The sequence below is a fragment of the Ixodes scapularis genome, unplaced genomic scaffold (assembly GCF_016920785.2).
Source record: "Ixodes scapularis isolate PalLabHiFi unplaced genomic scaffold, ASM1692078v2 PGA_scaffold5__190_contigs__length_132052651, whole genome shotgun sequence".
Classification (NCBI taxonomy): Eukaryota; Metazoa; Arthropoda; class Arachnida; order Ixodida; family Ixodidae; genus Ixodes; species Ixodes scapularis.
In genome coordinates, this window is record NW_024609880.1 from 88,626,607 (window position 1) to 88,698,695 (window position 72,089).

Sequence of the window (72,089 nt, forward strand, 5' to 3'; positions counted from 1 at the left end):
TTTACAGTTTCAATAACATTTTCTTCATCCCTGAAACCCTTTCTACCGTATATGTTTCGGCGCCCAAATGGCCAATTAAAGCCAAACTAGAAGTCACAGCGGACGCTATCGAATGCGGTGTTCCTTGCAGTTCCCCGAGTGGCCGCTGCGGGAGCTATGACGGCGTTGTGATCGCCATTAGGTCGGTTCTCGAGTACGGATGGTTTAGAGGAGCTAGGCGAAGAGCAAGGAGTACGCACCGGCAGCGTGCGGCGCGAGAAAGGTTGCGAGTTTTCGCCCTAGGAACCGGAGCTCTTGGGTGAGCGTTGCGTGCCTTGGCATCCCTACCTCCTCCGCTAACTCGGAAGACGTCCTTTTTTGGATTTTCTCCCCCGTGGCCTATTTTTTGAGCCGAGAAGAGGACAAAGCGGAAGGCCTAACGGCTAGGCCTAACACGGCCATGCGGTCACCGAACGGCATGGAAGATTCGAGAGGCGACGAGCATGCTCGCATGCATGATGAGAATATCCGTAGATACTTGGAAGATCTTGCACGACCAGAGTCAGGGAATGGTGACAAAAAAGGGAATTCCCCGACTACGCGAAATAAATAACAAACCGCAAGCGGCAAGCGACGGAACCGAAAGCTAGCGAGGGAGTTCACCGCGGCGGTAATAAACGAGAAGAATACTCACACGGTTGTGATTAGGATGCGAAACCTTGACGCGAAGAGTGTCGCAGGCTCTCAGCTCTTGAATGGAATTATCAAAGCTGCCGGAGTGCATGTCACGACGGCGCACCTCGGATCAATAGCAGAAGCAACACGGTATCCGTACTTACGGACAACTCAGAAAGAGCACGCAAGTATGCAGAAATTAAAGACATCACCATCCACGGCAAGAAAGTAGAGGTGTACGGGCACAGAACTACTCCCGGCAGATTCCGCCGCATCGTCGTTCCGAGATTACTTTACCCTACAGAGGACGTTAACGAAGCCGAAATGCTGGAGCACCTCATCAGGTGTAAGCCACATACGACCATCATCGATGCGAAACTTATGGGAAGGTCCCCCTCTGTCTTGATCACGCTAGGAACACAAGAGTCTCCTGGATACACCAAGTTTCTCTGTGGGCTCTTCCCTTTCCATGATTATCTGGAAACCGAACCAGCATGCACAAGCTGCTGGAAACTAGGGCATAAAGCGGACGCCTGCCCGACCCCCAATACTGGTAGGTGCCCGAACTGCGGCGAGATATGCAGCCACCCCGCCAGGGTCGAAGGGGTACGTACGGAATACGACGGCACCCCGCGCTGCCTCATCTGTAATGGACAACATTACAAGGGGAGCAGAGACTGCAAGCAAAGGTATAAAGCTATTCATGAACCTAAAACCCCTGTGAAAAAGCCAACCCCCCAGGAAGAAGATTTTGTGGCATTAACCCCGCAAGCAAACAAAACTAAGGCTACCACCGACCAAACCAAGAACTCGCAAGCTCTCCGCAAGCAAGGGGGGGGGGGGGGGGGGGCAAAGAAGCCTACGGAGCAGAACTCTCTCCAGACAGAAACTGAGGCTTTCCGCAAAGCTATGAGAGAAGAGGAAACGGTTCTCGAGAAAAAGTGTCGTGAAGAAAAGGAAGCGCTACAGCGTAAAATCTTTGATCTTAGACGCCAACTTCAAAGAGCAACGGTAGCCCCTAGGAGACAAGACCCAAGAAAGGCGTCTCCAGCAAGACCTCAGTGCCTGCACCCCCGACACCCTAGGTAGAAGAGGAAAACATGCAGGTGGAAGAATGCACCGCGATGAAGAGAGGGCAACGCACAGAGTCTGAATGCACGGACGCCTCCGCGGTCACGGACAGCGAAGGGCCCAAGGCACGTCGGGTAGAGTCCAGCCCGGCCTCCAACGCCCTTCTAGAGAGCTTGGAGAAGGGAGTCCACGACGTGCGGGAAAGCACAACCAATGGCATTTCAGCTTTTCAGAGCACTATCACAGCATTTGACGAGCGACGCCACAAAATTGAAGAATACATTGGCCTATTACAGCAGTCAGTCAAAAACCGAATGAACCCGAAGCCCACCACCCAGTATGGAAAGTAACGACTTCCTTCTAGTGCGGCAGTGGAATGCCGGGGGCCTCGGCACAAAAGTTAACTCACTTAAGAGGATGATCTCGGATAGCACAGCCCCTCCTGATGTCCTTGCGATTCAAGAGGCGAACCCCAACTGCGCTCTATCTGGTCATGACCGCTTCGGCATGGACTGTGACAACTCACGCAAACCCATCTTTACATTCGTCCGGCGACATCTGGCTGTTCATCGACACGACATCGAGTTGCAGGGGACGGTTAAAGCAGCTACGCTTGAGTATCTCCCGAAGCGCAAAAGACAGAAAAGTGTATTCATCAGCAATATATACTCCGCCCCAAGGGACCACACAACATCCTGTGCGGAAGCATTTAGACTGCTTCACCCATTGCTAGAGGGCAATGCTGCCTTGGTCGTGGGAGACTTTAATGCTCATCATACGCTGTGGGGGTTTGATAAGGATAACGTCAAAGGCAAGGCCATCGTGGAGCTGGCGGATGCTCATGATGCGCTCCTCCTAAACGACATCTCGTGCCCCACCCGGATTGGCAACAGCGTGCCAATCCGGGTGGGGCAACAGAAACCAACCCTGACCTAACCTGTGGGATGAACCTGGACGATGTCTCTTGACATAACACACGGGACAACCTTGGCAGTGATCATTATATCATCGAGCTCAAGATATCGTTACCTGGCTTCAAGCGCATTAAACCCCGCGTGCAGGAATGTACAGACTGGGACCTATTCCGACAGAAACGCTCCGAAAGAGGAATGGAGTCGTTGGAAGCATGGTGTGCAGACGTTGTGGACGATACAGCCTAGGCCACAAAGGAAGTTGAAAATCCCACCCAGGCCAACGTCATTGATTCCAGCCTTCGTCACATGCTAGAAGCTTATCGCTCACTTTATAGCAGGTGGAAAAGTACGAATAAACGCTTCCCTGAACTTTGTAAGCGTGCGGCCAGACTTTATAAGGACATCAAAAGTTACGCCGGGCAACTGAGCCATCAGCGATGGCAGCTAAAGCGCCTAAATAATAAGAAAAAACGTGCGTTTAGAAAGGTTCGGTTGTCTGAATTAGCGCGATTATGGGACACATATTATCAAATAGAGAACGACTATATACATGTTATCAGGGAAGCCAAGCGAACCTTTTTTTTTGTATACAACTCCCGTCAATGCTCGAAGAAAACCCTAGAAAATTTTGGCAAGCGCTAAATCCCCAGAAGCCTGATGCAGCGGTAACCATAATGAATGAGTCAGGTGCTTGTGTCGATAACAGCCAGTGCGCCACCATTCTTAACGATGCATTCTGTTCTATATTTACTAATGAAAATCTTGACAGACTGCCCTCCACTATCAGCACTCAGTATCCAATGATGAATCCGATTACTTTTACTCTCCCTGGTATTGTTAACATAATCGCCTCCATAAAACTTTCCTCCTCGACGGGTATTGACGACATTAATTCCAAGGTCCTAAAACTGTTTTGGGTCCCCTCCTTTTCCCTATTTACATTAATTACCTTCCCTCTTCTGTTTCGTGCAACGTCCGACTATTCGGTGAGGATTGTGTAGTGTATCGTAATATTACTAATCTAAGTGACCAGATATCTCTTCAAAATAATCTTAATAGAGTTCAAACCTGGTGCGATTTGTGGCAAATGTTATTAAACATTAGTAAGTGTACTTTAGTTTCCTTTCATCGGCGCTTTAACCGACTAACCTACAACTATTCTATCAATGAGACCACAATTCCACCAGCACGAAGTTATAAATACCTAGGTGTGCACTTCTCTAGTAACCTATCTTGGGCACTATATATTAACCATGTCATCTCTGAGTCTAACAGATCACTCGAAACACTAAAAGGTCACCTCAAATTCGCACCAATAAACTTAAGACTTGCCGCCTATAAAACACTAATCCGCCCAAAGCTAGAGTACGCTGCCGTTATGTGGGACCCATTCAAAAATTACCTCAGTCATCAATTAGAAGCAATTCAAGATCGTGCAGTCAGGTTTATTTTTTCTAGCTATTTATATGAAATAAGTGTCACCGGCCTAAAGGAACGTGCTCAACTGGATAACCTATCACTTCGCCGAAAATATTTTACACTAACACTTTTTCACAAATTCTATTACGATTTCCAGCCAGATTTACCGTAGATCATGCCATTCGCACGTACACTTTATCATACTGGTCATCCACTCAACGTGATGCGCACCAAAACTAGAACAGTGACCTCGTCTGCTTCATTTCTTCCACACGCAGCGAAGGAATGGAATGACCTTCCCCACCAGCATCGTTTCCGTATCTTCTCCTCTTCATTTCAAAGAGAAATTGAGCGAAGTCATTCTCACGGCTGCCTCATATGTGAAAGTGTCTTTACAATGTTTTGTTTTTGAACGAATTCAGTTTAACCTTGTATACTTTCTTGTGTCATTTTACTCCTATTGTTCTTGTTTTCTTTATTAATTTTACAAACGCGAGTGTTAAAACATTCTGTAATACCCTCCCTGAGGGCGTCTTGAAGGTCAATTGAAATAAGTGAACTGTGCAATAGAATACAAGGCCAACTCTACACGAAGAGCCTTTGGCACCTCTTCCGGCGCATCCTGGCACCAGACGACACAGAGGGGGAGAAGCGCAGGCTCCTCGCCAAGATCTTGAGGGAGCACGAAGAAGACATGGCCAGCCTCCTTGAAGAGCTCAAGACGAAGCACTTAGACTCTCTTTCAAGTAGCAACACGGGTGACATAATCTACTCTGGGGAACCAAACGAACGCCTGGACGCTCCCATCACGGAGCACGAACTGAGAAGAGCTCTAGAAGACCTCAAGATCTCATCGGCCCCTGGGGCAGACAATGTCACCAATAAGATGCTGAGGAATCTGGACGACGAATCGATAGCAGCACTGACTTCCTTCTTCAACGAGGTAAGGTGCACCGGTCGGCTACCGAAGAGCTTTAAACATGCGATAGAGTGCTTCATTCCGAAGCTTGGCAAACCCCTCAAGATGGAAAATCTCAGACCCATCTCGATTACCTCATGTGTCGGCAAGTTGCTGGAGCGCATTATACAAGCTAGAGTCAAAGACTTCGCGGAGGAGAAGGAACTATTTACGAGCTACATGTTCGGGTTCCGAAAGCACCTCTCTACGCAGGATGTTTTCATCCAATTGAAGGAAGGCGAAAATACCGAAAGATGGACGGCTCTTGCGGCCCTGGATCTAAAGAAGGCATTTGATCGCGTCTCACACGAGGCCTTCTTGCACCAGGTATCCCAATTGAACCCTGGAGAAAGGACCTTCAATTACATCCAAGACTTTCTATCAGACAGAATGGCTTAAGTACAAATGGATGGCAGAGTGTCTGAAGACGTTGAAGTAAACATTGGACGGGGAACCCCGCAAAGGGCAGTCGTGTCCCGGCTTCTTTTTAACCTGGCCATGATCCCAATGTCGAAAAGACTGCAAGATATCGGAGGCCTCAGTCACGCAATTTATGCGGACGATGTAACGATATGGACCGCGCTCCCGTCGCCGTACATGGGCAACACCATCAAGGCAGGAGCCGACGGGGTTAAAGAGGAAGCCGCTGCCATTGGTCTCGAATGTGCGGCGGACAAGTCCGCCTTGCTCATCAGAACCCCAAGGCACGGTAGCTGCCCTTGGTATGGAAATATCGACTGGCAACAAGCAAAGCGACACAATCAGAAAGCTTCGGAAACAGGCGGACAATGCAGCACGGTTGGTCTGGAGAGTCTCCAGACGCAGTTATGGGATCAAAGATTATGTCACCTGCCGGCTTGTTCAAGCCTTCACGCTAAGGAGGATCATGTACGCCGCTCCGTACATGGACCTGAAGTCATCCGGGAAAACCGCAATAGACACCATCATCCGGAGGTCCTTCAAAACCGCCTTAGGCATCAAACCGACCACGTCGAATGAGGCGCTCGAGCAAATCGGCGTTCACAACGCATTTGAGAAGACGGTCCAGGCGCAACGGGAGACTTAAATTTTACGGTTTGCCAAGACTACCGTTGGGAGACAAGTCTTGCGCCGAATGGAAATAACCCCACACCAGGAGAGGAATATCGAGTTTACAATGCCGACAGAGTGCACAAGCAGCATGCGGTGCGTCCCACTGCCTAAAAATATGAACTCAGAGCACAACCTCGGACGAAGACTTGCCAGGGCAAAAGCACTCGACAAGCTGCACTCTGGGAAAAAGCACGTGTTCCATGCGGACGCAGGACCCTACCCCAGCGAACCTGGAAGATACCTAATAACGGTACATAACTCCCAACGTGACACAGTTGCTACAATCAAGGCAACGGACATAAATGAAGCGGAAGAAGCTGCTGTGGTCCTGGCGCGTATGCAAGCAGAGCTTCATGGTGTAAAGATCGCTACATCACAAGTGACTCCGGAACGGCTCTATTCAACATGAGTCGGGGAAGAATTGGACAAGCGGCGCACCTGCTGTACGAGAGAAGACCCGCAAGCTACGACGCAACACACACGTTAACTTGGGTGCCCGGACACTCTGGGCATACAGGCAACGAGATGGCCCACTCACCCGTGGTGCGCGCACTTCATCACCGCGCCACAAGGGAGTCAGGCCTCCTCACGATCAATGGTGACCACAGTTACGGGGCCTCACCATACATCCGAGGCCCCGCAACCTATGGCGAGGTTCTGAGGGGCCTCCGGCTCCCACGGAAGACCTTGGCCGGGCCCAACAAGGGGCTCTCCCGACAGCAGGAAACCATCTGGAGGAATAGGCAGCTCCGCAACACTCTTACCCTCCCCCCCCCCCCCCCCCCCCCCCATCCTAGAGAGGACCTGACCGGACCTCTTCAGCGGGAGGTGCGAGGAGTGTGGCAACGGCGACGGGTTCTGGCGGCACACCTATTGGGAGTGCCCGGGGGACCTGCTGCCTGCTGCCCTACGGGAGCTGCAACCCGAGCAAGACGACGGGCCGCCTGTCTGGGAGACCATCCTGGCGGCCAAGGGTCTGGACACCCGGCTAGCGGCCATCGCTCGGGCACAAGAAATTGAAGACCGGGGTCCGAAACTCGTAAAACATAAAGTTGGGGCCGAAGTTGACGGACCGCACCGATTGGCCTGTCTGTGACGATGACTTCGCGCTTTTTTCGCCGACGTCCAATCGGCGCGCTTTGCGAACTTTTGGCTCCCACTTCCTGTTTCACGAGTTTAGGGCCCCGGCTGAGAACCCGTCTACGACAAAGAAGAGTCAACCCTCCCATACTCCCCATCCCCTAATCCCGAACCCACGGTACTAGGCCTTGCGATTTGGTTCAATAAAGTCGTTCACTCACTCACTCTTGAGTACGGATCGGTGCCACTTTTTTCAGAGCAGGCTCTATGGCAATTTTCCAACTGAGTTGTTTTCATAACGTTGCCCTACGACGACTTGAAGGCGAAAGCCAAGCGCCGATGTAAACGTGATAGCGTACTTTAGAAGAAAGCGGGTTCTCTGATGACGCACTTTTGGTGCCGTTTCATTGGATCACTCGGATGGTGGCGTCGGTTGTGGTCGCGAACCTCCAAAGACAGCGCGCTCTCCGATGACGCAGTTTTGGCGCCGTTTCATCTCACTCGGATCGTGGCGTCGGCTGTGGTCCCGGTGATAGCGAACCTCTGAAGACAGCACTCTCTCTGACGACGCGCCTTTGGCGCCGTTTCATAGGATAACTTGAATCGTGGCGTCGGCTGTGATTCCGTTGATAGCGAACCTCTGAAAACAGCGCGCTCTCTGACGGCGCACTTATGACACCGTTTCGTTGGTACCTTTCGTTTCGGTACCTTTCGTGTCACCGACGTGTTTTCTGAAGGTCAACTGAACGACTAGACATATAAAGCTTTCGCCTTAATAACTTGGGAAATAAACGTTTAATGGGGCTACCTTATGCTCGAAAGAAACTGGAAGAAGGTTAGCGTTGCAGACGTGGATGTCGTCGGAACAGCAGGATCGAACGCTGGGGCGAGACTGCTTTCGGATCGCCACGCGGAGCCCCTCATCAGTTGTCACGAATGACAACTGATGAGGCGGCGAATGACCGAGTAAACTGGACGTTTAATGGGGCGAACTTGTGTCCAACAATAAAAAAAAAAAGGAAACAGAAGATAACAGCAGAGCGTCGCGGGGCGAGAGCCGAGAGTCGAACGCTGGGGCGAGAGCCGCGAGACTGACTGCAAATCGCCACGCGGAGCCCCTTATGTACGCGCGTCGGCTTCTGAAACAATCGGCCTAGAACGTTCGGCGACTAGAACATTCGGAACTCGAACAGTCGAGAGTGTTCTCGAACTCACGAGAACGCAATGTTGAAAGAATAAATAAAAGAACATTCCACCGTCTGGAATCGAACCTAGACTTTCCGCGGGACAGTCAAACGCAGTAACCACTCTGCCACGCACGCGGTTGCTCGCCGACGCGCGTGGCATTACTCCTCTCTTTAAAAAAGCATCGGCTCGATGCCACTTGAAAGGCAACAAAACAGAGCAAGACAAACAAAAGAATGAGAAAATACGGAAGCTGGAAGAACACAATCCTATCAAGCGTTGCACAAGATCACAGTTCACAGTCTTATCGCGCCGCACGACGTGGACGACTTCCAGTCGTGGAGGGCGGCGTGATGAAGCCCGTGTTCCGTCAGGCATCACCTCGTAGTTCAGATCCCCGAGTCGACGAAGCACTTTGTGGGGTCCGAAGTAGCGCTTCAGGAGTTTCTCGCTTAGACCGCGTCGTCGTATTGGGGTGCAAACCCACACACGGTCTCCGGGCTTGAAGCGAACGTCGATCCTGCGAAGGTTGGTCCGGGTAGCGTGGCCACGTTGTTGATCTTGAATTCGGAGTCGGGCGAGCTGGCGAACTTCTTCGGCTCGTTGAGCAACCACCTGGGCGTCGGGGATCCCATCGTCAGCTGGTTCGTGGGGTAGCATTGCGTCGAATATGGTAGTTACTTTTCTGCCTAGCACCAGTTAAAACGGGGTTACTCCTGTGGTCTCTTGCAACACCATGTTGTAAGCAAACGTGACGTAGGGTAACACCTCGTCCCAAGTCTTGTGCTCTACATCGACATACATGGAGACCATGTCGACAATAGTCTTGCTTAGCCGTTCTGTTAGACCATTTGTCGGCGGATGGTACGCAGTGTTTCGACGGTGGCCGGTGCCACTGAGACGAAGGATCTCTTGCGCCAGCTGGGCCATGAACGATGATCCCCGGTTTGTAATGAGGACTTCGAGGGCACCGTGCCAGAGGACAATGGATTCAATGAAAAACCTGGCGACTTCCGCAGCCGTACTTGATGGGAGGGCTTTAGTCTCGGCGTACCGTCGACGGGTTTCACAAAAGGATGACCAAAAGGCTAGAGTCGATGTAAAAGGCCAATACTAATAAGAAATTCTATTACTGGTTCAAAAGAGACTAGAGGATTCTCTCCCACAAAAAAAAAGCAGGATGAAATAGGATACGGGCACCATGACAGAACAGCACACGACATAACAGCACGCGACAAAAGAGCACGGTCAAAACAGCACGGTCAAAACAGCACAGCGTCAAAACAGCACGGCGACAAAACAGCACGCGTCAAAATATCACGCGACAAAACAGCACAGCGTCAAAACGGCACAGCGACAGAAGAGCACGTGCCAAAACAGCACGGCGTCAAAACAGCACGAAGTCAAAACAGCACAGCGACAAAATAGCACAGCGTCACAACATGACATTGAAAACATAGCTAGAGTTCGGCGTTTTCGGTTTGTATTATTTGAAATTCTGCGCACTTTTTTTTTTCCGGTTTTTATTCCAAACAAAAGTTTTCGGTTTATTGCGGTGAATATTTGTAGACTCATAAACTTCTCAGTTATTTTAGGTTTATTGACGAAAACCAGTATACTAGCGAAAATGCAATAATTAAAAGCGTTTATGTAAAATGTATATTGAGCACCAGGTACTGGTCTTCTTATTTGTTGACGTCTTTGGCAGCCGACGCGACCCGTTCTGTAAGACGCGCTGGGGCCTTATCGTGATCTGACATTATCGTCGTGTGCTCGTATTTGTACACAGGACGAGCATGAGCTTCAGTACCACTTCGGTCGGAGAGGCAAATATCAAAATGGAGAAATTAGCAAGCATTGTACTCGGTGCGCTTCCCCCATTTTCACGACTGCGAGAGGTGATAAATTCGAGCCGACGGCAGAAATGACAATAAAACACTCGTATTTATGCCCTCCTCTAGTAGACGGAAGCTAGGGCTGTTAAAAATGCGAGGCATTTACGGACGCTCTTGATTTCCGTTGTTTGATTTCACGAATAAAATCTTTTCTTTTAACAAAAAATTCGGTACAAATTCTTATCAGGTGAAAAACCCAGATTTCGTCCTGAAGACCCCTGCGCCCCCGGAGCTTTTGTTGAAAGTTGAACTAATCTCGCAGACAAGCTTAAAACTTCGAAAGGAAGTGGTCATAAGGTCAGTAATGAGTGGGGTTCCGTGTTTTCGGAGTTTAGTTTTCGTCAAGTTCGGAGGGTGTTTTTCTGAGTTTATTTTTTGCCGAAAATTCGGAGTAAATCGTAGTTCCTTTTTGTTTGATTCCGAATTCTCCGAAATTCGGAGCTCAATTTTGCAGTGTTTCTTATTAAAAATAAACAAATAATATCCAAATGTAAACGTATGCTGGACGAAAAAGAAAAAAAAAACGCGATTGTATCAATTAATATTTTCTTCAGTTGGATTTGGCGTTGGTGCCATTACTACTAGCAATACTAATTTGTCCTAGAACAAAAGTGGCACACAAGTGTTATTTCGATAAATGTCGATACCTTAAAATGAATATCCTACTGGAGGTAGTTGCTGGGAAGTCTGTGTTCATTCCATGCTATTCCATCAACCTACCGCGGGGCCGCAAGAGGTAGAGTGGAAAAGGATAAAATAGAGAAGTTTCAACTGTCCTCTTCCCCACTTTATGTATTTTTTATGGTCCATAGCTTTCACGGTTCCAAAAACACAACCTTTCCTTCCTCTCAGGCACAGATAGTATGACCCAAACCGGAAACATAAACAGTGACTTTTGTCTTCACCCGATAGTACAATGACCTGTTGTCCTGACCAAAATTTGAAAGATATGTGTGGTGGCATTTTCCCAGGACCATTTACTCTACGCGCTGATTAAACCATTAATTGTAAAATATATGTGTGTGGGGGGGGGGGGGGGGGGGAGGAATTGGCACATCGAAATTCAGAGTTTACCAGATAAATCCGGATAGACGAGACATTTACCGGCGGGTAACACGAAACCCTAGTTATGAGTCACATTCCCCCCTCCCCCCCCCCCCCTCCACCCGCACACGAACCACTCCAGACACCCTCGAAAATACTGAACTTTTTCAGTTAAGACCGAATTTGGAAAAATGAATTTGGCGTACTTTTACCGGTTATATCCGGTTTAACCCGAAAGCGCTGAGCCCTAAACATAGCGTTTGAAGTTAAAAAATGCACGTCTCAAATGAGGCACTGTAAAGGAATTGAGGTTCTAGGACAATTGGTCGAAGGCCAACTCGCCGACGACCAATTTTTCGAATCTGTTCTTTTGGAAGCAGGTTCGGAGTGGGGAGTATACTTGTTGCGCGCATGAGGGTTCCCTCGGCAGTACCGAAACCCCCGCTGGTGCTTATTCTGGCTAGTTTGTATCGTGAGGTATACACTGGCCGAGGTTGAACAGTTTCGCGTGGCTCGCATAATAAGCCGCGCTCCGTGCTGCGCATGCGCGAGGAGCAGTGACCTCACACGGCGCGCAGCTGGCGCGCCGGAACAGCCAGTGCCGCGCCCGCCTCGCCGGTCTGCGCATTCCAGTGGAGGGAAGTCATAGCCGCGGCAGACGCACTGGCGCCGCCGCGTGCCCAGCTGTGCGCCTCCGTTGCGCAGTAGCCAAGCCTGACGCTACACCGGAGCCGCTTCATAGCGCCTCTCATTTTGTGCGCATAAGCTCACACTACGTATATCCTGGCATAGCCGAGCTAAGCCACCGCAATTTTTTCGAGCAGTTTTGCTCATTTTGACGCGCAAGTTTGCTGGGGATATCGTCTACAATAATTAATTCAATCGCAGGGCAATGTACTGTCGTTAGTTGTTAAAAAAAAAAGAAAGTGTGTGCGGCAACGGTGTGCTCAACCCATGGTGCAGTGTAAGGCCACAACATTGAGGCTGCGGCATGTTACTGCTTCGCTGGTTTCCACTCGATCAAGGCCTTCGTCGGCAATAATCTGTGAATTTAACTCAAAACGTACAACTTCTCGCCTGCAAGCTCCAGCCGCGTGTGAATTGTTTATTGAATTACCCAATTCAATAATAGATGCAGAGGCATTCATGCCCTTTAATTTCATTCACCTCAAAGGCATTACATCAGGGGGATTCAAAAATAAACGACAAAAAAGTAATTAAACATAAAAAACAGACACCAACAAAAAAATGTCACACACACACACACAAAAAAAAACGCTGATTAGCAGGTTATTGTTATGATGCAGTTTTACAAATCAAGGTTCAGTTACACAAATTGATGCACTTCTTTTTAAATGAAAAGGGGATATCTCTCAGTTACAATATGGTCAGGTAGTTTGTTCCAGTCAGTGTTGCAATGTACCAAGGAAGAAAAGAGGGAAGTGTAAGTATGGCACTAAAATGGTTCAATCTTGCAGGAATTATCTAATATGGATGATATAAAATTGGCAGCCCAGCACTAAATGGATTGAAAATTGTAATTTGAGTAATGTAAATCTTGAAAAAAAAAACACAATCGGGCTATTTTTTGTCTTCTTTCTAGATTAGGAAGATTTATACTAGCTTTTAAAGCTGAGACACTAGTTTCGGATGAATAATCACTGCATATAAATCTGGCTGCTTTGTTATGAAGATTCGAGCCTCGAGATTAGGTAACTTAGGTATGGATTCCAAATCATGCTTGCATATTCTAATGTTGGGAGGATAAATGTTTTGTATGCGAGTTGTTTTGTCTTAATTTGAGCTAGATCCCTACTGAAAAATAACATTTGTATGAGGAATTTCTGTGTCCAATACACATATGAATCATCCAAGATATGATATATAAGAGCCCTATAAGAAACATAAGAACTATATAAGAATATATAAGAAACTTGTTAGAAGTTTCTTATGTATCTTATATAGTTCTCATATAGTTTTTATATGGTTATTATATATCTTGTATGATTCATGTCTTTATTGAACACAAACATTTTCTCATACAAATGGCTTTTTCCCAAACCAAGTGTTTTTAGTGCGCTATTTTTTATTTGCTCTATCCATGATAATGAGTCTGTAAAATACACGCCCAAATACTTGTACGACAAAGATTGTTCTAGTGGTTGGGAAAGTAACAAGTACTGGTTAGTGTTTTAGTGGAGGACTTAATTACGGACATTTGTTTGCATTTACATGTGTTAATGTTCATCTGCCATTGGGAACACCATGATGATATTGTACCAAAATCGTCTTGGACAATATTGTGATCACTATAGGTGTATTAATTCTCAGGTAAATAACTCAAGCATCGGCGAAAAGTCTAATTGTCGATTTAATTGATAATGGTAGGTCATTGATATATATTAGAAACAATAAAGGCCCGAGTACACTACCCTTAGGGACACCTGATGCAACAGCAACGGGATGCCAATTGCCAGACAAGTACAAAAAGTAATAACATTCTAAAATTGTAATGTGCTGGTTTGAAAAATGTATTTCGCATAGTTTGAAAAATGTATTGCACATGTTTTGGCAAAATTTTCTTAGACCTGTGATAAACGTGCATAGGTTCAGCAATTCAATGCACTCTGCCTGTTCAAATATAGTACTTGTTCTGCAGCAAGCAACCTATCTGGTTACTGCATCGAAAAAACACCTGTAACCTATTTCTTGGCACTGTCATAATGTAAAAACTTTATATTTTCAAAAAAAAAAAAAAACGTACCGTAATACCCGAGCGTTGCCCCATACGCTGATGTACTTCAACAGTATTGAGTCTGTGAAACGAAACAGTTAGTGCGGTTAAAAACAAGTTTTGTACACAAACAGAAATAAGCATGGGAGCTTCATATTCAGAGTTGCTTGAATTTACAATACAGAAGAGAGTTATAAATAAGAAATGTGCCCTTTCAACACTGCGGAACGAGCCTCCTGGTATCCATAAGCTCTGAAAATATCCGTCTTTAAAAAGCATTTATCCACATGCATCTTAGATGTTGTAGATTTCGTGACACCGAGACACACAGTATCTGTGCAGCATGTTGCCATTTACGCTGTAGCACCACAAGATACCCAAGAGACTGCGACAAGGACACCTACTATCTGCACATACACACACACCCATATTCAGTGACTTCAGAGAGCTGTTGCCTTTGCACGAGGATGAAGCACAAGCATGGGGCGGACAGGAACTAATTTGTTTAGCCTTGACCCCTCAGCTTTTTTTTTGTTTTGTTTAGGTGCTGCAGTGGCACTTGTAATATTGTTGTCATCTTGCAACAAAGGTTTCCCAGTTGAATGTTTTCACTGCAGTCCAACACATGCTTTAGCACGAACTCACGATGGGTTCATCATCACAGACGTCAGACATACTCTTCCTTGGTCTGAGTTCGCTTCTTGACATCCGTGACGGTTGGCAGCGAGTGTCTTTGATTGCAGAGTTTCAGCTTTTCATTTCTTTTGTTTGGCATTCTTGGCATTAATGCGAACATCCATTTTGCTGGAAACATGTCACAAGAAAATGCTTGTGCATTTTCTTGTGACAACAACACGTGTTCTAAAATAAGCTCACTCGTATGTTAATTGTCAGTCGGAAGTCTTTTTTTAAATTTTTTTTTGGCGAGTAGTTCCATTATAAGATATGTAACAAGTCGGCACTGGCTGGGCATCGCCAACTGGTGAACAACATAGTTGTGTTCTACAGAATTCACACCAGGAAAAACAAGCTCTTCCATAACGAGTTTCAATACGAGAGCTCAGTCTTCCTGTGCGAGCAAACTGTAGCCAACTTGTTTCGTGCTGCCGATGTGGCTTTGCATTTTTCGCCCCTTAGGTTTTTCAAAGTGGTGTAGACTGCACGGCTGGCCACATAGCCGAAGGCCGGGAGGCTGTGTCTTATTTATTACAGCCCAGGGCCACATTGCACTATACCATGTTGTAGGTAAGGCGTCAAGTATCTTGAGCATAGTTGTAACCCGAGACTGGGGATACGGACAAGGGACAAAACACAGAACGACAGGGACGAAGTCTCAAACGCAGCTACAAACTTTATTTCACAGGACAAACATATATGTCACTCGCCACCCTCGTCCCCCTCTTTTTCCCTTCCTTTTCCCAAAACTCCACCCCTTCCCTCTTCCTTTTCCCAAGCCCCCGTACATTCCAGTCAAAAACAATTTTGATGGCGCCAACTCCAAGTTGCCGACAGATCCCGTGTCAACAGCCCACACCGCGACATCCCGAGGTCACTCCGGCTCTCCCAAACACAGTCGCAAAGACGCCGACAGAACCCTTGTCCCCCCACACACACCGTGAAACCCCGAGGTCATCCCGGTTCTCTCAAACCAGTCAGCCGCAAAAATTTTTCGGCTTCCGAACTTAAGTGGACGGACGTGTGACTGATGCATTCGGGAGACGTCTTTATTCTAATGGTCTCTCTCACTAATCTTTTCATGTCGTTGTTTTCTTTTTCTACAATCTTTACGTCTCCCCAGGCTGGAGTGCAGTTGGCACATTCATTCAAATGTTTAGCTATTTCCGAATTCGTATCATTGTTTTTTACATTTCTTTTATGTTCCGATAATCTGTCATTCACACATCTTTTGGCGAGTGACATATATGTTTGTCCTGTGAAATAAAGTTTGTAGCTGCGTTTGAGACTTCGTCCCTGTCGTTCTGTGTTTTGTCCCTTGTCCGTATCCCCAGTCTCGAGTTACAACTATGCTCAATTTACACCAGCTAGCCTGCACCCTCACCATTGCGTCAAGTATCTGCTCGCTTGGGAAGATCTTTCTAGTTTCCATCCTTGCTAGCTGTAGTGATCGTTGACAGTGTGCTCCTCAGCAGTATTTTTTTTTCACTTTCGTAAATGTGCCTTGTAGAGACGTGATATTAGAAGCAAGCCAGTTGCCTATACATTTCGAAGCACTCTTCTGAGTTGTCAGTTTTCAGCTTGTCCCATGGAGGCCGTACAGTAGGCCGAGTTGATCAAAGCAGTATCCAGAATGTGTATTTGACCGCTTCTGCAGGAAATAGAACGAAAAAGGAGGAAATCATATTAATCCAAAGAAAAGTAATGTAATCGAAAATGGTTATAAAAATACAAAACATTAAAAAAAATGCTCTTCTTTAAAGTGCAGCTGAAGGGTTCTGTATTTGAGAGAAAACACTGGCAGTGTTTCGGCCTGGTATTTTGAATAACAAGCATCAACATTATTCTCGAATAGACCAATCTCACCAAGCGTTCGGCGCATGCGCGAGGCAGCCATACCTTTAGTTCACAGAAGGCATTCGGCAGTGTATGAGACTGTTCGTGCTCTGCACGTGCAGAGCTCCAGCAAGGTTGTCGCACGCGCAGAAAGACTAAGGTTCCCTCGATGCATTGCGGCAGCGGTGGCGTAGTCAAACTGGCTGGTGAGATCGGTCTGTTTGATGTGCCGAATGCGCTATAATAATAATAATAATAATAATATTAATGCTTATTGCATGATCACATAATACCAGATACAGAAAATGATAATAATAATAAATAATAATAATAATATGCTCCCTAGAGCTTCCTGGTGTGTGGTGGGATTCCTTGGTGAGCCTTTAGGAGCTCCAGCTAAATTGTTAGTATATGACTCTGGCGTATGGAAAACAAAATTGGTCAATGAACCATATTCGGGCTTGCGTGCACTCCAAACTACAGCTCACAGATCCGCTAAAATGTAGGTCTTACTAGTTAGTTGTAGCGGATCATTTCTGCGCTCCGACGAGGCTACGCAGAAACGACACAATGTACTTCTGTTGTTGTTTTTAAATTGATGTGCTGGTTGCAACCGCGATAACCTATCACTTGCATACCTTGCGAAAACATTCCAACCTGAACTCATAAATCAAGTCATTTTTATTTAGTTCTGCACCTGAAAGCAGCGCCAGCATTTGAATATGTTGCTTCCAGGCCACAACCAAATCACTCCCAAGCATGCATTCAGCGAAAAGTAAAATCAAGAAACGAAACCACGATCATAAAAATTAAAAAAGTTCTCACCCTGCCATGCCGTCAAGGAGCGAGATCTTCCCATCGATTCGCTGTATAATCCACGCTTTCGTAGTCATCCTTGCAGAAACTAAAATATGGACACTTTCAAATCCAGTTTTCCGTCAAAGGGCGGATAAACAACATCTGTACAGAATGACAGCACCAACATTCGTAAAGCAACGAAGCTACCAAAGCTACAAAGAAGCCGCGGTTGCGTTGTATTCCAAAATGTGCTCGATCTCACTCGAGAGTTGAACTTCCGACATTCGGCGTCCAAAAACCTACTCGCTTCTAGGGTTGCTCTAGTTGATTCCTCCAGCCTTATTGTCACGTCACCCAACCCGCAGCAGTAGCTAAAAAAGCCGTCGAAGAAAGGAACGCTACGGACGACCGTTGGGGAGAAAGAAAAACGCGACGCCGTGGCGCCTTTTTTTTTTTTTTTTGTTTGTTGGCGCCGCGTCAAGCGTAGAGGGAAAGGAAAAGTAAAAGAGAACGTGCCTTGCAAAGAAGCCAACTATCAAGGGGAGCCTTGTGGAGAAGCGCACTACCAGTTCAGCCTACTCATGCCGACGCTCCTTGAAGGGAGAGAGGGAAGCGCTGCGGCTTTAGATCTAGGTGGTGTTGGCTTGCCCCCCCTCCCAGTTCTCAGAGTGGGCGGGCAACACATGTGTTTTACCTCCCCCCCCCCCCCCCCCTTGAAACAGCCGCCACTGGGCAGGGCAAATATTGGCCGGCGGCATTCAAGGGATACCAAGGGCATGCCCCCCGGCCCCGGAGGGGAGGGGGGGGGGGGGGGGGGGGCTGGTTTGCTTTCCCACTCAAAAACAAGTTGGTACGCCACTGTCGTCATCATTTGATAAAAAAGCTTTTGAAAAAAAAAAACAATCTTAAGTAAACGGTTGCAGCTGGATTTGAAAACCCGTGAAACTTCTTACGAAAGCACGCAATCGAAAAAAAAAAAAAAAAAATAGGTACAACTCGTCGAACACAAGTCTCTCGGTCAGGTGGCCTGATCCAAATCATGTCTTGGCACGCCGAAGTGCTGCGTCCAATTGACCTTGCTGCGTCTCTGTGCCTTTACATGTCTGGATTCCGGTCAAGAATCGACGGCGTGTGGATGTGCTAGCCCTTCGGGAAGGTTACACGAGTTTCCCCGCTAAATTTAGCGTGGAAACTCGTGTGAAGGTGTATGTGCTTCTGGAGGAGCGTTTTTCTCTACTTCGACAACGGTATTCAAAACTTGCGGAACTGGCGAACCAGGAATGTGTTTGATTGAATGGCGTGCGAAAGCATTCCTCCCATACGTCACTGCTCCACTCACTGTGTTCTGTGTTTGCCATGTAAACTTGTGGAGTGAGTATATCGCATCCATTCAAGTAGATTTCGAAAATAGACATGGATGATATTGCGTGATAGCAACCCTTGATTCCTTTCTTCACTGATAGCAGCCATGGACAAGTGGTAGTAACTCGCCAGAACAGCTGAACGACCCATAACTCCGAATGAACTATATATTATGATTTGCTTTTACACACTCGCAGTTAATAAATGTGCAGTTCACTTCCTCAATATTTTACAGAGTTTCAAGGTTAAGTACCCTTAAAAGGGTGGATGACAACAGGATCACTGTTCCTCCTTATGGTAAGTGTCGCATGTTTAGAAATCCCGTACAAACAGAATAATAAAAGCTTAAATGTACACCGATCTCCCAAGAAGCAATTTGTTTCAAGGGCCAAGATAAGACACGTACAAGACAAAATGACTTTCGCCCCCCCCCCCCCCCCCCAAAAAAAAAATGCAGACTCATCATAGAAGTGCCACGTCGACTATATCTGCTCTAAAGCAAATAGAACATTAGGATTTTAAGACGACATCATTATCTCGCAGACCCCTATGTCAAACGTTTAGCATACATTACGTTACATCGGACGAAACTGGAATACGCGTCCATCATATGAAATCCTCATCAATTGTATCTCATTAACCAACTCGAAGCTGTCCAAAATCGCGCCACTCGTTTTATTACTCGCGATTATTCTCGAAAAAGCATTTCCTGTCTAAAACAGTCCATATCTCTCCATACACTCGACAATCGCAGAAAAAACTAGCGGCTCTCTTTTATGCACAGACTATACTACAACCGACGATAACAGAAACATTTATTTTCACGGCTCATCATATTTCCTCTCGCCTAGATCATCCATGTAAAGTCGAACCCATTTTCTCTAGAGCTAACGCCTACAAATACTCACCTCTCCCACTATGCATTTCTGAATGGAATAGCATGCCCTCAAGCCTGGTGACGATACGTGGCCATAACCATTTTACGCAGGAGCTTGTTAAGTTGTTTGAGGAATCCCTGTATAATAATGCTTTCTCATTGTTCTCATTCAATGTTTTCCCCAATTTTTGTGATTTTTTGCGAATTTGATGTACCCCCCCTTATGTAATGCCTCACATAAAGGCCCTTAAGGTGATAAAATGAAATGAAATAAAAATGAAAATTACTGGCCGTTTACTTCATATTTTCAAAACGACAAATTTTCTGCTGGTTAGAAAACTGGTCTTTCGTACTCTTCATTTTTCGTTTAAAATTACGGAGTTAAAAGCTACTCATCTTCTTCATTCACCAAATTGGTAAGCCGATCCTCCTGTCGAAGAATTTGTTCGAGTATTCCTCGGTAGGGAGCTTGTAGAAACAAATGGCGCCATTAGAAAGGGAAGCGTGAATAGAAATGGTTATAAGTAAGTTTAATACTTTCGAAAGTAATTCAATCACTCTAATGGTGACTTCCTAATAAATATGCTCAAATGATTACAAAATGGCTCGAAACGGTAATCGATTGTGAGTATTTCGATTACTTGTAATGAATATAGTACAAGTCTACGCACGTGTCCTATACGGTTATTAAGAAAGGGGTTTGGGGGGTTTATTGTCTACGTAAAGGGCAGACGTAAAAAAAGTAAGAACTTTCGTAGCAAAAGTAACATGTAATTCTCGGTTGTTTTTCTTAAATTTGCACGTGTCCATATAATGATGCTTATAATAAGATGTTAAAAATTCGTATCCTCGCACATAGTAACGGGATGTAGAAGTGGCTACCGGCACAGCTCTGCGACGTAGACCCGGGCCACTTCGAGAGGTCGGTGTCCCTCGGCGAGAATGACGATATATGCAACGCGCGCCCAGTTGAAAAAAAAAAAAAAAAAAAAATCAGCCCCCGACGGCCTCTGACGTCAAAGAATGAGTGCAAGCGATTGGCCGACGGGGTGAATCCAAGGTCGTCAACTGTGCTTTGGCTTTCTTCACCAAACCTTCGGTATTACGTTCTGACCTAGGTAATCTTTACCAGTGAGCGTACTTCCCATTTAGTGGCGTTGCCGTCGAAGGCCGATGCCGTCACGACATTTGATTGAAGCTTCATAACCAACAACCAGGTGGTTTTTGGTTATCGTTTACTTCAGTTTAAAATATCTGTTCTTGCGTTTTTCAACGAAATATTGATGCTTCTGTGGTTATACGGCTACCTACATCATGTTTAAGCAAAGAAATGAGCTCCAGAATTTCGGTTCCGTCCTTCCTCTAAGAAAGGGGGTTAATCGGTAGCCGAGTGGGCTAGCGCACATCAGCTCGGAGCACGTGCAGCGAAAGCTCGCCCTGCAGAGCCCAGAGATCCTGCGCTCAATCCCCATGCCTGCCAGTTTCGATCTGGATGGGCATCGTATTGGCGTGCAGTCATGTGTCACTACTGCGTGGTGCACGTTAAAGACCCCAGGCTTGCGGTTGTACTGCACTGGCGAAATTGCTCATGTGCAGCTGAGAGAGAAGTCACCCGTTGAGGCAGACTAACTTCAGGCTGTATAAGCATACACACAAACAAAATATCACTTGAGCGTTAAATAGTGTAGTGGCTACCGCGAGTATAGTAAGAAAACAACAAATGTTGCCGCGAGACAATACAGCAACAAACAAGGCACGACCACTTGCTTAAATCGATCAGCCTAGGGTCTGCAATTTATAAACTCCGTTTACGTTTAAGGCCTGTTCACACATACAGTGCAGCGATAACTCATCGTTTAGACGCAGCGCCAACGAATGGCGCTGATTCACCGCTGTAGCAGCGCTCCGCTGCATGTGACCCCGCCTTTTCTTGTTCACACCCAGAACGCAGCGCTATCTCATCACTGAGTCAGTGATGGATGACATTAGTGCTGATGCAACCCTGACTTCGCGCTTACTCAGTGCTACACTGCTTTCGTGAACGGGACGTTTAACTGACGGGGCGGAGAAGGCTAGAAGCGCAAGCTCGCCAGTGTTCATTGCTTCAAGACGGGCAATTTCAGCGCAAGTGCTTGTAATGCGAAATTTATTTTTGAAACCACCATCTCGTGCTGCAGCCTTCGCTGTCCTTTTTGAGGGAGAACGGAAAATAGTTGATTTCGCTGTTTACAAAATTCGTAGTCCCTTGGTGCTAGATCGCAGTCGAACTAGTTCTAGCTCGCAACAGTGACCAGCCAGAAAATGCCAGTGGAGAACTTTGAAACACAGCAGGAACACGCCCTTATGCGTTTAGGAGTAGATGCATGAATGCTTTAAACACGCGCCAGATTCCAGCCGTTATTACTTACCTTCTCTTGCTTCACCGAGGTACCGAGCCATTAAAACGGGCATTGCAGAGCCTCCACAAATCCCGAAGCTGGGGAGGAGGACACAATAGAATCTAAAATGGGAATAACCTTGTATATGATAATGATTAAAAAAAGTCAACAAAATAAGTGGAAACCAAAAACTGAAGGTCGGTAGTGGCGGCGCCCTTGCAAGCTGCTGCAAAGTGCCTATACGGATATCCAGATGTAGAGAGGCGACACCGAAGAATCTGCCTCTTTAAGCTTTTTCATTCTTTATTCACGAATGACTTGTCACATCTAAAGACGACGCAGGGCCCCTGGGGTATACGCCAGAGACACAAAAATAGCAAATTACATTTAACCGAATATAATCTTGGAAACCTGCAAGCCTGCACGCCCCACGGAGCGCCACTCCGAGCGTGGCGCTTCCATGAGCGACGCTTAGAGCCAGAATCACGATCTTATCCATCGATCACTTGCACAATATTTGGCTTTAAGTGCCATTTAAAGTTTTATCCGGAACTTATATTCAGTATTTGACCCAATATTGTACATTTAACATGATGTTAGAAGCATTTTGTAATACGTGGTATGCGCTTCCGAGCAGTCATAGACACCCATACGCACTATTACTAACATAAACATAGACACAAGCAAGAAACACACTCAGCACAAACGCATGCATATGTATTATAAAAATGGGGCTGCGTTTCGCGCTGTTCCGAAGCGGACTACGTTGAAATGCGATAATGTGCCTGTACTCTATATAAGGGCTGGCTTCTCTCTTCCGAAGCAAACACTGATCTCTCTCCCGCCAGGCATTTCTGGCATGTCGAGCACGGTCATACACAGCAGGTCACCACTTATATTCAGTTATCTGACATTCAGTTCACTGCTTCCTCTTGTGAGGCATTGTAAAGACCGTGGCACATCCTGCAAGAACCTTATCCCGCAACCCACACAAGCGCCCGACAAGGAAAGGAGATACGGTGGTCAGAAATCTAGCCCACGTTCTAGCCAATGGACCAACCTATAAAGCTCGGCGTATATACCCTACTCTCCCGCGCATTCGCCTCCGCTTAAATGTGACAACTGGAATTTTGTAAGGGAATGACGTATCACAAACAACACAAATTTACACTAGCTTGATGAAGCTAACAGAGACCGGGGGCGCCAGTAATGAGTTGAACTCTAAACACACATAACATGTATGGTGAGGCTCACATCAGCCCCATTCGTAAAACACACAGGAAGTGTGTGGTTTGCGATAAACACATTCTTTACCAGCATGGTGAAGTTAGCAATTGTTTATATTGTAAAGCAACTGTTGACTGTCTCCATGCTTTGCACTCGGCATAGATGAGTCTGTATACTGTCTGGCTGGAAATCACTGCGTCCCAAGTAAAATCTCCGTCTGGAATATTCTTATATTAGTGCTTTACTCACAGATTCCATTTGCCAATATTCTTTACATAAGTTTAACCTACGTGTAACAGCGAGAGTTGCAGTTTCATGGAAAGAAGCGCATAAACACATTCTGTTTTAAAACAAAATAAGTCATATCGAAGTCATGTTCATTGCCATTCCTCGCCTGCATAATGAACATGTCAAATTCTATAGGCAGTTAGCTACAGGCTCAACGCAACGTTTATGGAAATGTTATTGAATTGTGTTCCACTCTGTGTGCCATACTGACACAGAGAGTGGAAGGTTACCAGCGACTATGGCGGCCTTTAACTTTGCGCGGTACATATTACATTCTAGTTTATTAGTTGAATAAGCGCGAAATTCTTCATTTTTTATTTTCAGTGTTATCTCGTGTCACCTGTGTTGTTCTGAATATCGATATAGTAATTAAAGATAAAAGACTAAACACTTTGCGACATCAACTAACAAACCTTGCAAGAAATAGGTTCTATTATTTTAGTGAGCCATACGCGAGTATAAATATTTTAAAACTGAAACACCATAAAGACGACTTGAATATTAAATAGAAACATAAAAAAGAGCATAGAAAATACAATTAAAGTTTGGCGTAGCAATGTTATTTGCATAGTACAAATAAGTATTTTTACCTCCACCCCGTACCATAGAACTTCATGTTCCCTGTAACTTCTGTCAATGGGCTGTGTGCTGATGATGAGCTAGAAGTTCGAGAATATATACAAACTATGCAAAAGCAGCACAACTTATAGTTTTATTATTAGATTGATAGAAACGAAACACTGTTTAACTAAACATTTGCCATTCCACAGCTACAAGTTTGTTTGAATGTTTAAATGTTGCAAATGTTTAACTAAAAATTTGCCATTCCACAGGTGTATTAACCGTTATGTATGTGGACGTGAAGGAAAATTGCTTTATATTCGAAAAAGTTGAACGTTCCCCAAGTAAGTGCTTACAATATTTTAAAGTATTATTACTGGGTTGCAAAATAAATGTCGGGCGGACTGAAGTATTACAGCCTGCCATCAAGGTTGAGTGTTCATTTATCCTAAAAGATAAGATACCGGTCACATAGTAGTTCTGACTTTTGCGTAACATTGCCTCAAATCGTGTATTAAATTGATGCTTCAGAGAAACTTTGAAATGACGCCAATATATCAATAACTCCAGCACAATGTTTTTAAATATTAGGCATGCCTTGTTGCGCGGACAACACAGCGCTTCACAGTTTCCTGAATTTTGCAGCCGATTAAAACAAACACCTTATATTCTGCAATGCACAATTCCGAGCTATTTGTTGCAAATATTAAGGCCTGTTCCCTGGCGTAATGGCAAAAGTCGCCATTTAGATGAATTAATTGTAGCTAGAATTCTAGCTAGAAATAATCAAAAGTGACTTTTGATTATTGAATTTCAAAACTTATGTTGATTTGCAAAAAAAAAAAAAAAACGACAATTAATGTGTGCTTTAAAAAAACATATACTCTATATACCATCTTTTCAGCAGGTTGTCGACGCAAAAATATTTTTAAAGGTGCTCTCTAAATGTAAGATTACAACTGTGAATAAGAGCTTTGGCTTTTGAGTGTGCTAAAAGGAAGCTGTCAATTATCTTGTGATAAATCACATTATTCGAGAAACATTCGAGATCCGGTAGAAGACAGGGGAAACTTCAGTAGTTCCTCAATTTTTATAACAACATCGTGACATGTGCATTACAACGTGTGCGATGCGTAATCATGGTCTTACAAAAAGACATTTGAAGAACTCATAAAACGTTTAGGGAATACAAATTCAGATGAACCATCGCTGTGAACATAAGAAATATTTCAAAGTGATTGAAAACGACCATTTGTTACAAGATTGTAGCGGTTGGTGTGACCACACAACTTGAATCAGGCTCACTCAAGCTATTAGGAAGTTCGCCACATGACAAGGAAGTTTGCCTGTGACACTTGGGATATGATAAATTAAACTCTGCGTCTGCCATTTTACGAAGTCGAACCTAAAACGATATGAGGGCACTGATGCTCTTGTGTATCGGCAGCGACGCTTTATGTATGAGTAGTTTTGAAAGTGAGAAGATTTGGGCTCATTTAGCCACGCAATATCAACCATGAAGCATAGACGAACGAATCAATCCTTCATAGCCAGATGGTTCTGGCAGGCGCTTCTAGACCACTTATCTGCGCCCCCCCCCCCCCCCCCCCCCCCCCGCCTTTCTGGCGTATTCGCCTTTAACTTTTTTGCAGTGTGCACATTCTCGCAAAATTGGGCTGTGCGCCAAGTGGAAAAAAAAATTAGAAATTTTAAAGAAAAAAAAGCATGAAATAAGGAGTGTCTGGCGGTTGCAAGATACTGATCACTTTACATTCTCCCTTAGCATTTCACGGCGATAATGCGATGAAAAAAAAAAGAACATCGGAACTTCCAATTAATTTTTCTGAAATCATCGCACGCATTTTTAGCGTTTTTATTGTTGACTTGGAGTGCGATATACTTAGGTACCTGCAGATATAACTGTGTTTTATTGAGTGTAAGCATGAAACATATGCTATTATGAGCGGTTGGTTTTATACAAGACGTATCTAAGGATGGACTGTCAGCTTATGTGTTCCAGGAACATACTTTTTACGCGTTGATTTATATCCACTTTGCGCCTGGTGCAATGTTGTCACCAATAAAAGAAAAGTAAATGAATTCAGAACGCAAAATGAATGTTCAATGAGGTGAACTTGCACCAACAAACTTAAAGAGAAAGGTGTCCTGCATCTCGCGTCGGCGACGGCAGGTGACTGACGCAAGGCTGCGCGTAAACGGTACTTTCATACACTCGGCACGTTCAGGAATGTTCTCAACAAGAACACTCGATGACAGCCGTGAATGGGCAAGGATTTCTTAGAAGATGATTAAAAAATAGCCCGCAAAAAGAGGAGGAGAGGGACAGGAACCGAACACAGTAGACAACCAAGCGCTATTTTTTCTTCGTGTTGAATTAGCACCAACTCGCCCAGCCTATCACCTGAGTACAGTTTATATCTTAGAAGAGTGCATAATTAATACAATAAGAACCCGGGACGAGCAGGACTCGTACTCCATTCCGCTTCATGACAGCCATATACGTTGCCAAGTCTGCCACGCACGGGGCTTTTTTTGTTCGGATTTGGACGATAACAGAAGGCAGTGACACACAATCGCAATGAAACAGTAAAAAACACCAGCCCTCTTGGCTAATGTCGAACGTGGTACAAGTCCTTGAGGGTAAACAACACCTCAAAAAGACGCAGCTACTCGGGTGTAGGTTGCTGGTCCTTATAGCATTCTTTCAGAAAGCACATGTGCCCCGAAAAATACTTATGTACGGGGCGAACGTGGATATCCGCGTGAAACCCAGCCATGGGGCACGCCATATGCTGTGCAGGCCTAGCAGCAGGATCATGTCGCAGCGAACGTAACTTTTCCCTTCTACCGCTCGAAAACGTATGCCATGGGGCGTTAATGGGAAGTCTTTTCTGAGGGTCCCTTGCATTACGTCCCAAAAGAAGACCGCGTCCCAACAGTCTAGCAAAATGTGATCAACCATTTCCTGCCTTCTGCACATTATGCAGTTGTCAGACCATGCTACTGCACACTCTAAAAAAAAAAGGGTATCACCTTACACCCTTTTGTCCCATATAATACACCCCAAAACTTCATTTCGACATACAGCGCCCTATAGTCGAACAGACGGCACCAAATTTTATCAGGGGCTTGATAACGGTGCCATATAACTTATTAAATTTATGTAGTACCTATCAAAGACCAAAGAAAGAAAACACTGAGCTTTTGCAGTACGGCCAAGAAAACTCCGATAATGTTTTTTGTAGTCAATAATACGTACATCAGCTATCATAATAAGTTGTACCACACGGCTATCAAGCCCCTCGTAAACTTTGGGGCCGCCTGTTCGATTATGGGGCGCTGTACGTCGAATTGAAGTTTTGGGGTGTATTATATGGGACAAGGGGTGTAATAATACACCTCTTTTTCTGAGAGTGTGGGATACCATTTTCAAAAAACCGTGCTTTAACTGAAACCGTTTGACCATGCAAATTTAAAGAAAAGTATACGTGTTAATGGGTACCATCATTCGCTCGACCAGATTTTTTATCTGAAATGAAAAAAAAAAGTTTTCGCGGTGCTACAGGAAACGAGGTCAACCCCCTTGTATGTACAGTTTCTGTAGAATGTCCGTTTTTTTTTTTTTTGAGCTGGGACTGGGAGTGGGAAGCCCCAGTTCACCAGAAAGGCCATTCAGAGTGACGTTTGAGGAAGCAGAATGTAACTTTGTAAATCCTTCGTTAAAACTAGCTCCCTCACGCACACGCACTCAGAAATAAAAAAAATAATCCTGCTTACAGTACCTACCTGCAGCCCGTAAGAGAACCAGAACCGAAGAATGTCTAAAGCAGGTGCCAAGTATAACAAAGCCAGTTCAAATACATGTCAAGATCTCGTATTTCCTCTACGTGGTCTTTGTGACAAGCAAGGTTTCGAGTTGAGAAGTGGTCGGGACGATCTCTTCCGCTAATGCATACTACGCATGATCCGTTTCAAATCCTGGAGCTGCTGCTCTTTTGTATAGCATGCGAGTTCATCCACATGCGAAAAATATCTGGAGAAGCGCGTGTGTGTGCGAAAGAGAGTAAGACGGGCCTCTTGGTTGCCAGTACAAGAAAATATATAAAGCAGGAAAACGAAACACCTTTTATTTGGAACCAGAGATTTTAAGAAGCACTCTAAGTTTCTCTTTACCAGGGACCAGTGAAAATGTTTCGGGTGAAATAGCAATTGCGACACTGCTAGAAATTTTGCAGCTAGAAAAACCGATGGTCTCATGATGCAGCGTACAGATATGACTGATGATGTAGAGTGTGGGTTTCTTTTACGGAGATCCACTACTATCAATCGCCGCCCGATCGGTATGCGCTCCGCCCGTCACCCAGGGAGTTACACACTGCAACGAGAAGACAGCGAATGGGTTAACTGTACCGCTCGGTTGCCCGTCGTCGAGAGCCGGTAGTCCCGGCCCGCCGACCCTTGTTGTCGCCCGTCGATCAGAGCTCACAGTCGGGGTCCGTGTCCAGGCCTGCGGATCGCCTTTCCCACGCCAGCGCTGCGTAGGCTGGCTGTCCCGGGCTATCAATGCCCGAGTCTCGCTGCGGAACAACCCCGGGATCGTCATAGCCCAGGTCATATGGCCCGGGCTCGCCGTTTCCACCGGTCTTGCTCCAGACCTCGCTGGTGGACCGCTCCGGGGTTCGTTATGGGCCAGGCTAGGCACCCCGGCTCCGTCGTTCTTTGTCCAGCTTCCAGCCTCGCTCAGCACACTCTGTCTCGCCCAGCTCGTGCCTTCTCCGCCGGCCGCCTGTCACGTGCCCTCTGCCTCGTCTTTCACCCCCGGCTCCCACACTCTCCCCCCCTCAATGCCCGGACTTCGGGGGACTTCATGGGCCTCAGGGAGCCGCTGGGTTTCATGGGCGGCCGCTGTTGCTGTTGCCGGAGTGGCCACGTTGCAGCATCCGAAAGCGGCGTAGGTGGTGGTGGCTAGCGAAGCCGGCAGACAATGCCGACCTGTCGGTCGCTCGCTGTCCCACTCACCGCGATGCAGCAGGGGGCTTGCTCTAAGCTGGTCCGGCCGACGCAGACGGACTTGCCCCGTTCCGCTTAGAGGTCACAGCGGGCTTAGAACAGCCCGCCTGAACCGTTCGTCAGGCCGAACAACTGTCAGCCACCCTGAGCACTTGGGAAAACGAATGGTCCCATCTTCGTTCCCGGTGGGCTTCCTGGGTTACAGCGTCTATGGCCGTCTTTCCAAGAAGCTATTCTGCGCAGAACAAACTGTTAAAACAACACACAGCGAACAAATACTCTGCCGCAGATTGTGGCAGTGGCCATAGCCTTTACCGCCACATAGCTTGACGAAGGGTTCATGTACCATGCGGCTATGTCAGCAAGTCTGCATTCCAGAGCTCGCTCGTGGGTCGCCAAGAACAAGGGATTTCTTGTGCCCTACCGCAACCTCATGCTATACGTCTTCCCCATCGCGACAACGGTAGTATCCTTTCAAGTCAGCGATGTGAACTGGGCAAGCCTCCTCGCTTGTATCTCGCCGAGTAAGCCAAGAAGTAAGACACGACGCTCGCGTCTTTATACCTCGGGTGCCCTTCTCACCTCGGAGCAAGCGATGCGGCAAAACCACTAGCTGCGTTGCTCAAAGCGTGAGTTTCCTTCAGAACAGGTAACGATGGCGTAAACCTAGTCCATCTTTTGCGCAAGCGAAGGGATCCAAAGCCTGTGGCGGGATGACCAAATACCATACCCGCAATTCCGCAACGGCTACAAATACCATGTGCTACTCGATGTAAGCGTCAGCGTCCCATTCCGTCCACGTGCATACGAGCTCTAGGGACTGCTCGGTCCTCGGAGGGGGCGGTAGCTCAGCGAGCAAGCCCGCTTAAACCGTTCACGCCTCAAGGCAAGCTGGACAACTACAAGCCACCTAAATGCCTACCGCCTCGTCCCCGGCCAGGTCGTGACGCGACATAACTTATTAAAAGTCTTGCTGTCACTGCCACGACCGGCCAGAGTGAAGCCGAAAAAGTATCCTATAAAACATTTCGTAGCTCTCTCGGAACGACACCCTCAAGGGAGAGTCGTCCCTCTGCTTTCCGTCGGTTGTTGGAGTGACGCGAAGCAACTAGCCGTCTTGGCCCAGCGGTTACGAATCATACTCTCCTTAACTCGCCTGCCAGCGTTCCCGGTGTCAACTGCAATTTACGCCAGTTTACTTAACACCCGCTGACAATCTCGACCGCCAGTGTTCCCGGTGTCGACTGCAATTCCCGCAACCTTTCCGACACCCACTGACAAAACCCCATCTGCACCCCGGGCCTCGACAAGCGCTTGCTTGCCTACCGCATCACTCCAAGCCTAAATCCTAAATATGAAATAAGTCCTGGCTGTGTTCCCTCCTGCCAGTCGCTATCCTGCCTTCCAGCGAACATGCCGTGGCTCTCCTCTGCCTCCGAAGACGACTTTCTTACATCTTAACCGCGCTCCTCGTGTTCCCCCCGGTTACGGCACCTTCTGCCAACCACTAATCTGAGGTACCCGAGAAAGCGCGTCCGCAACCTCGTCCTTCGAGACCTTTAAGTACTCGATTCGAGGAGACACCTGCTGAGCTCTGCTTTGAGACAAGTCACCCTAATTCCAACATACTTTGTCTCAACGGGCATCGTTAGCGTTAGTGAACAACCCGCTCAACGAATCCATGGGACTCTCTGGGGACGACTAGAAGCAGAGGCGTACCGAACGGGCCCCACGTTGGGCGCCATTTTAATGTGGGGTTCTTTACGGGGGAGGTCCCTCTATACTATCAATCGCCGCCCGATCGGTATGCGCTCCGCCCATCACCCAGGGAGTGACATACAGCAACGAGAAGACAGCGAATGGGTTTACTGTACCTCTCGGTTTGCCCGTCGTCGAGAGCCGGTAGTCCGGGTCCGCCGACTCTTGTTGTCGCCCGTCGATCAGAGCTCACAGTCGGGGTCCGTGTCCAGGCCTGCGGATCGCCTTTCCCACGCCAGCGCTGCGTAGGCTGGCTGTCCCGGGCTATCAATGCCCGAGTCTCGCTGCGGAACCACCCCGGGATCGTCGTAGCCCAGGTCATATGGCCCGGGCTCGCCGTTTCAACCGGTCTTGTTCCAGACCTCGCTGGTGGACCGCTCCGGGGTTCGTTATGGGCCAGGCTAGGCAGCCTGGCTTCGACGTTCCTTGTGCAGCTACCAGCCTCGCTCAGCTCGCAATGTCCTCGCGCCAGCTCGTGTCTTCTCCGCCGGCCGCCTGTCACGTGCCCTCTGCCTCGTCTTTCACCCCCGGCTCCCACAAGAGGGAACCCGTTTATTCTTCTTCAATATCTGTGAAAATGTGAAATATAGATTGGAAGTATTTCATTGTTATGAGCACTAAAGATGTAAGTATTCACACAATAAAGTAATAAGAAAAATAACGGTTACATCTGAAAGTAATGTCCAGTTACTTTTGCTGTAGAGTAATCAAGTAATCTAATCGAATACTTTTTAGCCAGAGTAATAGCAATTGTAATCGATTACTTTCTTTAGGAAGGTGTACACGACTGGTTATAGGACAAGCCATTTGCACCTTCAAGGTTGTCATAATGTTTAGTTTGTGATATGAAGTATGAACCCCTAGTTTTATTTACCTTACATTTATTTAATGTGTCCACCTTCATAATTCATTACAATGATTAAAGATTTATCTTTTTGCAGACGGAAGCTACACGACAACCTGGACTATGTTCAGTACAACTCTTGACTCTCACAGTTCGAGTTGTGACAAACAATTTCCAGATTTGAATAACAGAACATATACAGTGTCCAGTACTTCTGGCTGTGAGAAGGTCCCCTTTCCTGATTGCTCCTAGACGGTATAGCTTACGTAAAATGAATACGAACCATGAGTGGCACAAGTAGAGTAGCATCTCTCGACTATAAGGCCAACGTGTGGGGAGTTTTGTTGTGTGCAGATTATGTAATTTGTAGGTGGCGGGTTATATGCTTTGTTCCTTTTTTTTCCTTTTCAAGTCATAAAGTTCAGTTGTGAATAAAGCTGCTTTCCTGTTCAAGTGCTCCTTTTGTTTTCATAATGTGTAGCTGTTATTCCTATCATATTGGACTACGAATCCGTTTCATTGCAACCTGATTGGGGAAAAGAGATGAAACGTCACGGCAATAAACTATATGTTTTAAATGTGCTGTGGCTTTCCTTGTGTTTGTCTTGCAACGTGTGTTGAAATTGTAAATATGACTTCCTCTGGTGTTGAAAACCAGTGCAAGTTAAGCCCAATAATTTTGCAATTTTACTAAAAGAAAATACTTACCGTTTAACGTTAATATACTTTCAATATGTGAAATACATTATTAATATATCTTTAGTGTATACTGTATTTTATCGGCGCGGTCCGAGCGTCGACCCCCTCTGGCAACTGAGCTGTATATGGCAAAATAATTGTTTAATACAGTTTCATAGTAATAAAAAAATATTTTGCTGACGTATTCTACTTCGCGTTGTGATTCATATAAGTGCAACGTTGGTATGCTTTCAGAGAATAATTTCTTAATAAGGGTTATACGAGTTATATTAGCACAATCCATGAGTGCTACATAAGTCTTACATACTAAACTCTCCGAAATTCCCACGTATTTTAACAAAATTAAATTGTATTTCGACGATCTGGGATGTCAAATATTTATGCTAAAGAAAATTCACACAGCGAAAAATTGCGTCACCTGTTCGAGCATCGAAAAATTTGTTTTCGCCCAGTAGATAGTAATTAAAGAACCACTTATAAATCTGGTTTTTACAAATTTACTTAATTGTGGCACTTATCCATGCTATCCAATATCCGTCAAGCAACCTTAAGTGTGATGAAAATCTACCAGTGGTTGAGATTACTGTATGCGTTCTTACACTGAATGAAAAAAAAAACACACACAAAAAAACAGAAACCTTTTTATGTGTATGTACGGTGGCCGCCGATATGGGATAAAATGCGTGAGTGGCGACAAGGCAGTACCGACCAGGCAGTCTGACGGGCGTCGAGGAAGGAGGTAATTTTTAAACGCACCTTCGGCACGCCGTACCTTCCCATCCTCCGCCGCGGGCATGTTAGCTTGCGCGTCAGTGTATCGGGGCTTATCATGTACAACGCCGCGCATGACAAGGCACTAGTCATGCGCAGTGCGCCCGGCGCTATCTGATAGACACCGCCGACGTTCATTAAACTATGTTCTTGTTGCTCTGCACACGATCCTGTCGACTGCCTCTTTATCGTCAATGATACTTGGTGTTAGAAGTGGCCGGTGCGGGCGCAAGCGTAGTCGGACGACGCAGTGATGATGATGGATTTGCTCAAAACGCCGGAGCCCTTACAACTGTCGGGCAACCTCTTCGAAAACTGGAAGCGCTTCAAGCAGAAGGTCGAGCTGTTCCTGAAGGCTACGGCATCAAAAGAACGTCCAAGAAGTGAAGCTGCCAAAGCTGCAGTCCTGCTGAGCGTTGCCGGCGACGAAGCACTCGACGTGTTCAACAACTTCAAGTTTGAGGACGGGGAAGACCAGGACGACTACGCAACCCTCGTCAGAAAGTTTGAAGCATACTTCGCCGAGGTCAGCAATGAAGTGCATGAACGCTACGTATTTCGCTCAAGAGCACAAGACGAGGGAGAACCCGTCGAAAAGATTATTCGAGACCTGAAAAAGCTAGCCGCCCAGTGCAATTTGGAGAACTATATGACTAAATGATCAGAGACGAGATCGTGTTCGGCAAGAATGATTCGAAGCTTCACGAGAAAATGCTTCGCGAGAAGGGTCTAACGTTGCTAAAGGCAGAAGAAATGTGCAAAGTAGCGGAAACTCTGGCGAAACGAAACCAAGTCTGGAACAAGGCGGCCAACCGTATTGATAGCGGCACCGCAGCGCAGCAAGGCGGACCAAAAAGACAAAAAGCAATTACGCTGCGGAAAATGCAATCGGCGACACAAAGTCAGACGGGGTCCCGCCTACAGGAAAAAATGCAACTCATGCCGGAAGCTTAACCACTCGCGATTTGCTGTCCTATTGAGGCCGTCGATGCTCACGTTGAGGCTGTTGGGCACCGTTGCAAAAGCGTCGCTTCGATGCACGTCATCGGTCGAGCGGGAGGGACTCTGGCGTTTTCGGAGGCTCTTTACGTCGTTGGTATACGGCAACTCCACCTCCAGGGGTTGCCGTGCTTAGTTTTCCCGGCGCGACCAAGGCGACAGGATCTCACGACTGGGTTGGTGCATCGGCGAAGCTGGACATCGTGGCGACGGCGACCGGGACCCGCAACGAGGCGCAGGCGGGGGAGACTGAGGTCGTCGGAGGTACTCTCCAATCTTCCGCGGTCGCTCACCGTAGCGTGGACGGGCGTTATTCGGGTGGAAGCCGCGCAGCCCTATTTGCCGGTAGGGGCAACGGCGGTAGACATGGTCGGCTTCCCCGCAGTGGTAGCACATCTGGCGTCGATCGGTCGTCCTCCACACGTCGGTCTTCCTCGGTGAGGGTTGTTCCGGGCGGGCGCACTGGACTTCTCATATCGGGCGTCGAGGTTCCTCCGGCATCGAAATATCTCCTCGGGGTGGCGTTGTGGCTTGGCCGTTAGCTTGCGGCGGTCGTCGGGCCATGGCGGCGTAGCTCAACGTCGGTTCCTCTGGAGTCGTCGCGTTGATGAAAACTTCAGGTTGGACCCCCCGTTGGACTTCCTCGCGCAGAATCTCGGCGATGGAGAGGGTCGCGGGACGACTAGTGGCTGGCAGCAACTTTCTGAGTTGCTGCCGGACGACTTCTCGGATAATTTCGCGGATGTCCGGAGTAAACGGGGCAGTTTCGCCGCAAATCAGGGTGGATGTAGCGACGCCTCGCATTCAGTGGTAGTGAGAAGCGCACGCTTGGAGGCGCACTCGATGTTTGTTGCCTCCGTGACGAAGGCTTCGATCCTGGTAGGTGGGCTCCGCAGAAGGACTCCGAAGATGTTTTCTTTCACGCCCTGCGTCAGGACCCGCAGATATTTCTCTTCGGGAGCGTTTGGGTCTGCGCGGTCATCAGGCAGGTAACGTTTTCGACGAAATTTGTGACGCTATCGTTTGACCCTTCGAGTCTTGCTTGCAGAAGTTCTTCGGCCCGTTGTCGTCGATGCTGGTTGGCAGTGCGTCGCAGCACGGCAGGGAAGTCTTCCCACAATGAAATAGACGCTTCGTTGTTCTCGTACCAGATGCGGGCCGTGCCTTCCAAAGCGAAGTATACGTTCCACGGGCTTTTCTCAGCCCCCCATTCGTTAAACCGGGCTACGCGCTCGCGGCTGAACCAGCCGTCCACATCTTCGTAAAGGGCGCCATTGAAATTCGCCGGCGTCCATGGTGGGGCCTGCACGTGGATGATGGACGTCGTTGGCGCTCCGCCTTGCTGCGACGTGTTCCCCGTCGGCGTCTTCCTCTTCCTCAGCTGCCCTGGTTGTTGACCGAACTCTGGAGGCTGACCTGGGTTGCGGCGGCTGGCTCGAGTCTCGGGTTCGTCGACTGGGATTAGTTTTCCGGGACTTTAAAAGGATCGGGCCCGACAGATATTCTGATGGGTACGTTTCACGGGCATGAAATGCGGTACGCAGCAACTCCACCACAATGTCACGAATGACAACTGATGAGGCGATGAAAAACCAAACGTTTAATGGGCGAATTTGTGCCCAAAACAAAGTAAAAAAAGGTTAGCGTCGCAAGCGTCGATGGCGGCGGAACAACAGTATCGACCGCTGGGGGGAGACTTAGTCCGGCTCGCCACGCGGAGCCCCTTGTGTACACGGGTAAGCTTCTGCAAGGTTCGGACCGTAGAATATTCTATCCTCGAATAAGCTACAGGGTTCTCGAATGCGCCAGAACGCGACATTTAGAAAAAACAACAAAAATGTGCATCCGCAGCCAGGAATTGAACTTTGTCTTTTTATGTGGGAGCCAAGCTCGATAACCGCTAGGCCACGGGCGGTCGGCCTATTTGACCACCTGCGCCCCCGGCAATATTAGTTTATTCTGCGTTAAATGTGTGGCAACAAATTCAAACCTATAAGTGCCCGTGCGATCGCGTTCACGCTCACGGCTACTGAAAGCTATAAACACCCCTTATTCTTCACTTTTCTTTAATGAACATTTGTTGATTTGTTGGTGGGTTTTTGATTGTCGGCAGACTACAGTTAGTGTCAAATTTTGGAGTTTGACAGTGAGGAGTACAAACAGAGCGTCGTCGGCTAATCAATGTTGTCACGAATAACGAGGTGAGGAATTGCAGAGAAAACTGAAAAGTTTAATGGGGCGAACTTGTGCACAGAACAAAAAGGAAGCGAAAGATAATAGCAGTGCGTCGCGGGCGTCGAAGTCGGCGGAACAGCAGGATCGAACACTGGGGTGAGACTGACTGAGGATCGCCATGCGGAGCCCCTTATGCACACGCGTTGGCTTCTGGAACAATCGGCCTAGAAGGTTCGGCGACGAGAACATTCGCACCCCGAACAAGCAAGAGGATTCTCGAATTTACTGCAACACTAAATTGCAAGGATAAACAAAAGACGCGTCGCTCCCAGGAATCGAACCCTGGCACCTCGCGTGGGAGGCAGGCTCAATAACCGTTAGGCCACGGCCGCGATGCCTACTTGGCTAGCTGCGCGCGCGGCAATATGAACTTGGCGATAGCCTCCGTTTCTCCGAGGCAAAGCGACGGCATATGGATCCATCTCCTGGCGGCGGGTTTGAATTCCGACCGCGTTCCCCGCAATCTAACGGAGGTATAATGCGCAGAACGCGACGTTAACCAGGTGTTCGGCTGTAAGTCAAATTATCCCAGGTTGTCAAAGGAATCCTCAGTCCTCGACTGGAGCGTGGTAGATGCTCATTATTGGTTTGGTACGTAAAACCCACAAAGTTATTACATTTGTTCTTTTATTGCTAAGATATGCATTAATTGGTGCGCTGTATTTTGAGAATTAAACGCACCGATAGTTTTTCACTTTGGCGCCTTATGGATACAGAGATATAACACCCAGATAACTAATATCTCAGTATATACTGAGCCTAGTTACCATGTTTACTTTACTTTGGAATAAAGTGTTGCAAATATATTTTTGTTTAGATTGTAGCACGTAATAATTGCATTGACGATTGAGCTACAATAACTGTCTTTTATCCACGGCTAGTTTGCTTGTCTGAACCATAGTCTTGCTTGGAACGACGAGCCGTGTTTCACCCGGGAGCTGGATGCGCTTGCTTCTCTCCGATCCTCTTTTTCTTTGCGCCAAGGTGCGCGGGTGCCGGTCGGTGTTGGGTGTTGAGTGCTGTCGTCTGTTGGACTCTTTGTACGCTACAGGAGCTCCCCCCTAGTCACGGGACGGTTTAGCCGTTGCGTGGAACGATGCTGCGGAGTCGGGTTAGCGTCAAGGTGGACCCTGTTGACTGGTGATTTCCGAGCCGGTGCTGTAGCTGCACTGGTTTTTGGACGTGTTATACTTGAGTTGTCTATCTCAGTTCTTGTGACAGTATGCGAACATGTCAAGTTATCTGATTCTGGTTCAGACCCATTGGCCATGTGAGCAGGTTTCAGTCGATCGAGGGATACGGTATCTTTTTTTCCATTGATGTCAAGTTTGTAATATTTGGGTGCTCGCGCAATTACCTTGAAGGGTCCTGTGTATGTAGGTTGTAGTGGTCGTCGCACTGCGTCGTTGCGCACAAATACGTGGGTTGCCGTTTCCAGATAGGGGCTCACGATCGCTTGCGATTGGTGTGGCTTGTGAAAGGGTACCGGTTGAAGGGACCGTACCACGGTTTTAAGCCGTGCAACGTAGTCAAGGGGATCAAGTAACTCGGTGTCTGGTGATGCCACAAAAAATCGCCGGGTAGTCGGAGTGAAGATCCGTAAACCAGCTCTGCGACGCTGCAGTTGGTGTCCTCCTTTAGTGTTTTGCGGAGTCCTAGAAGGATCACAGGAAGGGTTTCTGTTCACGACGTATTATCTGAAGCTTTTAGTGCCGTTTTCAGTTGCCGGTGGAATCTTTCGACGAGGCCATTGGCAGCAGGATGGTGTGCTGTCGTCGAGATATGGCTAACGCCGAGCAGTTGTGAAAGTTTCGCGAATAATCGGCACTGGAACTGTCTGCCTCTGTCCGTTGTGATTTTTGTCGGCACACCAAAGCGACTTATCCAGGTGGACAAGAACGCTTTCGCGACCGTCTCCGTAGTTACGTCTTCGATGGGGCAGACTTCAGGCCAACGTGTAAATCGATCAATGCAGGTTAATAAGTATCGATGTCCTTTTGACGGAGGAAGAGGACCGACGATGGTCAATGTGGACGTGTCCGAATCTTGCCTCTGAAGGATTAAAAGATGAAATCGGAGTTGTTATGTGCCGATGAATCTTGGCTCGTTGACACTTCAGGCATGTACGGGCCCAGTGGCGGACATCTGTGTTCATTCGGGGCCACGCATAGCGTGCTGTAATTAAACGTTGAGTGGCGCGAATGCCTGGATGGAATAAAGAATGATACATGTCAAATACGTTTGGTCTAAACTCGGGGGTTAGATAGGGACGATTTGTGCCTGTTGAAGTGTCACAGACCAGTGTTGTGGAAGATGAGTTCATCTCGATGTCCTTCAGAGTAAGTGTAGTCAACGATGTCTTGAGCAGTTGGAGTTCCGGGTCCACTGCTTGTAAAGTAGCCAGTGCTGAAAAATCCTTGGAAGGGTTTGCGGTGTACGATGTATTTACAGGCACTCTTCACAGAGCGTCGGCAACGACGTTATTTTGGCCAGAAATGTGTCTTATGACTGTGGAAAATTCAGAGATAAAGGCAAGATGTCTGATTTCTCGAAGTGAGTGTGTAGCACTGGATGTCATTGCACACATGAGTGGTTTGTGGTCAGTGTAGATAGAAAACTGACCACCTTTGAGCAAGTAACGGAAGTACCTGACTGAGAGATAGATGGCCACTAACTCTCGGCCGAATGTGCTATGCCGTTGTTCGGCAGGTGATAGGGTTTTAGAGAAAAATTCAATTGGACACCATTTGCCATGAAGATACTGATGGAACACTGCTCCCACTGCCACGTCGGAAGCGTCCACCATTAAAGAGTGTGGGTGGGTCAAAATAGAAGCATCAGCAAGTTGTTTCTTCACCGTGGGAAATGCGGAAGTTGCTGCGTCATTCCACGAGACAGGTGCCTTGTTGCTCGTGATTCCTGCCAAGAGAGTGTTGAGTGGTGTCAGCGTTGCTGCTGCGTGTGGCAAAAACGGCGGTAGAAGTTTAGAAGTCCTAGGAATTCTCGTAGTTGTTTCACCATTGTCGGTGTAGGAAAGTCACGAATTGCTTGTACTCATGACTGAAGTGGATAGATTCCTTTTTGATCGAGGTGATGGCCGAGGAAATCAAGTTCTGGTACGCCGAATTCGCATTTTTCGATTTGTATGGTAATGCCATAGTTGTCCAGTCTTGAAAAAATGGTGTAAAGATGTTTTGATGTTCTTCTGGAGTGCGGCTGAAGACAAGGACGTCGTCCAAGTAGGCGAAACAGAACGAGAGTCCAAGCAGTATGTGGTCCATAAAGCGTTGGAATGTCTGCGCAGCATTTCGTAGGCCGAAAGGCATGTGTAGAAATTCTAACAGGCCGAATGGTGTGAGGATCGCCGTTTTGTGAATATCGGCGGGCTCCACGGGGATCTGGTGATAGGCTTTTACAAGGTCAATCTTAGAAAAGATTGTTGATCCTGCTATGGCACCAGTGAAGTCATGGATGTGCGGGATGGGATAGCGATCCGGGATAGCGGCTTTGTTGAGAGCCCTGTAATCGCCGCACGGTCTCCAGTCGCCTGTATTTTTGAGAATCATATGGAGAGGAAAAGACCAGTTGCAGGAAGACGGTCGTACTAGGCCAAGTTCGAGCATATGATTGAACTCTTTCTTGGCAACTTGGTAGCGGTCTGGAGCAAGGCGGCGTGGGCGGGAGAACGCGGGAGGGCCGGTTGTCCCGATGCAATGGGTTACTGTGTGTTTGACAGGTCGTTCAGTTATAGATGGGCGTGTTATGGGCAGGAAATTCTGCGAGAATGTTTGCCACGGAGAATCAATCGTGATCTTTGAAATGGTGGGGCTAAGTAGTGGTTCCTCTGAGCACAATTTTTGGAGGCTGAGTTGCGTGTTTGCATCAATCAGTTTTTAGAGCGCAGCTCTTAGGGGCCCGTTTCCGGCTTGAGCGGCGTCGGCGTAGCCGTCGCCGTCGCCGTCGCCGTCGGCGTCGGCGTAACCGCGCGGTGCATCATGGGAAATATCCCATAATGCACCGCGCGAGCCCCCCACCGGGGTCACGTGACTTCGTGGGGAGGCACGTGACCCCCCCGAGGTCACGTGACCCCCCGAAGTCACGTGACTCCCCTGAGGTCACGTGACCCCCCTCCTCGAGGTCACGTGACTCCCCTGAGGTCACGTGACCCCCTCCTCGAGGTCACGTGACCCCCGCCGATGTCGCGTGACCCCCCGATGACGTCATCGACACTGATGACGTCACCGGCATCCACATCGTCATCGTCATCATCACTGATGTCATCATCAGTGATGACAATGACGATGCGGATGCCGGTGACGTCATCAGTGATGATGACGATGACGATGTGGATGCCGGTGACGTCATCAGTGATGATGACATCAATGATGATGACGTCATCAGTGACGATGACGATGTGGATGCCGGTGACGTCATCAGTGATGATGACGATGTGGATGCCGGTGACGTCATCAGTGATGATGACGATGACGATGCGGATGCCGGTGACATCATCAGTGATGATGACGATGACGATGTGGATGCCGGTGACGTCATCAGTGATGATGACGATGACGATGTGGATGCCGGTGACGTCATCAGTGATGATGACGATGACGATGTAGATGCCGGTGACGTTACCGACATCCGCATCGTCATCGTCATCATCACTGATGACGTCATCAGTGGCGTCACTGATGTCGTCACCGGCATCCGCATCGTCATCGTCATCATCACTGATGACGTCACCGACATTCGCATCGTCATCGTCATCATCACTATTGAAGTCATCAGTGACGTCAGTGGTGACATCGGCATTGGGGGTCACGTGACCCCCCCTGGTTAGTCTAACCCCCCCCCCCCCCCCCCCCAGCGCCCTTCCCTCCTCCTCAAGAGCTGCGCTCCAATTCGGCGTTACAGGGAGTTGTAAGCGGCTTTCACTTTTTTTACACCAAACATTCACAATGAGATTAAAGGGATACTGAACTGTGAAATCGGGTCGACGTTTTTGGTCTTAATCGCAAGAATGGCACGTCATTTAATTTTTACTGGCGCTGGTAAAGCGAAAATACCGCGTAAATTTTAATAAACCGGAAAATAAGCATTTTAAGGTGCCCCTGGTGAGCGTCTCCGGAACCTCGCTTCGTGACGTCAAAGACCTCAGAGACCTCGCGCAGCTGCCTCAGGAGACGCGAAAAATCACAACTTTGTTGGTTTGCTGTCACCTGTGACCTGCCGCGTTTACCTCGAGCTCGGTGGCGTGGTTATGGCGACACGTGCGTGCGCAAAGAGGGGCAGCAGCAGCAGCAGCAGTAGCTGCAGCGGGAGCGACGCAGTACCGTCGGATGAGGAGCGCGAGCACCTGCCAGCGAAGAGGCGTAAGGTGCTGCCTTACGCCTGCGACCCGTCCGCGACGTCGGACAGTAATGAAACTTCAACGGAGCCAGCAGCGGAGTCCTCGCCAGACGCTCTGCCGCGAAGTGACAGGCGGCGGCTACTCGACACACGCTGGTAAGAACACGCGCACATGGCGCAGCGTATGTCTTGCATAGGCCCGGGAGAGCGATTGTTTTGGGGTTGCGCGAAGTTGACTTGCAGCCTCGAAGAACCGATTGTTTTGGGGTTGCGCGAAGTTGACTTGTAGCCTCGAAGAACCGATGATAAATGGGGTTTTATATATTATGTTATCAGGTGTACTAGTGACTGACATGCTCTTGGTATCGCCGAGCGGCGGCGAGTAAGCTCCAACCTGAACTTATCGGCTCCATCGTTTGGGCTACAGAAAGATGCGCCTCCTTTTGCTAGAAACTGTCAGTGCTAAGGCAGGGGCTACCCGTGCACCTGTCCCGCGAAGGCGCGTTAGAAATTGAAGATGCATCAGCTGCGTGCGGGCTTGAACCTGCACGTAGTGCCGATACACCGTCGAAGTACTCACGTGCGCGCTGTACGTTTTTTTTTTTTTTTTTTTTTTTTATTATTATTATGCACGTGTTTGCGCAATGCTGGGCCCCAGGTTGGGCACTCAGGCCTTTGTGGCATGGGCAGCACTGCTTTTTTGCGGCCCTCTATGCCTGGGTCAAAGATTCCGGAATATGAATAAAGTATTACTATATTATTATACGCAAAAATGTAGCTGCTGTATAGTGACTGCATCGTGGTTGTGGATACTCCCAAAAGGCATCTGAGGCTTGAGCAGTGTTTGGGTGACACAATTGGATTGAGAAAAGAAAGAGGCAAAGTGTGTAGCCACACCAGTGCCCACACAGCATTACAGAAATGTTGACATATGCACTAATTCATGTTTCTACCTTTGGGAAACAGGTGCTGCTGCGAATCCCGGTGTGGCACCATGTCCACACCAGTGGAAAGTGTGTGCTGCAAGGAGCAGTGCAAGGTCAAAGAGAAGGCTGGGAGCCTTCCCTGCATCACGGCACACAGGCTCTTCGAGCTGTACTGCCTGGACAGGGATATCCTGGACCTAGAGTACAGGAAGCTGAGAGTCTGCCGGCCTCTCAGCAAACCATTCATTACATGCTTGCTCGCTCGAATATGCATGTTTTAATGAAACTACAGCTTGTGGCGTCTTGCTGCTGGCCATCGAACTAAAAACAATGAATGCCTTCTAGTTCCAAGTGGATACCTGGCAGTGTAACTAAATAACTTTATTATGTTATCATTGCAGTAAGTACAGGTACACAGCATACTGCCAATTTGTTTGGTGGATACACGGAAGGCTCGGAAAGGAGAACCGGGTCACCTTGCCCAGCTGCGTGGTGACCAGGGTCCGCAAAGAGTTCCCCGCCCCGAACCCTGCAGACTACACGGGCTTCAAGCAGTCAAAGTGCTGAGTAAGTTTGCATGCTATCTACCTTCAAACCTCCTAAATATGTATCTTTTCCTACCAAGCACTTGGGAGCAACAGCTTGCACGAGCAGTACATAATTAATGTTAGAATGAAAAGATCAATATTTGACATATAAGAAACTCACTGTTTATTGCAAACTAACCAATTTTTTACTTTACAAACAATGTGTAACAACGATCACAGACTGGAGACGAGGAAATGTGCCAGAGACGTTTTGAAAAGGAGCTCATGGCAAGGAGCTAGTGGCCTGGGAGCGCATGGCCCAGGGCTTGTGCTCGGAACACATGAGATTGACACGTCAGATCGAACTGCTTTGTTGCTTGTGCATAGTGTAAATAAATGTTTGCATCAACGTAACCAACAATGACCACCAGAAGTTCATGCATTTTGTGCGGAAACCCGCTACGTAACGATTCGACGAAGGGAATCTGGTAGACCGAAGCAATACCTATCGAACGACAGAAGCAACGTTCCATCGAGACAAGACTGAAAGATCATGGACATCCTCAAGAAGAAACGGAAGACTCTGCAAACACAAGTAACTAAACTCCTCAGCGAGGCAAAAGAATTATTTCAGCTGACTCCAGCAGTCATCGATGACCTAGAGATTTTGATTGAGTGCATAAGCCTCTCTCGGGATCAACTCGGCCACGTAGATGCCGCGATCGAGCCTTTGATTACCGAAAGAGACGTGAAAATGGAGTTCACGCAAATCATAGATTATACTGACAAGATTGTCACATGCCTCACGAAGCTCAGAAAGAAGGCGAAGGGCGTGGAGAACAGCCAACGAGCAAGTGGTCCCTCGAACGATTGGAGAGCAACAGCCGTAGAAAGTCAAGCTTCCAAAATTAGAATTTATCAAGTTCAACGGCAACCGGAAGAATTGGCAAGCATTCTGGGAGTGAAACCACAATCCACGAGAATCCGGAACTGACTCCATCGAAAAAGTTCAATTACCTGAGATCAGCGCTTACCGGAGATGGATCAGCTGCCATCCGAAACTACAGCCAACCGCTCAATGCTATGCGAACGCGATCGACCTTCAACAGCAGCGGTTCGGCAAGCAAGAGACTCTGGTACACAACCACATGGAAAGTCTGATGGACATCCAGAAGGTACCACTACAGGGCAATGCCCGAACCCTGCGTCGTTTGTACGACAGTCTTCAGGCGCACATCTGGGGACTTGGAGCACTGGGTGTGGGCGAGGAATCCTACTGCGCCATGCTCTACTCGCTCCTACTGCGAGCACTACCGAAGGACATGTCCCTGGATTACAACCGGAAGATGTCGTTGGAGGACACGAAGAACGCCACCGCAGTGACGGGCACCAGTCCCGAGTCTCCAACAGAGAATGTTCATCTAAGAGCTCTACAGACTCTACTCAAATTTATTCGAGTTGAAGTCGAGAGCTGGGAAAGGACGTCAGAGGAACAAGAGGACGACTTTGGCGGTAAGCCTGCAATTTGTTTCCCTAAACAAGAACTGCCGAAGAAACTTTCAAACTACACAAACCTTCGAAACTCTACCGCAGCGGCCTTGTATGGCAAGACTGAAGGCTTAGAGTGTTAGTTCTGCAAATCCGAAGAACACGCCACACCTGACTGCAACGCCAATATTGAGCTCACTGAGAAAAAAAAAACAAAGATTACAGGCTGGCAACAGATGCTTTCGTTGCACAAAAGCAAACCACACGGCGAGAATGTGCCGAAGCACGCCGTGTTGCACCAGGTGTCAAGGATGGCATGCGCCTACTATGTGTGACCCGGATTACGTACTGGAACGACTTTTCGCGGTGAATAAAACAGAAAGCGAAGATAAAACACCGGTCAGTCTTCAGATCAATGGAAAGAACTGCAAGCCAGCAGTGTTCTTGCAGACGGTTACCGCATGGGCCGAGAACAAAAACAAAAGAAGACTATCCCGAATTCTTTTTGACAGCAGCAGTCAACGTTCCTTCATTACGGAGGAGCTGTCCCAGAGACTCGGTTGCAAACAACTCGGGATGGAGATCCTCACGTTCGGCGTGTTCAGAGGCGAAAGCACCGAACGTATGTTTCGCAGGGTGCAGCTTACTTTGCGGGACCAACGGTACTACAAAAAATATGAAATCGACATGCTAGAAACACCTACCATCTGCGAACAAAATCTCCCGAGCCCAGATTAATCCATCGTCGCGACATTAAAGGAGCTCGGTTGCTTAGTAGGAGATGCCATGACCGGACTGGAACATCGGGGCATCGATATCCTGCTTGGCCCGGATCACTACTGGGAGTACATCATTGGAAAGATTCACCGACAGAGGAAGCTTGACTGCAGTGCAGCCCGTATTCGGATGGGCGGTTCAGGGACGAAAAGGGTCAAGCTCCCCGGTTATTAGTTGCTCCAGGGTGGTCATGCGGAGAACGGCGGTCCAAGAGCCCGAACCCATGCCAAGCCTCAAGCAATTCTGGGAACTTCAGAGGATGGGTGTCATCGACGCATCAGTGGACGATCCTTCGGACAACGATGTCATGCGAGACTCCGAAACTATGATCGCCAAGACCAATGGGAGGTGCGAAGTCGGCCTTCCATAGAGGGCAGACATCAGGTTGGCAAATGACAAGGTTGCTGGAATGCCACAGAAGAACTGCAATGTGTGACATGGCACCACCTGCCAGGAAAGGAGAACCCCGCCGACCTCATGTCACGAGGTCTGACCACCTTGGATTGGTCTCGACTCCACTCTGTTGTTCGGGGACCAGTTGGTTGCCGCTGCCAGCTAAAGAATGGCCCAAGGAGAAGCGCGAGGAGCCACCTCGATATAAGCCCGAGGAGAGGGGACCGAGAGCTGACATATTGGACATTTCAACACCATCTGCAACGTTGCTTGATGTCACCGCATTCAGCTCAGCTTCAAAACTCAACAGAACAAGAGTGTGGATGTTTCGATTCCTTCACAACGTTAGGTCAACGGGAAAACAATCGGGGCCTCTGACTGCAGAGGAAATCCAAGGAGCGCGGACATATTGGCTAAAAGCTAATATCGGCGTTTGCCGCCAAGCTTCGACGTGCGACCAGCAGAACCGAGACCCCATCCACTTCTCCTCTTCGAGACTTCAGTAGTTTCATCAACCAAGAGGTAGTGCTTCGCATAAGAGGGCGACTCCGATCGAACAACATGACATACGATGAACGAAACCCTATCGCACTACTGAAAGAGCATCGATATTCCACGGTACTTGTGATCGACGCTCACAGGATGGTGTTACACGCAGGAGTAAGACACACTCCAGTCCAGCTCCGCGAGAGGTATTGGATCCTTCGGGGTACGAGAGCTGGTGAAGAAGATGCTGCGCTGTGTGTAACGTGCCAGCGATTTAGTGCTATTCCGGCGAGTGCTCCAGTGCTCCAGCGGGACCTCTGCTGCGTACGAGAACGACGCAGGCTGAACCTTTCGAGGTAGTTGGTGTAGATTTTGCAGGACTGCTGTACATACAGGCAAAGGACGTCGTACATCACGCTGTTCACTTGTCCAGTGGCGCGGGTGGTCCACTTGGAGCTCGTACCAGACGTTTCAACGAGAAGTTTTCTTGTAGCTGCCCGTAAGTTTGTGTCATGGAGGGGACTTTGCCGCATCATCTACTCAAACAATGCGCTAACCTTCAAGCGAGTCTCCAGAGACCTGGCAGAACTTCGGAAGATCCTACGACACTCAGAAGTGGTGAATCACTTCGCCAATGCAACCATCGAGGGGAGTTTTATTGTTGAGCGTGCTCCTTGGTGGGGAGGATTCTACGAGCGACTGGTTTGATACGTGAAAGTGGGACTAAGAAAAGTGATCGGGAGAAAAACTATGAACGCAGCAGAAGAGTTGTCCACAGTCCTATGCGAAATTGAGGCGATGCTAAATTCTTGTCCCCCAACATTCGTTTACAATGAGCTTGACGAAGGCCAGCCGCTCACACCGACTAGCTTTTTCAGGGGAGGACGAGTGACAGCACTTCCAGTGGCTGAAAGAGAAGACTTTGCGTCGTCTCCAGAGATGCTCCGAGAAATATGGAAGCAAAGGAAAGCATTCTTTAACAGACTCTGGGTAACGGGAGGTCAGACTACCCGAGAGAACTTCGATCTGCCCTTGAAACAAAAGGCCAGCAATCGCCACGTCTGGAGGTGGGCGGGCTCGTCCTTCTGAAGGAACAGCTCCCACGTTTACTCCGGAAGATAGGAAGAGTTGAAAAGGTTTTCTGTGGGCGAGACGGCAGGATTTGTGCATGTATAGTGCGCCCGGACAGGGGCAGTCTTCTGAAAAGACCAACTTCTCTATCCGCTAGAGATAACAACTTTAAAATGGGGTAACACCCATTCGGTGGGGAGTCTGTACCAACAATCGGAGACCTAAGACGAGAAAATGGGCCACAGACGTTTTGAAAAGGAGCTCGTGGCAAGGGGCTGGCGGCCGGGGGCTCGTGCTCGGAACAGATGCGATTGACACGTCAGATCGAACTGCTTTGCTGCTTGTGCATAGTGTAAATAAATGTTTCAAGTTCCTGCACAATGTACTGTCAGGGAAAAATGATATGCAAACAGAGGAGCGCGTGGCTTGCGGTACAGGTTGCGCTGCCTGGAAGTGAGCCTAGGGGCGAAGGTGCGTGGCCTACTCCGATATGTTTATGCTCTCCGCTTGGCGCTCCCTAAGCTTCATCAGTGCGTCTCTTAGTGCACTGAAAGCTACCACCTCTATCTTTGCTCGCTCCGAGAGAGTGCGCGCTTTAGCTGCTACAAGCAGCAAGCTTCCTTGTGCCGCATGCGCCGAGTGAGCAAAGATAGTGGTGATAGCTTTCAGTGCACTAAGAGGCGCACTGCTGAAGCTTGGGGAGTGCCGAGCGAAGGGCGTAAACTCATCGGGTAGGCCATGCACCCTCGCCCCTAGGCTCGCTTCCAGGCGGCGCAGCTTGTACCGCAAGCCACGCGCTCTTCTGTTCGCATTTGATTTTTCCCCGACGGTACATGTTCCTTCAGCTTAGCAGTTGAACCGGGAACGGTGGTTAGAGATGAGCAGGTCCTTGTTGGGGCGTTCATATCCACTGGACAGAGTTGGGGGAGCCTCGACACAGTTGGCCTTTCGTGCAGCTCGGTACGACGGGTAGTGGCAATTGAGGGCGAGGGTTTCCTTCATGAGCTCTTGTACATAGGCTGAAATTAAGACTAGATGTTAGAAGCTGGTAGTTGTACTCGTTTTGACATCTTACCGTATGTGCAGGGCCCTTTCATGGGAGATGCAATTGGCCTCTTTGTTTGTTTAGGCCGCTTGACCAGGAACCTTTTTTTGCCTTCCTTAGTAGTCGCCTGTGGCCTGTCGCTGTTTTCGTTGAAATGCAGCGCTGCCACAAAGACTCTGAAAAGTTAAGACTTTAGCGGGCACATGCAAACAATTGGTTAGCTTGCATACCTTGCCTGCATGCTCTCGTAACCGAAGTGTGTCGACTTCGGTGCGAACTGGTTCACAGTGCTGTGAAAGCACTCAGTTGCGTAGGTTTGCGCTGAGGTTGAGAGCTGCGGGATGTCCTTCAGCAGTGGCTTTGACAGCACGATGCTCTTTAGCTTGTCGTGTGCCTGAAGTCCTGGATAAAGTAGGACACTTGTATTACAGACTGTGTGGTTTCAAATCTGCTATTACAACAATAACACTAAGGCTCATAAGAAAAAGTAGTAGTTTTGTGTAATTAAATTAAAAATATATGATATCCAGAGGTTAATAAAAGGGTTAGAGCTGATGAGAAAAGATTAAATTGGGTAAGTTTAATAGGCTGCTACCAGTCCTGCTTACTGCCCGTGTTTATGATGCCTAGATTTTTTTATCGAATAGACCAAGCGATGCCGATTTTAATTTTGCAAAGGCATGATGCACCAAATCGTCATGCTTGGTTGACTCGTGTGCCCGAACATGTAAGTACAGGTCCCAGCGGTCCGTATAAACACCGCGCGGTAACGATGCACGCGGAAGAAAGCTGAAGCTACCACCTATCGGCTCACTCCCCTCTACCAGCAGTCATAGGTTCTTCCCTGGCTGCCACACGGACTAACCAGTATAGAGAGCCAGTAAACTTGCCACATTCATAATCAGACACCTTGAAACTAAGAACCAGTACAACAACTTGGTTGAAATTGTTAAAGAATTCAACCTGAGGCCAATTCAAAAGTTTTATGTGTGATCAAATTGCGGTTCCACTAGAAAAGGCACACCAGGGCCCGTTTGCTTGAAGCGCTAACTATGGCTACAAGTTGACTGCAGTACCTAGGCGAGGGATTTTGAAATCACGCGACTGGCTCGGTAGAGATGCGGGGAAACATGGCAGTGCCCCGGTGAGTTAGCGCTGCTCGCTTTGGAACTAATATGTCGTTGTAGCTGCAGTATCGGGTGCGTTAATCAGCAACGAATGGTGCAGGAGCCTTCACTTTGCCTTACCTCACTTAAATCACAAAGCATGAGCAATGACCTTGCCACATTTTTTAGTCTTTCCATTCTGGCCATTTCTAAGCCTAAATGAATGCGATAATTGTCAGCATGGCAACGTCTTTGGAAAACGGATTGCTTTGACTGAATCGGCCGGGTATTCATACCACACAAAAGCAGACAGCGTCGCAGCAGACCTTTTTCTAAATACCCAAGCATTGAGGAGAACGCTGAAAGTGTAATTCTATGGTCCACGAGCGCTGGTCTTCCTCTTATAAACGATTCAAAGTAAATAATCATAAGGCTTTGACAAGCATGCGTGCAAGGCAAAATTTGTTTTAGACTTGTGGGCAGACCAGCATGTCTGCCCACATCTCATTGCGCAATGTGTGGCACTGCTATCGGCCGGACCTGTTTGTTTGCAAACATGAGTTGGTGTATACTTCACAGCATCACTTGGTATGAAACACTAACATGTCAACACTGTTAATATGCTGTGGTCTACTTGCCCTCAGGAAGCCACTTTTTCTTCCCCAGGTCTCCGTGCTGGCACCTTGGATACAGGGGGTCGGCATGTTCGTGCAAGTCAGCCACGTGTCCCACCAGGGAAGTCCACTTAGGAAGGATCTCCTCTGGCGCTCCATCGCTGGATTCCGCACACCAATAGAGGTGCTTGACAGTTGCCTGCACCCAGTCTTGGAGTCCCACAAGGGATTTGAGTTTCCCAGCTGAGACCATGCGTTTCTTGATGCCTGAAAAATGAAGCATTGTATTCATTCTGCTAAGCACCAAGCTTACATTGCCAGAAACAACAGCTTGACAAAATAAAGAGTTCATAATTATGAACACCAAAAACAAGAAAAACCCAATCCTGCCCCATTTTCTCAAGTATAAAAAAAACATGGCGATACCTCACTCTAGGACACTTTACTTTTTAGACGCTTTCGTCGAGTGTAAAGTTTGTGCCTGCTGTCTTCGATGCTGCGCAAATAGTTACGGGACGGAAGAAACATCAAAACCCAAGCAGTTTGGGCTCCAAGTCGGCATGCGCATGGCCTGGTGAGCGAGATCGTTCCCAACCGCTCTGGGGACGCCACCTCGCCCAACCTTGCCAACCGCGACCGGACCCTGAGGCCGAAAGGCTCTGGCACAGCCAGGAACGGCACCGAGGTTGGAGCTCCTCTTTCTGCCTAGCATGCAGTGCTCAGAGCTATCGGCGTCTGTCCTTGCACTGAAGGCTCTAGGGACTCCTTCGGACACGAAGGTCCTATTTCGCGAGGCCTGGACAAGGGCCGCTTTACCGAGCAGATTTGCTATATGTCGCTCACATAGTTTGACAATAAAAGCTTGCGGTTCTTCTCTGGAGAAAATATTGCGGGCGACCACACGGACTGCTCTCCGCCGCCGCCGAGGGTGGCTGCCGCCATGTTCTCAGCTGTTCGCTTGCTCCCAGAGCGGGTGCCTTCCCATAATCCTCCCCGATCCAAATTGCGATGCAACCTCCATTTACATGTTTTGAATAAATGTGCATTCGCCATCTCAATCCACCTCTGTCTAGCGACTTGAATGCGATGCGCTCTCCTACTGTATTGTTTGTTTACATCACCGCATTGAATGCGACAACTGGATTCGATGCGACTAAGCCGCATTCATGTAAACACGGCTTATGTTTCAGCTTATATTGTACTGCAGCGAAAACTAGAAGCGCAAGCTCATGGCCTTGGCAGCTGCTCCTGCTGCACGAGAGCTTGTGCCGCCGAGCAGTTGCCATACAGCAAGGAGCTCCCGCTTGTAGCCTTTCCTGCAGTACAACATACGCAGAAACAAAGTATAGTGACAGGCAAGGGTAGGAGTGTTCTGCAATTAAATGTTTTTTTTTGTTTTTGCATAACCTGGAACCCCGATTACTTATGGCTCACCTTTTGCAACGTGCCAGCAGTCGAACATGTGCCGAATCTGGGGGTACCACTTGGCAAGGAATGACTTGATCATGGAGTGGCGATCAGTGATGATTCCTCCCACAGTCAATCCATTGGCTTCACAAATCAGTAGAGTCCTTTTCAGGCCCTCGAGCTCCATTGCCCAGCTGCCCTTCGTTTCGTTGGACTGAAGTGACAAATAAAACATTGCATTATCACACCGAACATGAAGTATCCAGAGCGAAGTCAACTAGAGCTGTTGAATGAGACAACCCATGTCTGAAACAAGTTGTTTTCGCCATTCATTTTCAGTTAATTACAGAAATGTTTCATTCCAGAAGAACAGAAGCATCAGAACATTTATAGCAGGGGAAATTTACCTGCACTGTTTCCACATGGAGAACCTTCTTCGTTGACACGTCGACGACGGTGTACGTTCCATATTTTGCTGAGTGCCCGGGGGAGTCTGACCGCCCATCACCAGCGAGGACCAGTTCTCGTCCACTTGCTTGCTCGAAGAGCTCGTTTTGTTTCCTGTTCCACACCTGGAAGTTTATTTGCAAAGACTTTTGTAAACAAACATAAATCCTGAACATGCTTTTCATTTCACCTATAAGTATACTGCAAGCTTCTTTTCTTTATGTGAACGTCCATGGAAGTTCAGCATTTAAGTTTGAATCCCAGTAAATGCGATCAAAGCATTGACAAATTGTAATTCGTCTTTCTTTATTTTCAAAATGAGGGGATGAAATGCTCCGAGTCGTGAGTATAAATATTGAAGGCACATATGCACTACTAGGTAGATTGGCAAAACACTTTTTTACTTTCTATTATCTATGCAAGGGCTAGTTGATGAATAGCTTTTGACATTTTCCGTATTGAAACTCAAGAAGCATAGTTTTGCACTTATTTAGGTCGCATACACCCCTGCCTGTTCAGGTCTTGTTCCCCTCGTAGCAATCAACAAGGACAGTTTGGCTGCCGAGGAGCCGCCTTCTCAAGAGCGGGCTCGTTTTTTTAACCTTGAAGAAATGCCACCCCGTATAAAAAATAGAGTACTCGCCGATTAATCTTTACGATCGGCCTGGGAAACATTTATTTTTGATTCTTTTACTTATTCCCCAAATCAAAATCTGCCCTTTACACTGTACACTTATCCAGTAGGTGCAATCAGTCACGAAGCAGGAGAATAAGAACTAATTAAAAACGTTGCCTCCACGTTTAGAAACACATAGGGCGACAATTCACCCACATGGAATGCGGCGAGTCTTCGAGCTTGAAGTATGTGCCATGAACCCTGTATATACTTGCTTGGTTGGTACCTTTCCACCCCAGGAGTGTGGTAAAAATAGGTGCAGAGGAACAGAGGACATCTCAGCTCTCCCTATTTACAATATTTTCCAGCACATAAGTTGTTTCTTTCCTCAAATTCGTGTCACTGCATCTTACACAGAGGTGCGACTTACACCGCTTTTTTTGCAAGTATAAGCCATAGCTGTGCAAGGCCGTATCAAAGTTACAACAAAGGAGAATCGGCAGAGCCTGTAGTTTGTATGGCATCGCACAGACCTAGATCCATTAGATGTAGCCTCGGGTGCTGCAGTGTATTGAATCGTACAGACCTAGATCCATTAGATGTGGCCTTCGGGTCGGCGGATCAGCTTTTCCTTACAATTGGAACCTTGGCAATATGCCGGCTTCCAGCAGAGCTTACAGCCGGCCATATCAGAACAAATTTCCCACGGTAGTTCGCAAGAACATTGAAGCTGGCTCTTACTTGTGCTTATATTACAATATACATATGACAGCTTATCAATGCAGTTTTGCCTTGCGGCCCGTATAAAGATGTGCCACCTATAGACGTTTGCAAGTACGGCCTCGGGCCGCCGCCACCTTGCCCAGTTGGAGTGCACTTGGGCGCATTAAATTCGATTACGATGCCTCACTAAGGTGTCGTAATCAGACTATGGCCGCGCCCAAGCACAACCCAACTCGGCAAGATGGAGGCACCCTGAAGACGCACTTGCAAACATGTATATATCAAGCTTTTTGTAAAAACAGCCGTTTATAGGAGTGTGTGACTTGTAGACAGAAACATATGGTGCTTCCTACGCATGTACTACACCATTCAGGATCCCATAGGAGTGCTGAGCCTGAAATATTGGCACCTAAAATAAACCTCTCACAGGAAAGGAAAAGCTTGAAAACGTGCCATACCTGTCTGATCGCTGGTAGAAGGAAGGCACCCTGAATCTTAAAGTATGTCTCGTACGATAAACAGGGCACGCCCATCTGGTGGAGGAGCCTTAGCACTTTTTTGACGATGCTCCCAGAGAAGAGCGTTGCTGCAGCTAGGAGCACATCGCCCAGGGCCCTCCTATTCACTGATGGTTGGCTGGTCCAGGTGTGTTGGTGGCCATTGTTGCACATTCTGTGCACCCGGAGACATGTCCCTCTGATCTTCTTCTCTGTGATGCGGCACAGTGCAGTGCACTCGGGACAATTACCTAGTAGCTCGTCCAAACAAGACTCGAAAACAATAAACTTTCGTTCCGAGACGTAGTCGATGCTTTTGCTGCTCTCATGCTGACTGAGTGCGCTGTCAGATGCAGTGTTCTGCTGTGCATCCCTGGAATAAAAAAAGAAAAGAAAAAAGCAACCTCTTACACACCCTCTCATACTCGTCACTAAAGATGACATATATCTGACTGATACCAACCTCAGAAAGCCGGTGTCGGACATCATCATGAGGAAGCTAGCGTCAGAGGGGAGGTATAGGCTGTCTGCTTCCACGTGTGGCTCTGGCAGCTCCGTGGGACACTCTTCAACAGACTCTTCCTGGCCTGCACTGGGCAGCTCATTGTTTATTGTTGGCAGCTGTGGTGGGTCCGGTGGTGGAGCTGGTTGTCTGCGCACTGGCGGCTGCGGCGACAGAGTCAGCCCTTCAGGCAACATCCAATCCAATGGAGCCTGGGGGACATGATTTGGTGAGGAGCATCGTGGTGTCACGAGGACAGGATTCGTTTGGGACTTTCGTGATGAAGTCTTCAAGGTGACTTGTATGCCTGTGCCATCATAACGTGTTACAACGATCTGAACAATGCTGCCTTCTGTGAAATTTCTTCTTGCAGATACATACCTCGATTTCTGTAGATGCCCGAGGTCTGCGTAGCAGCGTTCCGAAGGTCAGGTTGAGCCTGTTTGGCATTACTGATGGAGGGGGCTGTTCACAGCAGAGGAAATAAAGTGTCTTTCAAAACAAAATCATCCTTGGCTCATGTAATCAGCAATAGGCTAGATTACCCTAATTTGGCAGAATTCAGTACTAAAATATGTCAGCCGAGTAGTTTCAATTGGCGCACATACCTGAGCTCGAACAAGGTTCTTCGATGCCAGCATTTGCATCATGCATTGGTTCATGTCCAGAGTCAGGACCTTGCTCAGTGTCGTCACCAGAAGGGGTTGACGATGTGCTGACTTCTTCAGCGATGAGTGTGGCCTTTGCTTGTGCCGGTGCCTCCAGCAATTCAGCAATTATCTATAAATGATAGGCATAAAAACTTACAACATGCAAAACAAACACACTGTCAATATGCTGCTAACACCCAGGTTCTGCTCAAATGAGGGTGACTGGCCCAAGCCCTTATCTTCGTTAGGCTCATGTCACTCTGTGTACCCTCCTCATCTTGACTTTGCTTGAACTGGTAAGCAAATCACACCGTTAAGTGCACAGTCATGAACACTAAGATGAAACGGTCGAATGACGACCGAGGTTAATTAGTGGCCTTGCCTCGAGTCGAGAAATTGAACAACACTTGTAATAACCTCTTGATTGGGGTGCAATTGTCATAAATGGCCAGCTGGTGTTCTTAGTGAACTTTATAAATAAACACCACATTCCGCGAGACTAAGACAGAGTAATTCAGCAAAAGATTTTGCAGTGTTTATTTTTGTTCTAAATTGGCATGCGTTTAGCAGCATCTATTTTTGGCACTAGAATTGATTTTTGCTGCAATTTAATTCCATACACCACCAGGTTTTTAGGCATTCTCGGCACTTGTCGACGTGAAGCATTACTGCGAGCATGTATTCAATGTATGGGAAGAACATAGACGAAACAAGATCTTATAAACCGGCACACTGTTTACAAAAAAGCCTGCATTTGCCCACACCAGGTGTGGGGACTGTGTGAACGCAGAAACCGAATTCACGTGAAGTGAAGCCTCTGCGCCTGCGCAGTGCCGTCAAGAGTGCCACCGCAGCTGCGTGACGTCAGGGCCGCGTGTTGGTCTATAACTAAGATATCGTCATAGTAATCAGAAATATAAACAAGGGGTGGAAATATGTACCATAACAAGGTTCTCATTAAAAAAAACTGCAGCGCTCTTTTTCATTTATTTTCCGCAGTTGAGAGAAACTGCCTTCCAGGTTAACACTGAACAGATGAAGCGACAGCAGCTTGACCACCTCATCAGGGAGAGCAGACCAGAGAGGAAAATGAGTTTTCCAAAACAGAATGATGTATACAGGCACACTTTTCTAAATGGCGTGGCACTCATACTGTGAGTACCCTATTCCGAAATTCAACAGCATCTCCTTATGCGCCACAATGAAGAATAGCACATGCTCAAGATGCCGCGGAGTTTGCACATCCTGCTCAAGCTCGGAATATACCCGCTGCAAACCAAAAGGAAGTATGTAGATCATCAATTAACCACATTCTCCCAGGAATGGTTCAGCTCGGTCCTATGTGCCATTTTCAGGTAGCCCAAATCAAAATTCGATATTTATTGGTTTATGCCAAATTTCTCAAATTAAAATTAGCTGGCATTTATCAGTAGTAATAAAGATAAATACCAGCCTTCACAACTGAGCCAAAGGTGCCGGCGCAAGCTCGTAGCTTCAAAGCAAGTTTCTAGCAAATGAGCCCGAAAACCGAGTGCCATCGCCGCAGCTACTATACTCCGTTTCACCTTATGTTGTACCGCAACGAAGGCAAGAATCGCGAGCTCACAGCGTAGGCAGCTGCCTACGCTGTGAGCTCGCAGGAAAGGCTACAAGCTCGAGCTTGTAGCCTTTCCTGCGGTACATCATAACGTGAAACAGAGTATAGCTGCAGTCTCGCCATGTACACGATACCGACAGTGGAGCACCTGCGATTGGCGGCAACCTTTCGTCCGGCTAAGGGCACGATAGCGAACACGGATATAGTACACACTTACCCTGCGCGACGCTGCTAGCGAAAACGCGATCTCGGCGTTTCTCCGCGCTCGTCCTCAAAGGCGAGTTAGCAGGCTTGCGCTAACAGCGTCGCGCAATGTACTACACTAATCTCACGACCACTCGCATTCGTGCTTTCCTCTCAGAAACAAGCAGAAAAATATTTTAGTAACTGCGCTCACCTCTTTCCGTCGCCGTTTTTCCACGGCGCCGCTGTGCCGCTCTCGCTTGCGTTTTCGCGTGAAGAGCGATGGCACCACGTCAGGCTTCAAATAGGCCTGTTTTACAGGCAAGCCCAGACTTTGCAGTAACTTCGGGCTCGTCTTGTAGTCCTCGTCTTCGAAGTGCTCCGTGCAAAGACAATCGCCTTTGGCGGGCTTCCATGTTGGCTGGGAAGGACGGGCCGCGCGAATCCACAGCTTCCGCAACGTGGGCTCACTCGGAAACTTGTGCGCAGGCCTGCCGCTGTAACATACGCTGTTCGAGCAGTCTTGTGCAGCGCAGTACCGCGGCATAATTATTGAAGAAACTGGATCAGAATGAGGAACACTCGGCGCGGTTCTCCATTAGGACTGCAGCGGGACAACCGAGTCTGCCAAGGAGCGAGAGGTCTGTGACGTCAGTTCCGCTAGGGCTCCTCCGCGGTGGCGTCAATCGCACCGGCGGCTTCCGGCCGACGGATTGCTCGAACGCGGCTCTTCAATCAAAGAAATATAATAATCCGATCACCATCCCTTGGTATGGTCTTGATTTTTAGGTATAGTAACGTCCCGGGCAGCTCGTCCGGGGCTTATTTTGAAAAGTTCAGATATCGGTTCAGTATCCCTTTAAAGAAACGTAGGAAGTCGGCGCCTATAATGGGACGAGTTACCTCAGCGACTAGAAACACGCGGTGGAGGTCAATATCGAGTGTGAGCGATCTTTCTCCGAATGTTGCGATGGAGGAACCATTTGCAGCCTGAAGTGACGGACAACTTTGGCGGTGTCGGCGGTCCTCTGCACTTGGAGGAAGTACACTAATCTCCGCTCCTGTTTCGATTAAGAAATACACTTTTGTGTTTTTCTCCGTAATAAAAAAGACGGCTGATATGAAGTACCAGTACATTTGCCGTCTTTAATGCGTGGTTTGGAAGTTTCCCTGTTCAGCGCAGGGAGGAATGCAGCAGCGGGCTTGCTCTCCAAATTTTTGGTGGTACCAGCAGGGTCGACTAAGTTCCCCGGCGGGTATTCTACTTGTCTGGGGTCGTCCCGTCTGAGGTCGCCAATTCGGTGATCTCTGATCGTTGCTTATTGATCGTGGCTCAGCCAGCCGAAGGGCTGGCTGAGCCACGATCACTTCGGTGTTAAGTTGGTTCAACTTTTCTGAAAGTTGTGAGACGACGGCGTTGCGTTTCTCTATAGGGTCCTTGCTCAGAGGTGATAATGGTCTGGTTGCACCAAGAGTCGAGATGGTAGGTGTATTGACCTCTATGATCCTGTCTGCCATGCGAGCTAAGGCCTCGGTAGATGTTAATTCTGAGGCGGACAGGATCATACGGACGTTGTTTGGGAGTCGTTGAACGAAAAGTTCTTTGAAAATTGATGCCTCGACTGTGTCAGGCTGGTCACCAAGCAGTTGGTGCATTCGTCGTACGAGGTCTGTTGGTTTTCGGTCTCCTAACTCTTCTGTCGTCAAAAGTTGTTGTAGGCGGCGTTGTTCGGATTCCGTGGTGCGGCGAATAAGTTCTTCCTTAAGGCGATCATATAAGTTGTAGGGTGGTGCACGTAGAATGTAGCGAACTATCGTGGCACTAGCTTGAGGTAGCGCAGCTACTACCAAGTCGAACAGGAACCTTTGCGATGCAATCCGGTGTGACCGAAATAGGGCCTCGACTCGTAGAAACCAGAGTTCTGCGTCGCCATTCCAAAAGGCGGGAAGCTTGAACTTTGTGCTGCCGATGTTCGCAGCCAGCAAGGAAGGCTCACCGGTGGAGGCATCGGTGTGTAGTCTTGGATCCGTCATTTCAATAGTTGTAGGTTAGCACAACTGACTAGCAGGTACGGGTTCGACGTCCGGGTCACCAGTTTGTAGCACGTAATAATTCCATTGACGACAGAGCTACAAGAACTGTCTTTTATCCAAGGCTAGTTTGGTTGTCTGAACCATAGTCTTCCTTGGAACGACGAGCTGTGTTTCACCCGGGAGCTGGTTGCGCGTGCTTCTCTCCGATCCTCTTTTTCTTCGCGCCAATTGAGGTGCGCGGGTGCCGGTCCGTGTTGGGTGTTGAGTGCTGCCGTCTGTTATGACTCTTTGTCCGCCACAAGATCATTATGAATATCGCATCATTATCGCAGTGTCATTTCATAAAAGGGCTGTGATAAATATTGCCGATCGAGGGAGATTTCCATACAATAATCGTCAATGGCAATAACTCAAGAGCCTTTGAAGCTTGCGGGTTCTAAGTAGAGCTTTCTGCATCTGAACGCTGTTTCACACATTTAATTTTGAATGTGATCGATTGATTTGAAACCAGTTGTGACTGCTCTAAACACCATAACATTCTTGCGCCATCAATCTTTACCGTAGCCCATATACATTGCCGGTCTGCGTCTATATCTCCTAATCTTTTAAGGATCACCGTGAGCTTCAAAACTTTTCGCCAATGTTACAAGCAAGCATTTCTCATTGACAGTGCGTGCATTTAATCTCGCGAATACCGCAAAACCATAAGTCTATAACAATACAGAAATTGTAAGCGTTCCAGAGAACCTTATAGATGGCGCTGGTGTATGTTCTCTCGACGTAAGCGGTCACAAGCATATGTTTAACCACTGAGCGGTTGCGAAACTGGTAGTATTACTACGTTTGTGTGCCCACCTTGCGAAAAATAGGTGCCTACTTGTTTAAGCTGAACACAGACCCCTAAGCTTGAGAGGTATGACTATACACGTTTGCAAGAAAGGTTCCTGTGCGGTGCCATTTTGAGTGATGGTGGCGCCGCGTAACGTTTCCGCCATGCTGGGGTGCGCCAGCGGCACGTCATTTGGGTGCGCGATGACAATATTGTGGCGTCTGTTGTATCACCGACGGCCAGTGTTAGCGACACACATTTTGTTTGGGAATGCAGGAGGAGGTATCCCCATAAAATTGTAGCGTCAATTATTGTAGGACGCGGCATATTTAAGGGTTGGAGGTGAATTTATAACGATCGCAGCCTCTGTTCCAGCACGTCGTGGAGGCCTGAGCTGTCGCGAGTGCAGCCATCATTGGTGCAAGGGCCATGCAGCTTCTGGCGAATCTTGCTGAGCGCTTTGAGACATTTGATATTTGTGTAATTTTTATATTGGTTACTGGTTTAGGAGGTTTATTTCATTTTTTGAGTTCTTTCGCGATCGAAAGTAGCGATCGAGCGCGCCTACTTTTTGTTTTTTGCATCGCAACTCGCGCGTCCGATAAGCATCGCCGCCGAGACTACTTAAATGAATGTTCTCTTCAAAATAAACCCTTCTTGCAAGCGCAGTTGTTCCTCTCGCATCGGTCACCACAATGTCGGTGTTATGCAAAGGATAAAATTCTAAAATCACTAAACGTTTTAACGAATTAAACTACCCTTACAAAAATATGTATGGACACTTCTAGGACGTTCTATAGACCAGCGTCCATAGGGAGGACCAAAGGCATCTATAGGCGGACCACGACCTCTGTTGCCTCCGTGAAGTCGTCCTATGGCTGCCCTATAGAATATTGGCCAACGGACGTTCTATGGACGTCCTATTCTATGGATGATGTGTGGTCATCCTATATCCTCTCTATGGCAAGGCGCCATATAAAGTCCATAGGGACTCTATAGGGTGTCTACACAGGGTCTTTACGGTGTCTATAGGGTGCCTGTAGAAAAGCCATACGAAGTCTACAAGGAGTCCCTAGGGAAGCCATACAAGGTCTACACAGGGTCCTCATGGGGTCTGCAGAAAAGCCATAAAAGCTCTACAGGGAGTCGCTACAAGGTCCGCAGAGAGGCCACTCAGTCTGCAGGGGGTCTGCTATGGGGTCCGCACCGACCAACGTTTCTAGAGCAAGTCAGTTGGGAAACTGCTAAAGAGCTTGCTCTGAAAAAGTGGCACCCCGATCTGTACTCGAAAACCAAACTAATTGCGATCGCAACGCCACCATTCCACCCGCAGCGGCCACTCGGATAACTGCACGACTGCGTGTGTTGGTTTGGGACTATCGATATTCGACAGCATGTGACTGTTCTGCTTTGGCTTTAATCGGCCACTTTGGCGCCGAAACATATACGGTAGAAGAGGGATGCCAACCCCCGTCTCCCAGGCGGACACGCCGCGAATTGCCACCGAAGTTAGGACGCACCCAAGTCGGGACGCGCTACCTGAAGTGGCCGGTGAGGCATGGCTGTAAAAAAAATATATTAATTGTGCCGCAAAACCCTGTAAGCTAAAAGTGTATGCAAACATCACGCTCTTGTCAGTTTGTACTGATCTCCAATAAAGGGTTCTACAAAAAGAGCTTTTCCCCATTTGTTTTTACGCAAAAACGTGCTCTGTAAAAGACATTTTAAAGAGTGTAGGGTCCTTAGGGGTCTGCAAAGAAGCCATACAAGGTCTATAGGGAGTACGTAAGGGGTTCACAGGGAAGCCATACAGGGTCCACAGGGAAGCCATGCAGGGTCTACACGGGCTCCTTATGGAGTCTGCAGAGAAGCCATACAGCGTCTGCACGGAGTCCCTACGGGGTCCATAGAGAAGCCACTTTAAGCGATGGTGGTAGCGCGGTGTGAGAATCGCACTCCCGAGCTCCTGGATGATTGGCATCATAATAAAATGGCTTGCCTACACTTTCCTGACGTGAAAAAAAAAACATCAAGTAAATCTCTGATACTGCGCGTATATAGCAAAACTACAATTCCTTACGCGTAGCGCGCAGACCCAGCCTAGTATACCGCTTTTTAACGACGATCATCCAGATGACCGCAATTTTGATAGGCACCAGTGCGCCCACTATGGGTTGTGAAAGTTGCGAATATTTACGGGGGCCGCAGCGACCCACATATACCTACCTCCCACTGAGAAAGTAAAAACATTATTCCGACACATACTAAACACTTCCATCTCCACAATGAGTATACCCTGAGGTTAGATATGCCTCTAGACATCAGTGTAACATATTGATACCCGGAACTTAATTAACAACTCTTTAACTCAGACACCTCACTACACCTAAAGAAAACGTCTACCCGGCATCACTTTGTTAATGCCCCAATATATAGCTCACACCATAGAGAGGCAATAGGATGACCATAGACTCACCGGGACCATAGAACGGAAATAGGAAGGAATGAAAACCTTTTTCTTTCGCGAAGATCTCTATAGCGTTTTTGTGTCCATTCTGTGGCAAACCAATGGTACATAGACGGTCTAAGAACTGTCTACAGGAATCCATAGGATGGACAAAGAGGTAATAGAACGGCAAAAGTATGGACATAGGACGTCCATACATATTTTGGTAGGGGTACCCTGATATAAAAAAGGAGGAAACGGAGGTCACAGGGAAATAAAAAAAAATCCTTATAGAAGAATGCTGAGAGAAAGAATGCGTATCGCAGACTCCGGAATGCGTCACTCAACCTTCTTTCTTCATAAGTGAAGATGCGGGAAAGTTTCTGCTTAAGAATGGGGTCCGGTGGAGTTAGTCGTCGAGGTTAGTTCGTGGTTCGAGACTCTGTGGATTTTTGTGTGGATTTGCTTTGTGGATTCCTTTGAGCGGAGGGATGACACGTGAAGATCTAGGACCTTTGTTGACCTGGATTTGAAGAGGGCGTTGCAAACGGCGAGGAGCTATCGCTGTGTAAACAAAGCAGATTTTGTGAAATAAATTATCTGCTAAGCTTAAGACAGTGTGTGTCTGTATGTCCGTTGTTCTATTTTAGCTGGTATCGGTTTGAAGTATGAATTTACTAGCAAATTTGAGATATGCTGTCGTTATACTGATTATGCCAAAAAGGCAGAAATTGGACTATATTATCACGCAGCGCCAGCTGCGGTGATGCGAGCTGAAGCTTATTAAATATAGGATATTATTCCACTTGCCTCAGTCTAATCAGCATACAAGATATGCGAAAAGGCGTGGCAAAGGTGGTTTAATGATGAAATATGTATTTTCTAAAGTATGCAAATATTGAGCATTCTAGCTTTTTTTTTCTTTTATTCGGATGTAACACGAGGGAGAAAAATTTATTGGTGAAAATAATTGGAGCCCGCAAAACCTTTTATCATACCTAACCGAAAACCTTGTGTAATTGTTAAACCGCTTTACATCGTGGGTAGTGAGACATGTTTCGCTATACCTAACCGATAATGACTGGCATTTCGTCTGAACTTAAAGAAGAACACTTTGCCACTTTCGTATTTTGTTCCACATTGTCGCTCTTCTGGTTTGTAGTCCTTCATCGCGTACTGTTAAAGGGGGGAGGGGGAGTAGGGAGTGCAACGATTTCTGGACTTCGGTCAAACATTTGTGAAAGTTGTCCTCTGACACTTCTAAAGTAAATAACATAAAATCGATTTCGCCTACGTGTCCTAGTTGTTGTGTAAAAAAAATATAAATATTGGCATTTCCGGCACCCCTCAACTCACTCCCAATCTTCAAGGACACAAGTGGTCGCACTCCTAGTGACGTAATTCTGGGTGCCATGTGGGTTCCCGTGTGATCTCTTGGAGGACGCTTCCTCTTCCTTTCTCTGCTGACATAAGCGGGTGTTATGCTGCAGCTTAGAGCCGAGCGAGGTCACTTAAGCGTCTCGCTGTAGTTCCTTCGGCTGCCACTCGCGGCTGCAGGTGGGGGGAAAAGCTCTACTTTGGCTTTGCCTTGATGCAGCGGAATAGCGACATTTGTTAATGAATGAGATGTTTTCTCTATCCTCCTGGACACGATAAACAACGTAAAAATGACCAGATGCGAATTCTTTTAATCTTAAAATCGTTGGACCCCCATCTTTCCCTCTACGGGCTGGAGTACCGACAAGCGAGACTCATGTTTCGATCCATGTTTTCTTCGGAATTATGTTAAAAAAAAACCAACCAGAGAGGCTCTTGATAAAAAAAAAAGAGTTAGAGGCTAATTTTGGCGTCTTTTTATCCCGTCACTCTAAAAATCACGTACATATTCGCCGAAAATGTAACGAAACGCGAGAAAACACTAAAAACGTCCGACGAGTCGTTACGTCATGCTAGAATCTTTCGGCCGCCAAGCGCGTGTCGCTGGTGTGGGCAGGGCGTGCAATCGCAAGCTTGCCAGGCATATTCCCCTGAACTGAAAGCAGTCGTGACGTATTTTTCTGACCATTTTTAAGATAGCAAGAGTACGCGTGGATAGCTTCTGAAAGGCGCTGAATACGCACGAGATCGGAGAGTTCGAAAACTCCTTATATGAAGTCACGCTCCGGGAAGGAGGGGCTTCAGCGGTATTTTGGTAATAATTTTCTGCAGCCCCGTGCACATAATTCAAAAATAATTTCGATATTTGTATTCCTGGAACCCAAATGAAGACGATTTAAGTGTGTTTCCTGAAATACAAAACCGCGCTTCAGTTTCCCTTTAATCAGACATTAGGTTTGTTAGTAACGTTCGAAATCCAAGTTTGTCCCTACCGCGCGTCTCTGCTGGTACCCCTTTTATACATGGCGTGCACGTGACTTCATAGCGCATTCTACTGGTGGTCATTCCTACTTGTTTTTGCAGAGTAAAACAAATTGCATGGTGCTTTTTGTATGCCCCAGAAAACAAGCGCTGTGTAGAAAGGCATCCCGAATGGCCGCCAATGTGATGTCGGCGTAACTAATTTATAGCCGAAGTGACGTGAGGATATTTGGGGTCACCGGCGGGATCCTGGTGTGGTTGGTGGTGGCTGTTGGCTTCCATGAAGTTTAGGTCCGACAGCCTCTGTGATTCGCCCGGAGGTTTATGTCCTCGCAGAATATACTTGGTTTTATATTAGAAGAAAATAAGGGTGGAGACCAGTTGATGCTATCAACTTTGGGTAACGTTGGAAAGCCTTCTTCATGCGTCTTCAAGAGGGTCTTGTAGAGCGGTGGTGTTGCGGACCACCGCAATATGACTACCGTGAATCGAGCTCGGCCTCGTTGGTGTAGACAGCAGTGCTCGATTTTGCAACGTGAGCCTTTACACGTCCGCTCCCAGTCGTCATCCTTTATTTTACCCATCATATAATTGTAGTACAGTTAACACAACCACTTAATTATAGACTTCAACTGGTGATAGCATGACAAAGGAAATATACTTCTACAATACTAGTATACTGGTAAACACAAAGAAACATTTCCTACTAAAAGGAGATGTCGCTTTCTATTGGTCTCCTTCTTTACAGTCGTCTTTCCATACTTCAGATGTTGTGTTGGGGCAGTTTTGTGTGTAGACATTCATGCATTCCTGGGGAACAGGAAGAGGGCCCCGTCCATCTCCTACTGAAAACAATTCGCAACCTGGAAAACAAATACAAAAGAGTTGATACATTAAAACGTCGAGTTAGGACCACTTAGGAAAACATTTGTCGATGCAATAATAGTTGACTGCTATTAGAAGATCAAGGAACCTACCAATTCTTCGCTCGCAGTAACAAAGTGTTCGTATATTTCTGTTAAAGTTATTGGTACGGCGGAAAAAAAGTATCTTTGGTGGTCTGCAGCAAGCAGTTACTGGATATTATAATTCAGGCACTAAAGGGCATCACTTTAGTTGCTACAACTGATGGTGGGTATTGGGTAAGGAGACAGGTGACGCTGTTTAGAAATTGCCAGAACCCCATTTTACGTAATATGTTAAAAAAAATGTAGGACGGAGTTTGTTAGGTTAAAAAATTCATTGAAAAGTTTAGAAACTGCCACTGTCACTGCATTCACGACATACATGTTTCACTGACTTTCTCGAGTCTTGTGGTCGGCGGCCATTAACCGAAAAACGTTTACAAAGTCATAGTTGCGCGGAGCGATTTCTGTAGTGCTTTTGCTTCCCAATGGGCTGGCCGTTTCTCCATTTATGTCAGCTGGGTTATTTTTACACTTTTACGGCAATTCTGGAATGCTCCAGTTTTATGTAGATAACTGTAAATATCAGCGTAGAAGGGTCCCCATTGCCTGGCATGTATAGACCATACAAATTATCGCCTTCTCTCCGTTGCCATCTTTGTCACGTGTGGAACGAGTTCGGAAAATGCGCGGTAGCTCTTCATTTTATGCCAAAATCACTTGGTACTTTTTGCGTGGGTGATAAGCGGCCGAAGAATATCTAAAAAATCGAATGAAGGACAATTCGAAGAGCACGTGTTGCAAGACTTGTTTTTATCGCACCGGAACGCAAGGAGGAGCACGCCACAAAACAGGCAACTTAAAGAGCGCGCAAAAAACGCACGGTGACGACATGGCCAAGAGCACGTTGTGATTGCGTGGTTGAGCTCGGGAAAAAAAAAAAGCTAGCGGGCGCATTGGGGCTTTAAACGAACGCACGAGGTGAGCAAAGAGCAGAAGAACTCTCGCGCCGTACAGGCAGTCAGTTTCCCCTTTGTCGCCGTCACGAAATCAACGATTCCTATTTTTTTAGAGCCATAAGCTTGCCATATTATGCACGTATTTTATGGTTTTTAATTGAATGTAAACGTTTCACTTAAGTGTAAAAGTCGAAAAGTTTACATTCATGTTCATATTGTCAAATGCCATGACACATAGCCAAATAAAGTTCATTGGAAAATAAAATATAAAATGGCCGCATCTAAACGTGGTGAATGATGTTGATTGGGGCGAAGGTCTGGTGGTGCTGATGATACTGATTTTATTGTTCATAGGTAGTGCTGATGGTGCTGATATTTTTTTTATTGCTCATAGGTAGTGCTGAGTTCCGAGTTGCCGTTTCGACTTCATAATTACTGCTTTATGGTCGGTGAAATACAGAGCCAGTGGTTCTTCTAGCGGATCAGCTCGAATCCGCTAGAAGCCGTGGTAACGCATCTCCACCGCTTAAGTCAAAGGTCCATGTCAGAAAGGGAATGTGTGGTATGGAACGTGGTTATATACGCATTTGAGCAATTTCCCGCGGCGCCCTCTCGTCTATAAAAGTTGAGCCAATGCATGCAAAGTTTAATGCGATTATATACGCATTTGACCGCAGCGCCCTCTCCTGTGTAGACGTTGAGCGGCTACATGCAACGTTTCATCCATGACAGAAACCCCAGCTCTTGAGTTTCTACCACATCTCAGAGCCCCCTACTCGTCCCGCAGTCGTGGCCGCGTGGTTAAGGCGATGGACTAGAAATCCGATGGGGTCTCCCCTCACAGGTTGGAATCCTGTCGACTGCGCAAACATTTTTTCTTTTCATGTGAGCACGGACGCCGGCCGGTCGGACGGACGGACGGACGGACAAGGGTAGACCCTAAGGAGCTTCGTCCCTAACACTCTTATCTCCTGTCTTGACTATGCTTAGGCATTCTAAATAAAACAAAACAACAAAAAAAAAAAAGCGACAGGCTACTGCAGTTTATCGGCCAATTAAAAAAAACATTGTCTTTACTCTGAATGTGTTTTTGTCACGTGTCCAATAGGAATAATGATATTCACGAAAGCCTAGAGACGAGAAAAAATGACCTATTTGTTCTGGTCTTTTCAGATATGCTTTACAAGCTTACAAGTGCATCAAAAACAACATAATATTGTTATCGTGGTCCTTGTCTGAGCCTGTGTGGGTAAATGTGATTTTATTTCTCCGTTTAGTGTAAACTTACGTTGGCATTTGTGTTATTTTTTTTTTACGAAGCAGCCGATCAGCATATTAGCAGTGTCAGGCTTTTCATGTATGTTTATTAGTTAATAAACAGCCATTATTGACTAAAGCGTTAACTTGGAACGTCCAATCAATATTTGTTGAATGTCAAACAAATATATAGAAAAATAGTTTATATAACCCAGTGACGCATCCTGACTTTCGCGGTTTTGAAATTGTTGTCACAGACGACCCAATATTTGTGTTAATATAGGCGTGAGCCAAATACTACTGGTCGAAAATTCCGTGGAATCATTACGTTCGTCTGTTGGTACATAATAATGAAATGGTAGAAGAGCGCTAACAATGCTGAGGACAGAAGGAATAGTTGCAGGAACAAAAAGGCAATGTGTGCGTGCATATTTTTTTTTTCTTTTGGCGCTTTCTTTACAGTTTTTTGCTCGCTATCACGATATTTGCAGCTACGTTCAATTGGCTTTTCTGAGGCGAGCGTTGGCATTCATTCGAGTGTTTGAGTAACACAAATGTGAAATCAATCATTACAAAAAGTAGAAAACAAAATAGTACACCTTTCGAAAAAAAGAGAAAAACGATGCAAATTGTTTAACAAAAATTTTCACGGATGTTTATTCAGATTTATCCGCAATTACTGGGGTGGTTCTCTGCCTTTTTTAATCGTTCGCCGGTTAATCGTAAGCCATACTATTTGAACTCGTGGTGACAGAAATATATTAAAAGAAATTAGTTTATTAAAAAGTACGTTTTACTTTTATTGTTTCCTTAAAAAGAACATATTTTGTAGAAGTTAATTTTGAAGACGGAATCAAAACGGAGTAGTCGGTGGCATTTTTAAGGCTGCATCGAACTACCCGCGATCTTTAGCCCTCGCCTTTTCTCTTTGGAGAATCTGGGTTGTCTAGAAGCAGGAGGTCTATGGCGAAAGACCAGGCGATAATTACAAGATAAAAGTATAGTTTTTGTAAAATTTCTTAGCACGTCTAAGCTAACAAAAAAAATATTTGTTTGTAAGACTTATTTCCGCGAGATTAGCCTGAATCATAAGATATTTCGCATTTCACATTCAATATATTTGTCACCCCTGCGTTTCTAAACAAATATTACGCACTTGGGGGAGAGGGAAGGGCTTACCTGGAGAATATACGAAATCTTCTGTAATGTTTTAAATACGCTTAGGTAAAAAGTATATTTTTTGAAAATGAAGGATGTCATGAAAGGTAGTAAATCTTTTCTTACCTGTCCCATATTTTTCATGCGTTGCGCGCAGAACAGCACACGTCTTGTCTGAGTTGATGTACAAAAATTTATACAACGGCGGCTGAGGATCTAAATAAAAAAAAGAAGATTAATAAAGTGTCCGTGACCCTAATAACTTTAAGCGGAAGTTAAGCCGAAGAAAGGAGTAACATGTATTTAGTTGCATGGGGCTAATTAAACCCAGAGGAGTGAATACAACGAACCAACATAAATCGTAAACTGTTTATGATACGCATCGTTTAGATCTTTAAATTGTGTCTACGCGGAATGCTGCGACGCATGTGCGTATATTTTCTTTTAGTCTGTCTAGATACCTCTCGCAGCGGAAGGCTAGAAAGTCTAGAGGCAAACATTTATTTGTCCTCCTCCCTCCCCCACCCCCCAAAAAAAAACAAAAAAACAAAAACAACAAAACTGATGCGCTTAAAAACCGACGACCACTTCGCGCTTTCCACTTTTTCCTCGCTCCTTCCTCTGCCCCTTCTACCCTGTCCAGCGTTGTCTGTTTCCTCCTCCCCATGATGACGAGGATCTTCTGCCTTGCAGAATCTCGAGTCTGATCGTCGCGGTCTTTAAGACGGACAGTTGGGCACTGTAATACGTCACGCCGATTCACTGCAATTTGCCTCAATGATATTTTGAGTCAAACTGTTACTGAAAAACATTTATGTTATCATTAGGTTTTAACGTCGATACTCCGCTTGATCAAAGTACCTTCACTATAAAGGCAGAAATATCCAAACTTCATTATAAAACTTTGCCGCTGAAAACTCAAATCAATTGATCGATGCAGTGTCTCTGGTAAAGGAGCGTCAAGCAATAAAGACAAGGTGTTCTAAAAGTGATCTTCACTGGGGCCTTAGTCTTACCACCTCTTTTGCAGTAGCATTTTGTATTGCTGAGGACGAGAAAATTTTCCATGGCTAGCCTCGAGGGTGAAACGTATTCCGCTTGACACTGTTAACAAAGTTTACTATTATAATCTTCAGTTAAAAAATGCGTGCATGCGAGGACTTTAGTAGTATTTGCAAAAGACAGAATATGAACTGTGTCCAGTTAATTGAAGTTCTATTCTTTGGCAGCACGAAGAACTCAGGGCATTACGTTTCCTGAGCAACTTTTTACCGCTCCTTATCCAATCGGATTGCACCATTAGGTGAGAAGACCCCCGAACAATGAATCAGGAAGCGACAACGCCGACTAGCGCGAACAAAATAGGATACGGCCTCGGTTTTTTATGCCGCCATTCACGTGAATGACCAAAAGAAAAAAAAAAGAGAAACACATATCGTAAATGATTTCATTATAAAATTTGATGATTCATTATCAACTATTCTTTTGTTTCAGCTGAAGTCGAGACACAGCTGATACTATGCACCTGACTTCTCATCTTGCAATCCGATTTCGGCAGGCCCAGGCGACCCTACACCTTCCGTTGCCGTTCTTGCCTCGACAAGCACGTCGGGTTCCACTGTTGTGCAACGAAATGGCCCAAACTTGCAGCAGCTTTTTTTGCAACCTCAAGAGAACCGACCTCAACCACCACAAACAACGACATGCCGGACTCTACACAATCCGAAACGAGATATCGTCGCAACTATGGCTCCCAAGGGCCGGTTCTGCGATTTGTTGTACCCAATCATCTACGAAACAACAGTTTACTTGTCCTTCAGGACGATCCCCCGGCTTCGTTTCATCTTACGTCCAGGCACAGCCGACGCAACGAGCTAATGGGACACATCGAACAGCGTCAAAAACGCAAGTCACTGAACCTTTTTTGTTTAGGATTCGTTTCGTGATGACATAACACGTACAGAGACTTGAGGAACACCATGAGGGTGCTGTCTCGACGCTGTCTGATTGCTCCAATCAGTTCGTAGCGTCAGCTGCGCCTGGACTTGAGTTCAAAAGGTCCTGGAATTCGAACAACCAGTAGCAGCTGTACTGTAAACACTCTAAAAATGACGTGTCTTGAGTTTTATTTCCATCTGATTAGTAGGGGAGTCGTATTAGCAAATTAAACGTTCGACGTAGATGCGTGGAACAGCCGGTTGCTGCGCGCCGAAGGTAGGAAAGCGTGAGGGCGGAGAGAAAAACTAGCCAATGCGACGTCACCAGCGGGGTACCCTTGGTCGCCCCTAAGCTGGCTTGCGGATGTCGACGATGAGGTCACGACGCTCTGGACAGATAACAGGCGGCAGAAAGAATCGTCGCACGCCCGCCGACAATCGCTGCACTATTTTTACCCAATAAATACGGTTTACGGTTACTTTTGCCCAACATAAGTGCGATAACTGAAGTTAAGGGACAAAAATTAATAAAGGTTAGCTCCTAACCACGTTTTTTTTAAGTGATTTAGCTTTCTTTTAAACTCAAACGATATTAAATCCAATTTTGAACACTTTAATACAAAAAAAAATACAACTCGTTTTGTTGCGGAAGTTAAACATAATTGAGAAAGCCTGATTTGTTTACTGATGCGACATTAGCCCTTGCTTGGTGAGGTAACACTAAGGCTCTTATTTAATGATTTTGATAACTTTTTATTTGGCCTATTGAAAGTGAGAAAACGTTACGATTTTTTATGAATACTTACTACTTGGAAAGGTGAAGAAAAGCGCATTGTCCTCAGTGTGTGATCCAGAGGTGAGTGGATGAACGGTTACGTTCAAGCTGTACCTAGAATTTTGGAATAAGATATGAATTTCGCATTTTCACTTTTAGAAATACTAATAAACTTTTACGCTTACATTTTTTTTGAGCCCTTAAAGCGGTGCCTGACAAGAGCCTGATACGTTCCGTTACAAAGTCCCGACGTAAATTTCACGGATACGCATTCAGTTGGAGGCTGTGGCGTATATGTGTAACTCAATACGTAGATCGTGTCACTGCTACACAGGAGCTGGAAATAAATATGATAAACTCACACACACGTAAAGATATTCTCGCGCACGCAATCACGCAGCATGCTCACCAACTTTTTTTTTTTCACGCAGAACATCTATATGAAAGAGCCTACTGAATATCTGAGGGAAGTATTCGTGCGCAGGCGAGTTGGTAAAAAGTTCACATAATCCGAGACAAGGAGGGATACGAAACACACACAAAAGAGATGGACAGAACACAACGTCTCTTTTACAACGTCTCGAAGACATTATGTGTTGTCTCTTGCTTTTACGTGTATTTCTTAACCTTGCTTATCTG

General features: G+C 47.0%; 2 protein-coding genes across 2 annotated transcripts in view; both read right to left on the bottom strand.

The window, feature by feature from the left end:
* Window positions 1–48,251: 48,251 nt before the first annotated feature.
* LOC121838076 lies at window positions 48,252–57,633 on the bottom strand. The gene is made up of 11 exons (XM_042294095.1): window positions 57,007–57,633; window positions 54,971–55,142; window positions 54,744–54,827; window positions 54,324–54,669; window positions 53,822–54,233; window positions 51,985–52,149; window positions 51,605–51,791; window positions 50,195–50,437; window positions 48,681–48,852; window positions 48,481–48,626; window positions 48,252–48,424 (listed from the first exon to the last, which is right to left on the bottom strand). The coding sequence occupies exons 1-11, from the start codon at window positions 57,337–57,339 to the stop codon at window positions 48,252–48,254; spliced, it is 2,433 nt and encodes an 810-aa protein (XP_042150029.1). The 5' UTR covers window positions 57,340–57,633.
* Window positions 57,634–65,185: 7,552 nt separating this feature from the next.
* The window catches only part of LOC115327086, a 9,040-nt gene continuing 2,136 nt past the window's right edge, over window positions 65,186–72,089 (bottom strand). The window contains exons 2-6 of the mRNA XM_040212006.2: window positions 71,636–71,787; window positions 71,482–71,564; window positions 70,264–70,356; window positions 68,865–68,954; window positions 65,186–65,322 (exon numbers count right to left, since the gene is read on the bottom strand). Of these exons, the coding sequence (XP_040067940.2) occupies window positions 65,186–65,322; window positions 68,865–68,954; window positions 70,264–70,356; window positions 71,482–71,564; window positions 71,636–71,787 (555 nt within the window). The remainder of the gene's footprint in view (window positions 65,323–68,864; window positions 68,955–70,263; window positions 70,357–71,481; window positions 71,565–71,635; window positions 71,788–72,089) is intronic.

Coding starts and splice junctions, on each gene's coding strand:
- LOC121838076 (XM_042294095.1), bottom strand. CDS start 57,339: ATGCCGCGGTACTGCGCTGCACAAGACTGCTCGAACAGCGTATGTTAC. Junction 54,670..54,743: donor GGGCATCTACAGAAATCGAG/GTATGTATCTGC, acceptor ATGATGGCACAG/GCATACAAGTCACCTTGAAG. Junction 48,627..48,680: donor TACGAGAGCATGCAGGCAAG/GTATGCAAGCTA, acceptor TTAACTTTTCAG/AGTCTTTGTGGCAGCGCTGC.